This window comes from Cyrtonyx montezumae, unplaced genomic scaffold (assembly GCF_038088225.1).
Source record: "Cyrtonyx montezumae isolate F1298 unplaced genomic scaffold, pur_monq_1.0 scaffold_11, whole genome shotgun sequence".
Lineage (NCBI taxonomy): Eukaryota > Metazoa > Chordata > Aves > Galliformes > Odontophoridae > Cyrtonyx > Cyrtonyx montezumae.
The window spans coordinates 17940519-18012607 of NW_027071837.1; the positions used below are offsets into that span (position 1 = coordinate 17940519).

Here is a 72089-nt window from a genome sequence, read left to right on the forward strand (position 1 = left end):
ACATGAAACACTTTCCAGGGAGACCTTCGCACTTTATTTTTGGTGTGCAATTGAAGCCTAGGCCAGCAGAAGTTCAGAAGACCTGCACTCCTTACATGGAGAAAACTGGAAAAAAAAATTATAAGCAATGAAATGTAGCTATAGCATCTGCTATAACTACACTCCCTTGCATTGTATGAATTTCAGATAAGTAAAATAGGTCTCAGAATTGAACCTCTAGCCCTAAAATCGTGAAACAATTTGCCTTTGCACAAGGATTTTGCTTGTTCAGGATTGTATTTGGTTTTTGATTTTTAAGCTTTGCAGTTCAAATCTGTTCTCTCATCACAACATTCACTCCGTAGCCTTTAAAGTTCAGTTCTTGTGACTTTGAAACATTTTTGAAGATCAGATGGTGAGAAGTATCAGAATTGCAGCACGATTTTGTCAGCAGACCTGGTGCAGGACCCCGGGGGGTGCACTAGAAGAGCTAAGGCATTCTCGTACCTCCTTTCCCTGTGATGTTAGCATCCACTTTTGGACGCAGCTACTGTGCAGTGAGTCCGGTTGTTAAGCTTTTTATTTATCTAATCTTTGGGAAGATAAGGATGGGTGTTCCACTGAGAGGTCTTTTGTTTCTTCCAACAGGAGTGAGAACAGAAAGCCGCAGGCAATGGTTTGTGTATCTTGTAACTCTTCTAAAGCCTTGTCATCATATGCTGTATCAGGTTGTCTTTTTTTACAGAATGACCACTGTATGCGATCTGCCTTCTTAGGATTTGATGAACCACATTGTAAAAAGGAGAAATCGATAATGTTCTCCAGAAACCAAAACCACTGAGGGAAAAATGTTTTCCTGCAGCACCATCTTGTGGTCGTAAATTTTAGTGCGGGAGGCATCTCCCCTCGGGCTGGAGGGCAGCGCTCTGGCAGCATTGGAAACGGTACTCAGCACAGAGTTGTTTCACCAACCACAAAGGCAGTGGGAGCCTTCTAAGAACACTTGTGCCTTCTAGCTGACGTGGGCCCGAATCCAGTTCTTTGGACAAATAGAAAGGACAAAGGAAAGCCAAGCTTGGCTCAGCAATTTGCAGGTTGATACCCAAGAAACAGCTGCTGGAAAAAGACGTGTTACAGGTGGATCTGGGTCAACTCCACATTGAAATTATTCTGTCATACACTGGAGTCCAGGAGTACAAAACAGAGACAATACAGTTATTATCAAAGTGACTGTACAGAAATTTTAATTTCTCTGAATGCTTATGAGTGGAAGCAAGCAAGTGATCAAAACATCCACATATATGTGATGATGTCATGGTTAGCCTATAAATGAGCATTTGTGGAGTCACCTTAAGGTGATGATCCTGACCCCTCCATAACAACAAAATCTATTACATTTTAGGCAGAAATAGCAGTTGTTTCTGCAATACTCGTGCTGAACAGCTGCCAATTCAATTAATTGTTAAACTGGTGTAGAAATTACAATTTTAAATCAAAGTCTTTGCCTTTAACCAAAAGCCTTCTCATCTTTTAAGAACATCTTTACAATGAAACTGCCGCATAGGAAAGGGACAGGACCCAATTCCACACATGGCACTCTTAGGTATTGTCCCAGCAGCGGTAATATAAGCATCGTCAAGTCTTTTCCATTTCATATCCTGCTCTTATAGTGCATATATTTTGGTTATGTTCATTCTATTCTGATGCTGCAGGATACGTTTGCTGCAGATGTATTGGATGCTTTCAGTTAAATACAGTTGTTTTATCAGTGTATGTCCATTTGTCAGAGTGTTATGTGACACTGAAAGCAATTGTGCTGTCGATGACATGTAAACAAAGGAATTTATTACACTTCAAATCAAAATCAGGAAGCACCAATCAAGCTTTCTCTGGAGCATAGCTCCATCTCATGGTTACCATCAGCCACAAGGATGCATGTGTTTGTTTTGTGCACATTTCAGCTACAACAGAGCCCCTAAATCCAAGAAGCAGTAAACTCTATCTTTAAATATTTGTAGACGTACTTCAAAATTCATAAAAATAACATCAAGAAGCAGCAAACAGATCAGATTTGGAAGGCAAACTGAACCCTCTTTGGCCTGAATCATTCTACTGCTCAACATCAAAAATTGTAATTGTAATTGTAAAAGAATTGTAATTCTTTTTCTTACAAAATGATATCCCAGCCATTCCTAACACAGTGGTACTGTCACTGGTTGTAATATCAGGATTTAAAACTTCTGCATATGCTAACGTTTGACGATGGCTGAATGCTCTATCAATTTCATGAGACTGTCCATATGTGTACTTCACTTCTACTACAGTCAGGTTTTAAGTGATGGGTTTTTTTTTGAACTGGCAACACTAAGAACAATCTATGAACTAGGTAATCCCATGAGTACACAGTTTCAAAGTATCAACAATAATCTTTATTTTCCAGGTTAAGAGTAAAGCTTCATTTACCACTGTTCTTGGAAACACTACTACTATGTATTTCACAGACATGAGGAAAAAAAGTCAGTGTTTGCATTACTTTTCAGGAGAGGTTGATTTCTACTGACTTTTTTTTTTTTTTTTTTTTTTTAAGTGCTCATCTTTACTTTATACTCTGCTGTTTAAAAATATGACACGCTGTCAATGGTTTATGGGCTGGTTGTTCAGCCCTGTGTTATTCTCCAGGGGGACTGAAAGAAATTACATTTTGAGGTCCTGCCTTGGGAGACAGGTCCCCTGAAGATTGAAGGAATTTCTGTGGTGCAGTGATATACCATGAACAGAAACATTTGCAGAGGAAATGCTAAAGTTTTCTGAATTTCTTGGGCTAAGTACATCTTTAAAGGAACTGTCCAGCAATACATTTCCTAAATTCTGTGCAGCCAGGTAAAGAATTAATTGTTGGACTCAGCAGGAGTAGCACTGCTGCACTACAGTGGTGTCCACTATCAGAACAAGTAAGCTTGCAATTCAGCACCAATTTAATGAATGGCAACCACGTCTTCTATTTCTTCCTAATCCAGACAGCACTCTAAGGCTGACCTCTGAATTGTGAAGATGCTTTACTAGTACCTAGAGTGACTTCAGCATTCAGGAGCTGAAATGAGCAGTTTTTCCCATTCAGCATTAGCATTGTTCTCATAAAGGAGATGTGGAATAAGTACAAAGAAACAGAAATTAATGACTTCTAATGTAAAATCAATAGCATTATCAAGAGTTGACAACAATTTATTACTTTGAAGATAAAACAAATCATTCTCTAGAGTATACTCATAGTTAGAGCATAATCCTGGTGTCCTTCTCCTGCTTGAGGTCTTCAATATTACATGGATGGTCCTCTACACCAAAAGAGAAGAAAAAACAAAACAAAACAAACAAACAAACAAACCAACAAAACACACACACACACACAAAAAGAAAGCCTACAGGTCAGTATAACTAGCTTAAGGGACATCTTGCAACTTTGATAAATCAATACTTTCACTGAAGTATTTTCTTACTGTCTAATAACCTCACTGATATATTTATTTATTATGTCATTGTCACCTTTTGCATGCTACAGTTTGGTCCAGTAAATAGCATTTAATTCACAGATTATGTGCATTTCAGCATTTAGGAAGAATGATAGGATTTGAAGCTATGTGAAAATGCCAGTATTAAACACCACTTTCCATAGAAAAAGTTTCTCAGTGCTTAGAAATGGCTCCTTGTTTCCTGCAAGCAGCCAAAAATACTTGTTTGGGTTGGAAGGGACTTCACAGCTCCTCCAGCCCCATCACTGCTGTGGGCTGGTTCAACCCTCAAGCTCAGGCTGCCCGGTGCCCATCCAGCCTGGCCTTGGGCACTGTCATGCACGGGCACCTACAGCCTTGTGCAGCAGTGCCAGGACCTAAACAGGACTTGCACTGCTCTCATTTAGCATCCCAAGACAGGAATCAATTTCTGCTGGATTCATTACTTGTTCCACAGCAGAAACTGAAGGTGATTTGTGATGAAAAGTGCTTTTGTGACAAAATCTACTGGACTGGGAAGCCAGTAGGAATTCAGCATTTGTATAGGTCTACTACTCTATATAAAATCAACAGTAAGATAATACTAAGCTGAAAGAACAAAGGGACATTCAGAATTTAGTTTACCTTTCTCTTGTATTTATGATCCTCAGAATCTTTAAATCAATTCTGTAACAAGCTATACATTTCTTCACCATTTGCTCTTTTCTTCTGCACAATTTGTTTGATTTTTTTGTTTGCTCTTTGTAAAGGATTGATACATTTACTGCAACATATTAAAACAACAGAAGGAATTAATAACAGATCACACAAGTTTTACATGCAAAAGCCTAGCTCCAGAGAAGAAAAAGTCAGATACTACTGATTTCAGGGGCCATAAGATTTCAGCAATAGAACACAGAATGACAGAGCATTTATTAAGTTTTCCCAACTCTTAATTTTCTTCAAGAATTTCACAGTTGACCTGCTGATTCGTCAAACTGCAGCCATTACCAGAAAATTCCCAGTAACTTGTCAACTGAAATCAAAGGCCTGCTTCCTACAACTGTACAAAGAATTCAGCAGAAGAAAACTGAGATTTTACTAATATTTAAAATCTACAAAACATTATTCAAATACAGTATTAGTAAGGGCACCTCTGTTTTCTTCCTCTTTAGAGTCTTACTCTGCCCATCATGGCTTGGGGTTATCAGTGAAAAAAAGACGCTGAAAAAAAAGACACAAAAAAAGGAGAGAAAGAAGATAGGATAACACAGTAACAGGGATTACAAAAAAAAATCAGAGAATGTCTCAAGAAAAGAGACACTGTGCTGATAATGCACAAAAGGGACTGCCAAGGAGTGGGTAACACCAACTCATTTAGATACTGTTTCCTGCCTAAAGAAATACCATTGGAAGAAGGCAAAACACACAGGTCATCAGTGAGACATGGTAACATAGCCTCACTGATTTCAGAACTTAGTAGCTCTGTGGAGGGTTCTTCAGACTAACTTAAGCAATGTAACTTGACTGTTACAACTCAAACTTTGAAATAAAATTAGCTGCTTTCATTACAGATATAACAGGAATTCTATGCTCCTACATATACGCTTCCTCAGCCTGGTCATGTAGGGAAACAGCCACAGCATAAATGCCTGCAAAAGCCTTCGATAGAGATACCCAAGTTTGGGGTCTCTCTCTTTCAATAAATAAGTAAAGGCAGGTTCCTATGGGAAACCTCAGAATTTGCTCTACAAGAAGCATAATGGAATAAATAAATTAACCCAAATTTCATCAGTGAAAGCCCTCTTATTTTTTGGTTGATCTAGAGAACAGTGTTTTACTTCTGTGCACATCCATTGCAGCACAATTTTGGTACTGAGCGTGGGAACCTCTCAACAGTGACTATACAGGACTGATAATGAGAAGAAAAGCATTTCCAATCAAATAGAAGATTACAGGATTTTTAAGGGAATGCTTTTTGAGGCCTATCCTCTAGCAACAGTTTCTAAAACTAGCAAAATCTGATCAAAGTGAATAAGTTTAGGATTGCTTTTTTCCTAGAACTCAATATGTGATGTTGGAAATTAAAACCATTTAGCATCTGCTTAATCACTACATTAAAAAAAAAAAACAACAACAAAAAAACAACCAACAATAAACAAGTCATGGCAGAACAGCAATACCCCTAGTTATTGTTTCATTGACTGAAAAAAAATAAAGAACACCCACAAAAAAGATAATTTAAACATTAATGTGAATTATCTCAAAACAAACACATTAGTTCATTTTACAGAAAATGTATGATACATTCATATTAATTCTTTGCCTCCTGTTTTCCAAGTCACTGATGACTCAGTGTAACTATCTGTGTGCTGAAAATCAGCTGTTGGGCATAGGATAAGATGTAATATGGAGACTTTCACAGCAGGTTTTGTGTAGATGTGGCACACTATAGAAAATAGCCATCTGCTAAGCAGTCACATTAGTAAAGTCTATGTGTGTGTACATGCATGTATATAATCCCACACAATCCATTAACATCTTAGTAAAGGAAAAAAATAACACTTCAGAAAAAAACCTACACAGAGAAAGAAAATTATGTTATATTAACTAAACTGTAGTATTAATTGTCTCTGTGAACCAACTCCTTAGAAAAATAAAGCATAATTGTGTTAATATGCTCCATCTTAGTTCAGTGATTTCAATACTGTAGAGCTTACATTTTCCCTATTATCATAAGAATGCATATCGTGCCAAAACTCTTTGCAGTATCAGACACTAAACTGCTTGTAAAGAAGACATGGGCTGAATTGTGTTCTATACATTCAATGGGACAAACACACTAAAAAGAGACACAATCAAAAAAGAACCCCAAAACAAACAAACAAAAAATATTATTATAGATTAGAAGCTCTAAAATAATTTATTTACTTTTGTCTGAAGTATACTCCTTCTCCTTCTCTTTTACTCTGCTAAGACCTACTACTTCATTCTTCCATCATATTCTTCCATCTTACTGCATAATCTATGTTTATCCCCTACAGAAACTCATTTCTACTTCTTGCTCCTTTCAACTTGCCTTTTCTCATTAATTTCTTCCTTATGTTTCAGATAATTAATTCCCACTTGCATTTGTCATTTCCTATGCAGCAGTCAATTACTTCTCAAAAGCAATACCACTCTTGTAGGAATAATCTGAAGGTAATGGTAAAAGAGCAATTTTTTTCTCCCTTTTTCTCATGGCTTAGAGAGAAAGCAAGTGGCAAAAAAAACATCACAGTTGTTTCTGTCTAAACATATGAAGTGAGAAAAAATTTTCCTCAAATCTTCCCTCTTTTTGTTTTTAATTTTTTTTAACTGCTGTTCTTCCATGCACTGAAGCCACTGTGTCCTAAAATCTTATTCTGGATAGAACAGGATGGTCTGTGTGTAGCATCATGCTCTAAAGATTTGTTTGCTCTCTGAGTCTCCTTTGCTATCTTTTTTGGTCCCAACTGGCAGTTGTTGGTTTCCCCTTCCTGCTGAAGAGGAGATGAACCAAGTTGCTCTAACATATATGGATATGATATGAAGGCAGGTCTGACCCGTGGTGGGAAGGAGGGATGGAAAGGAGAGGTGGTGGTGATGATAGGAAAAATGTGGTAGAAGTGAGGGAACAAAAGTCTGCTCTTCCATTCATCAGCAAATCTGCCCAGGACAGGATCCACTTCTCACAGAGCTAAACTCAAGTTCAGTCACTACTGCTCAAGTTCCACTCAGGCCTTTATGTGGAGATTTCTCTGTTAATCTGTAGCCAATCTGTCCATACGTTCTTCATGCCCCTTAACAGGTAAGGGAAGTAGGATTAAGACCAATTCTTTATAACTAAGTATTTAGAAAGACTGCTAGAGTAATAACACACCTTTTTTTTTTTTTTTTTTCCTGAAATCAAATTGACTATGTAGCTCTAGAATAGCAGGATTTATTTTTCATGGTGGCATATGACGTTCTCAGCTCCTTTTCTCTCAGTCTATTCTCTGCACACTGGTTTTAAATATGTCTGCTGTCCATAGCTTCGACATTTAATAGCAATGTATTGTAAATCTATTTGCTAGTGTACTAATGCTTACCTTCTCTGCAAGCAGGCACAGCAAAATAATGGTAGACATCCCAAAATTAAAAATCCTATCGCACCAAGCAAAAATAGTCGAAATGCCAGTTGCAGATCTGTAGAACAAGTAGAAGTAGAAGCAATAGTTACAAATAAATCCAATATACATATTGAGATATAGATGACAAAGATTAGTGTTGAAGACAGACATGCCTGTACTTCAGTTAGCAACACAAAGGGAAAAAAGTAGGTCCTAAAATGCACTCAGATGAGAAAGATCAAGTCAAATTTGACCACTGGAGTTCAAATATTTCCAAATGTTTCAGAAATGTTTCAGTTCGTTTCAGAAATAACTATTTGAGTAACCCCAACATGTGAAAAATTTGAGTCCTTTATCAAACAAGTCTTACATAGATGTGTATATAGTCCTATAGAGCTTCCTAAAAATGGAGATAAAATCACAAAAATGAATGCTATTTATTTATTCCAGTTCAAAACTTTTGCAGAATATTGTATAAGCTTCATTTTATTCCTACTGAGGTCAAAGACAAAACTCTGAGATAACAACCATTGAAGTGTGCAGCCCATGACCATAAAAAAGAAATGCAAATGTCACGAGTGTAATGTCTGTTAAGTGCTTCTATTTTGTCAACAATTGCTAAAAGGCAAACAGCATGTGCTCCCAGGCAATAAATGTTTATATTTCCTTTGGACACATGTTGTATAACCTGGAGCATTCAAGTAGGTAGTTAATGTATGAACAAATAATTAGATAAAATAGTCCATCCTTGAAATTTACTTCCAAACCATAGAAGGAATCAAGCAGTCACAGTTTAATAAATATATCTAATTTTAATAAGTTCCTGAGTGTATGTCCTAAATATGTAGAAAAGATATACAGTTTTCATTGTATAGCTTTTCTTCTCACTAGAGTTACGTGTCTTCTATATGTAATAAGGAAGCACAACTGGGGAATAACACTCTTAAGATACTTGATTATGCTCCTAACAAAGTCTGGTGGCCTCACATTCAATGGTACCTTTTTAACTATCAATAATAGGTGTGACTGTCATAGCACTGGGACATATTGTTGCTCAACTACAAGAAAATTTTCCACTTTGGTTTTGACATCTGCTTGCTTCTGAGCAAGTACATCAAGCAAATAAGTTAATTCTTGTTAGCTCACAAGTATTTCCTTGAATATCATAGGTGTACTAAGTCAGCTCCAGGAAACTGAGTATAATCTCTGAAATCAGCATATGTTGAATTCTATCAAGAATACCAAAACCATTAAATTCTATGTTCTGGTTGCTTTTCTACTAACTTGTACTAACATATTAACTTATTTGGGAAGATTGTATCTGTCAGAGAAGTGTTCCTGCTTAACTGACAGTGAATAAAAATACTGTATAAAAGGAAATAGTATGTTGGAAAAATCAAGGTAACATTTGGCTCTGTTCCTATTCAAATGTATGATAAGTCTTCAAAGATTATTCTAATATTTTGACATTGTTCTTAACAGGTAAGTACATGGTATGTGTCTCCTGTCAGGACAAGAGACAGAAGACAAATTAAAATAGAAAGCACAATCTGAGCACAATTCCGTATATATATATATATATATCTGATAGAAATATATATATGCTAGATATATATATTTCTGCTAGGATTCTAAAGTTACAGGCTGGAATGTTTTGCCCAGAGGGGTTCTGCTGTCTCTAACCTTGGACATATATTCAAAACTTGACTAAATACAGTCCTAGGAAACCTGCTCAATCAGGGAGTAATGGGATTATATCATCTCAATGGGACTGTTACAAACTCACTGACTGGGTCTAAAAAGAGCCTCCAACTTTGTGCATCTTTCATTTTGTTGAAGGAAATTTCTAATGAAAAGCAACAATAGTTTATAAATGTTATGCAAACAGGGAAAAATATGATAAAAATTAAGATATTCCCTTTCAGTGAAGCTGAGTTTACCATACAGTTCTGTGCAAAGATGTGATATAAAACAAGATCACCGAATTCTCTCACAAGAAGAAAAAAAAATATCATCCACACCAAGTCTACATTCAAAGAAAATAACAAAGGTAAAACATTATGTTAAAGGTAGAACGTGAGAAGATAATTATCAAAATTTTGGTTGTAAGGGATTTCTGCTCACTCCTTAGCCCAGCCTTCTGCCTGAAGCAATATTACTATTGCCTATTTTATAAATATTATTTATATTTATAAATAATTACTATATTAGGTAAAGAAACCTGTGTCTTAGGCCATGACTTAAAACTATCAATAAGGATGACCCCATATTTTCTCATGACTTGTTCATGAAGTTCACCACTATCCTAATAAAGTTTTGTTTCCTAATATCCAAGCTGAATTTCTCAATCATCAATGAATTGCGATTCCCCATTGTCATATTGTCTGGTCCTACCAAACAGTTTGGGTACTTCATCTTAGTAACCTCCCCTCAAACCAATTTCTATGGCTATTTAATAGCCATTTAGCATCCTTCTCAACAAACACACACAATTTCTTCAACTTTTCTTTATAGTAGTTTCACAGATTCACTTATTTGTATTAAATTCACCATTGTTCCATTTCCACAAAGAAAGTCTCTTTGTACTAACCGATGTAGCTACTTTTGTTTGTATTTCATCATATGTTCTTTGCTTGTGCTGGGTTTGACAAGCCACCCAAAAAATTATTTATCAATGAATTCTTTTCTGTATTTATATGCAGAAATAAATGGTGACTCAAAAAACTAGAGAAGGAAACAAACGAAAATCATATTGTCTGACTAGGAAAAGTACTTACTGTCTTTAAATGGGACGTAACATTTCAGTTCAGAGCTGCCTTTGGAAGGACAACATCTATTTTCCAAGCACTCTGTTGCATTAATGCTCCCTCCTGCGTGACAAGGGACCAAGGTCTGTTTTTCCTTGTGTTTGCAAGCTTTAAAAAAAGATGTAAAATGTAAGATTTCTGTTCTAGAAGCAATACTTTGATAAAGAGAGGTTATTATTTTCATGCCATAGTATAAAAACACAGTATGCTTTGAAGAATTCTGCTTAAAAGCAGTGTCATTGACTTTCACATAGAATTCTTTCACAAAAATTGATTAGTCTTTATTTTAAAGCCAAGAGAAAAGCTACGATCATGTCATACAAGATCTTAAATAATCGGCTTCCTTTCAGTAAGAAACATTTAAAAAACTGATTAAAAAAGAAATATATATATATTATTTACATTTCTAAAGTGGAAAGACACTAAGTTTTCTGACTGCGCTGTTTCCAATTAAGAAAACAAAAAACAAAAAACAAATCAAACAAATGTAAACATTCAAATATCTTAGGTTTTTTTTGAAGGGTTCAGTATACAGTGTATTGCAACAAACCACCTCTGCATTCAGCATAATTGCATGATCCTACAAGCAGCTGATATGAGCAAAAACCTAAGATATCCAGTTGGTTAATGAACACAACATATAATATTTACAATTTGCTATTTAATAATAGATTTGTGGAAAGTCATAAGATCTTCTGTGGGAAGCACTGTACATATAAATTGTTTATAAACTGTAAATATCTGACATATAGCCCGTGATTTAAATCTTATAAAACTTGATATTACATCTCTCATGTGATACTTTCACAGAAGCTGCAAAACATCATTTGGTTCTGCCACTCCCAAGATTGGCAGCATTGTTGTCAGTTTCACTTTTATTCACTTTTATTACTGGTAGTCAAATCCAGTTACACTAAATGGGAAGTCAGGCAGGCAATTCACAAGACCTCAGTATTTAATTTAGGGCTATCATCAATACCTTCATTGTTGTTACTACGCAGTTCTGTATTAAGTGACGAGTGATATTTACCTCCTATTTGTCAATGAAAAAATTCTGGAATCGGGCTTGACAATTTTGTACACACCATGCACTTTCCATATTTCATGGATTTTATCTTTCTTACTGATATTAGTGAATACATTATATTCTGATTTCTTTTTCAATAGTTTTCTGAAACTAATGCAGGTCTCATCAATTAATTTCAGCAGTTCACAAGGTGAGCTATTCAGTCTAAGCTAAAGGCCCTGAACTACCCCTTAGGTAGTACAAGTGGGTGTAATAGAAGTAACTTCTATTAATCAAAACTCCTCTCCTGTCTAGGATGAGCAGAATGTATTTCTTCTCATGCTTACACAAGGAGACTAGAAAATTTAATTCAAATTGGATGCAAGAAAGTTTGGGAAGGTGAGTTCTTCATCAGATCGTCCCCCCATTTCTAGGTCACGTAATTGATGATGAAAAGCTTTTTAAGACAGAAATAATGCAATTGAAGCAAGTTTGTGATGGTTCAAACAGTGCATTTAACAATAACTTTGATGAGAACTAGTGAATTTTACAATATTAGACAGAGGGTTTTAAATACACTGAGTGCCAACACTTAAGGAGTGAGAGTCTGTACTGGAGGAAAGGTGGAACTGAGGAAAGAAACAGTGCTGTGGTGATGAACTGGCACTTACTCAATGGCTTGAAGAAGTTTAGAACAGCTTCAAATATGTCTTTCATTTTCGTGTTAAGTTTGTTGGTTGCCACTTCTTCATTTTCCAAAGTATTAGGAGTTGGTGTTGTAAAACCTGAAAGCTCATAATGATTAGCTCATTACCATCAAAATATCCATAAATAATTAAATGGAATGACATTTTTATTCTAATTATCTTTCATTATGATTGCGTTTATAGTCATTATGAATTATGACTGCTGATGGCTAATAAGGTTAAGCATAGATGTCTTTCTGTTGCATTCAATTATATTATTTCAAACTGCTTCATGAACCACAATGAATAAAGAATTAAAGCTGTGAAATTTAAATAAAGGAGTCAATTCATGAGGAAATTGAAAAGAGAAAAAGGAGTACTGTTCACATAAAACATGCAGGTTATGTGAAAATTCTATGTTATAGCTGCATTTGTCTTATGTATGCAAGCAGATCTTCCAGTCTTTAGATCAAGATCAGAACTCAAAAGAACTCAAAAATACACAAAACAAATACATAGAAACAAACAAACAAACATGTCACAGATGGCAGATTTATTGGATACAATCAAACCTATACATCTGCCACTGTCTGTACAGGAAAGAGCAAATAACTAATGAATACAGATGTTGGAGTGCTTTCAAAATCTAGTAATGAGCTGTTCTAGGACTTGACACAGAATTATTTGAGTTTGAAGGGACAGTAAAGGCTGTTTAGCCTGAAACCCTGCAATGAACAGAGGGACACCTACAGCTCACTCCATCAGGGTCTCAAATCCAGCCTGACCAGTGTCTCTGGGATGAGGCAACCTGTGCCAGTGTTTCACCACCCTTACAGTAAGATACTTTTTCCTTTTATTCAAACTGAATAGTTTAGTTTGAAACAATTTCCCCTGTCCTATCACCACAGACCCTGCTTTAGAGTCTGTCCCCTTCTTTACTGTAGCTCCCATTTAGACATTGCCAGGCCACTCTCAGCTCTCCCCACAGCTTTCCCTTCTCCATGCTGCACAGCCCCAGCTCTCAGCCTGTTCACAAAGGGAAGTGCTCCATCCCTCAAATCATTTTTGTGGCCCTTCTCTGTATGTGCTCCAACAGCTCTATGTCTCTCCTGTGCTGAGCACTCCACATCTGGACACAGCTTTCCAGGTGAGGTCTCACAGCGCAGAGCTGCTTTGGATGCACCCAGAATCCAGTTGGCTTTCTGGGCTGCAAGGACTCAGTGCTGGCTCACGTCCAGTTGCCATCCACCAGTAACCCCAGGTCTTTTTGGGTAGGGCTGTCCTTACATCCCCCAGCTTGTCCTGGTAACAGGTGTTGCCGTGACCCAGGTGCCAGACCTTGCACTTGGCTTTGTAGAAACTCATGAGGTTCTCCTAGGCCACTGCTCAGGCTCTCTGGATAGCATCCCATTCCTCAGGCATGTTGACAGCACCACACAGCTTGGTGCAATTCACAAACTTGCTGAGGGTGCTCTTGATCTTACAATCAGTGTAATCAACAAAGATCTTAAAGAGAACTGGTGCCAGTACTGACTCCTTAGGGACACCACTTGTCACTGATCTCCATCTAGACACTGAACCACTGACCACCACCCTCTGGCTACGGTCTCACAAATAATTCCTCATCCATCAAACAGTCCACCAGTTTGATCCATATATTTCCAATTTGGAGAGAAGGATGTTGTGGGGAACTGTGTCAAAGGTCTCACTGAAGTTCAGATAGATGACATCAAGGGTTCTTCCCTTGTCCACTGACAGTTATACCATCATAGAAAGCCAAAATCTTGGTGTGGCAGGACCCACCCTTGAAGAAGCCATCCCATGCCTCAGCATAACTTCTAGGAAGATCTGCTCCATGATCTTCCCCAGCACTGAAGTGAGGCTAACAGGGTGGTAGTGCCCCAAATCATCCTTTCTACTCTTCTTAAAAATGGGTGTGACATGGCCCTTTTTCCAGTAAGGAAGGACTTCACATGACTGTCATGACTTCTCAAACATAACTGAGAATGGCTTTGCAACTATGTCAGCCAGCTCTCTCAGAACTGTGGGATACATCTCACCATGATCCATAGACTTATGGATACTCAGGTTCCTCAGGTGGTGGTGGTGTATCTTATAGTGGGAGGAACATTGCTACACCAGTCCCCACCTTTCAAAACATGTTGTGTGAAGAGCAGTTAACAGCGAAGGCTAAGACAAAAAGTTATTGAATACCTCAGCCTTAATCCTCGTGTGTTGCTGCTAGCCTGCCTGTATTGCTCATTATGACTTTTCCAGTTGATGTACCTACAAAAGCTTTTCTTAATCTTCCTTGCACCCCTTGACAAGTTCACCTCTAGTTGGCCTTTCTGACCCCACCCCTGCACCATCCAGCTACACCCCTATACTCTTTCCAGCGTACCTGACCCTGCTTCCACTAAGTGAACATATTCTTCTTCCAATCTAATTTCAGCAGGTCTCAGTTTAGCCATGCTGACCTCCCGCATTTCTTCCCTGAATTCCTACACTTGAGGAAGGAGAGTTCTTATGCCCTAAGGAAAATTTCCTTATCTGCCAGCTCTGCTCTGCTGCCTTGACCTTGATGACAAATCCCCAGCGAGCTCTTATGGCTAGAAATTGGCATTCCTAAAGTGTAACATCCTCATTTTGTCTGTCTCTTGAGGAGCATGAACCCCATCACTGTGCGGTCACTTGTGACAGCGTGTGCCCTCTCCTCACCCCTTCCCTGACCCATCTTCTTCCCTCAGTTCCATTCTTCAGCCTTACTTTGCTCACAAGACCCTGCACAGGAAGAAAATGAACAGCAGTACTGATAATTCTCCAGCTAAAACAGATAAACAACCATCCATCTGCCTCAGAGTCTGAAAGAATTGATAGTAAACCCCAGGTTCAACAGTTGAGGTCCAATTGACCACGTGCCTAAAAAGCAACCTATGAGTCAAGCACCTTACCCCCCATAAACAGTGAGAAGAGACCCTTTGAGCTGCATGGTTGTGGGCTGCACAATTGGATCTCTGCTGGAGCAGGAACACCTCTTGAGGTTACACCTGCGCAGAGATCCTTTACACCTTGACATCAAGGCACCTTAAGGATACAGATCCTTGGTAAGTAACCAATTGTTTTAGGCTCTGTTAGCCTAAGATCACATCTTTGATTGTAAGCTTTGTTAGCTTCACAAAAGATTGTATGTGTACAGGCAGTCTAAGATATAAAGCACTTAGACATAAATTGTTGACCTAGTTTGGGACTGGGAGTGAATTCAGCTGCACTGAGGCTCTTAATTTCTGTGGTTCAATGAGTTTATAAAAGGAGTCAACACAGAACCTTGTGACTCAGTGAGAGGGCCTCATGTATGTGCATTTTTAACCCTGTTCTATGCAGTAAATAATCCAGTGCATCCAACCATCTCAAATCTTGTTAAAATTCATTAAATCACTACACTGTATAGACAGTATAATAAATATAGTCTAGCTTCTCTCCTATAAGTGTAGTTGCTTTCCGTCCACATCATCGTGCAGTTGTCCCCCAGCAGGACAAGAGCCTGTGACTTCAGCACCTCCTGGCTGGTGGCTCTGCTCCATGAGGCATCCTGTAAGTAAACCCCCACCACAAGGCCCCCTCTGTTGCCTCAGTCACTAATATTCACCCATAGGCTTTTAACTTGCTCATGGCCATTCTTCAGGGGCAACTCTTCACACTCCATTTTTCCCTTGATGCAGAGGGCAATGCCTCCTCCCCCCTTCCTTGTAGCCATTGATAGCCACGTTCCAGACATGGGAATTATCCTACCAGGATTCAGTGATGGCAACTATGTCATGGTTTTCCAGTAGCATGGTGGCTCCCTGTTCGCTTCCCAAGCTGAACGTGTTGCTGTAGAGGCATTTCAACAAGGCAGCTGATCCTGTCACCTTCTAGGACAATAACTCTTTAATCATTTGGAAGTATTTTCATCTCGTTTCTCAGCTGCCTTCTCCTGCTACCTCAGTGGTTCCCAGCTAATCATAAGATTTCAAGATTTCTCAATCACCTCACAAATATACTGCTTTGAGGAAGTTATTATCAGTAAGCTTTGTTGTCTTTCTCTCTCTCTCTACCTCATTTTATCAAAGCAGAAGTACTAGTCATTGTGGAACTCCAATGTTTTACCATTTAGAAGAAACTCAGAATTCCTACTTACTTGCCTTCTTTTCCTCTGCAGGGAAAACTTAAGTCATCAGAACTTTACTTAAGAGCTTTCAGTGACAGTTTATCGAAAGGCATTTCACGGTTTTATAGCGCCTCAAAGTGAGATCATGGCCTAACCAAAACCTAAGCTAATCAAATAACTTCCGTTTTTTTGTTTGTTTGTTTGTTTTGAGTTACTCTCAAATGAGGAGTACCATTAGTTCAAGTACATAAATGCAGCATTTGTCTTGGGGCACAATTTGTATTTCCAGTGCCTTGTGAAAAATAAGCATTATAGGCACAATTGAATTCATATCAAAATTGGGATTCATATGAATGTGCAACAAGAAACTGACCAACGAAGTTCACATTAGCACATCTATCATTGTTTCTCCACATGCCTTAATGATCAAGACAAAAGGAATTCAGGTTTCAAACAAAAGATGTTTCAGATTTTCTAATTATTTCATAAGATGTTCATGAATTGAGGTATCTTGCAATCAGTTTGCTAAGTAACAACTGGAAAGATGACCATAATTGTCCTACTTACTACTCATAGGAGAGTTTAAAGAGACAAACCGTATAATGGGCACTGCCAATCAACATAAATCAGATCAAATACTTCAGAATTGCATTTGTATCCGTATTAGTAATCATACAGGAACACCTATTAAAAATGTTTTTGCTAATTTTTTAATAGCATGGCTTACTCATCTAGGTATCACATAAATATTTCACAATGAGTTTTGCAGCAAAATGAATTTTTGCAGCAAATAGCTTTTCACCAAGGAAATGTCTCAGATATTAAGGCATGAAGGAACAATGGCAAGCTTAATGTGTTGGCTGATGTTTTATACACATTTCAGATGACCACACTTAGCTTTGTGTGAATTTATGTTATCAGCTTAACAAAAATCATCATTAACTATTTTGAGTCACCTGCCGCAATAAGTAAATATCAGATCTCAACAGGTTACAGGAACAACAACTGTACCTTGGAAAACATAGTGGGGAAAAAAATTAAAAAATCAATAAACAAATTAAATAAAGCAAGTTAAATGCAATACTTAGGACGAAACAAGAGCACATATTTCTCACAGGCAAAAAGAAAGTTGGTGGAAAAAAAAACATTTGCTGTATTTAAGTGACAGGACTCTGACCAATGCCATGTAGAGTAACTGACTTCCTCATGTTTTTCAATATTTTCCAATCACTGCCAAGACAAGACTGTAACCTTATAGGCAAATTACTTGCTTCTATGGAATTGCTTTTCACGTTGAAAACTCACTTGAATTGACGCTATGAAGCAGTATCAATATGACATAACTCCATGCTAGACGGGTGCCAATTCCTTCTTGAAGCATGACTGTAATAAAACAAACAGCAATAAGGTACGTGGATACGCACAGAATCTTCTTTTATATGTATTTATGGATTACAACAAACATGACAGATTGCTGCACAGAGCAGAATGTCTGTTATCCTCTCCCAACAAAGGAGGCTAAACTCAGTAAAATATCTTTTGGCAATAAGAAGTGATTTTGAAGAAATTAGTCATTTTAGGGAGCTTATAAGGGAGGCAGCTTGTTAAACCGGGATGGGGAAGTGGAAATATCTCTCTTTTAAAGTATCTCAGAGAGAGATAATAACACCTTGAGAGATCACTTGCAGCAAAGTATTCTAATTTGTACTTAGTGAACAGAATGAAGACAGAAGAATTCAAAATTGTTGGAAGCTTACAACAGAATTCTATTTTAGCTTACTGATTTCTCAACACTGGAGACTATGAAATGCTTTGGAGGAAAAGCATTTTTAAAAAGTAGTAAAAAAGATATCATGAATAAAAATACTTCTGAAATCTTTAAGTCATTCATATTAATTTAACAGTAATGACATTGGCTTTTACATCTCCATCCACTCTCTGAAAATTGCTCTGCCAGATGCTGTAACTTCACTGCCTGCTGCTCCTGTTCTAATACTCTAAAAGGCCTTTTCCAGTTCTTATCACATGCATTAAGGCAGCTTAAACTAGAGATTTGGTTATTGTTAGAAAGGGAACAGAACTTGAAGTGCTGTACAGAGAATAAATTGTTTTACACAGGTACAGTCCTTTGAAGCACCTGGTATCTGTGCTCCCATTGCTAAACGAGGAAAGCTTTCTTGCAGTTTATATGTTGCTCTACAGCACAGGTACATTCAAACACATTCACCGTCCCAAGGAGAAACTTTATGGCTAGCACTTATTAATATATACATATATGTAACTCTTAAAAGAAGATAAGAATCACATTTTCAAGACACCCATTATAGTTTCTCCCCAACATACTTTCCTTCTGTTTTCTTCTGTTCAGCAAGATCACGTCTACCCTGCGCACGGCAACCCCAGACAGAACAAACATCACAATGGGCCTCTTGTTACCTATGACGTAGCTCAGAATGAACAATACAGATGTGGAACTGAACCTAATCTCTGACAGGCCAGAAAAGAAAAAGCTGCACATGCAGTTTGAAAAAGTCATTCTCCCAAAGAGCAGACTGTTAGAAGACTTTAAGTCTTCTAATTCACTAAGTTCAGAACACGTCTGTGCCATTACTACAATACAGGAATACCACCTATTAGACACATAAGCAGACCAGTATAATGGATACTTCAGGCCATTAAAATACACTTTTCAAAACAGACAAATGATTTTATTAGATTTAACTTGAGGTTTTAGTATAGACTAAGCCCACACGCAAATAAATAAATAAATGTCATCTAATACCCCATACGACTCCAAACAAATCTTCACTATACTATGCAATTTCTAAAATATTTGAGTCCCTCATTATTTACAGAGAGTACATCCATGGAATGCTAGTTTCATTTAAATTAGTTTTTTTTTAATTGGAAATGTTTCTATTTCTCATATTTTTGCACTGAATAAAAATCTCATCTTACTGAACCTTCAAGTAAGAAAATTAAAGCACACAGCTGTAATTGTTGTTTTTTTTTTAATGATCAGTTTCGTAGGGCACTCAGAAATTACTTTAATGATTTCTTTAAAATAGGCTTCAAACAACAGAAAAAACAGTAGCAACTAGTTAGCACTCCATTTAGTATGATTTATCTCCATCAGGAATTGCTCAAGATCAGTGATCTGTGTACCATGCAAGCGGAAGCAACAGACACGAGGTACACCTGAAAAAGACTGTTAGGAACAGAAAGATGCATTCCTTGTTATGGGCATAAGATCTAAGATCCACAGGCTGCTATGAAAAACTCATACTTTCAGAGAGTTGAAAGCTATTGCAGTGAACATATTCCTTCCTACAGTAAATAAGGATGAAAATGTCAGGTGAAAGCTGACAATTTCAGTGAGACTCATGAAAGCACAATCCCGTAGACCAAAGTGGACTCCTTTCAGAACACTTAACTCTGAAGAAACTAGCATCAATTTTCATAGCACAGATACCTTATACAATCAGATACTGTATTTCTTCTAGCCATTGTGATGTGAATTGAAACACAGCTGAAGACTCCTCGACTAGCATCTTTAAAGATGAAAACCTAAGTTACTGTTATGTTCAACCTGATTATAAACTCCCCACATCCTACTGTAAAAGCTACATTAAGTAACAGAATCAGCACTAAAACACACACGCACTTCTCTACTATTACAGCTGCTACAGCTTCGTTGTTAAAATACTTTATATAGAATAAACCCTGAGACTCACCTTTTATCTTGCAGTTTAATACTGAACACACCACTTACCAGAACCATACACCAGGGCTCCTGAAGCATCTGAGAAATACACTAAGTACACTGGAGGCTATTTAATCTTCTCTTTTAATATTCAATGTGTTATAAAATGTGCTGCAACTCAGGAAAATAAATTACTTTTCACAGTAACTGTTCCTACAAAGAACGCAGTCTACTCGCTCAATTTACTTGCAATACTGTGCTTGTTTTTGGCTTGTTGAAACAGACAAGCAAAAATTATTTTATTTTAGTGACACAAGATGGTAGAAAAAGCCAATCTATAAATAAATCATTTAAAAAGTTTCTGTACTCAAGTTAATTGATGTGCTTCTTGAACTCACAAATGCTCATCCTCAGATGATTTTTGTTTCAAGCAAGCTAGACAGAAAAGATCAAAGATTTTAATTCCTGACAGTATCTTAAGCAAATTCTAGGATTCTTAACTACCCACCAGTATTAACAAAAATGCATTCAATACAGAAAGTAAGCACAGACTTCCGTAAACTTTTGCTAATTTATAAGGCTTTGAGCTTAACCCTATTGAATTTAAACTTTGGCATCATTCACAAATAGCTCTCACTGTTTTTAAAGAACTTTATTTTTAAAATAATTTTAATTCATTAGATCATACTTTATAAGTTACCAATACGACAGACCTGAACTCAAGCATCAGACATTTGTTGCACTTTCAAGTTAATGTTTTTTTTCCCCAACATCACATGGTTTTTCAAAATAAAACTAAACATTTGATTCACAGTTTAATTTGTTTAAATTTAATAACATTTAAAAACACTAGAATTTGAATTGAAAGGGATACATGTTAAGTACACAAATACTGAAAGGTCATAATTCCAAAAATGCACTTGAAAATGGAACATGACTAATTAGTCAAGACTGTAGTTTAACTTCACATTTAACCTAGTTAACACCTTAGTAAACTCCACCACTAAATGTAAGAGATATAGTGCATATAGTGTGACAACTCAACAGGTTTTGTACCATTTCATAATGAGATCGTTTTCTTGAGCATTATGTGCCATATTTTTGAAAACTGTTAATACTTCAGAATTTTTCAAGAATGTGGAAGTAACAAAGGCTACAGTTAAGGTCTAAACAGAAACATTTTCTCTACTTGCCTTGAGATTTTTAAAGCAATCATTTATAAGGATTGCATCAACATCAGTTAGCAGAGGAAGATCAAACTTTATTGAAACTGCTTGCATACAAAATATATTGCACTATAACCAAACAAATGTCAACATAAAATCCAATCTGTTGTAGCTAATATGTACAGAGAATATTGCCCAAGAGCAGTTACATTACAAGGTCAATCTACCTTGGTTAATTATCTACAGTATTTTAAACCAAACAGCTTACAGATGATGTGTGCAAGGTACCAATTTCTGTTTTCAAATACTATACATTCCCAAAATAAATAACTAGAAATCAACATTAATGTTTGGCAATACTTTTTAAGACATTTTTATATTTGTTAAATCATGTGCAGTTTGTTGCCATTTTTAGTATTCTCACCTGTATGCAAGGAAAACCGTGAATGTAGGAAGCAAAGAAACAAAACTCACAAAATACACTAAAGGCAAGGTCAAGTCTGTACAATTCTGTACATAATCAGTGGCTCTCATTCTGGAGTAATCTGAATAAAAAACTGATGAAAATGGAGGTCCTTATACAGCTGTGCCCATTAAGCTTAATGCATGATGAAAAATAAAAGAAAGCACAGCTTCTCCCACTACTTCCCACCCTTCCTAGTGTATGACTGTACTTTGGATCAAATTCTGCATCTCATTCTAATGAGCTAGTAATTCAGACCTTGTACCTCAAAATATGATGGATTTGTTCTACCCACAGCATCTCCAGTTACTACACCAGAACTTTCCAGGAGGATGATTTTTTTCTACCTCTCCTGAGACAGTCCCCAAATTAAAAGAACAATTCAGAACTTTTTGGGAGGATGAAAAACATTAGCGCTTTAAACTGGTCATCTGGCCAAACAGCAGGCACACATTGCTAGTTGTGAACAAGTTACGTTTGTTCCTTTAGTAACAACGAGTTGTTTTTTTTTGTTGTTGTTTCTTTCTCTTTTTTTCCCCTAAGTCTTCCACAATGGAAAGGTTTTTTTAAATTTAATTTTTTTAAAAAAAATCTATACTGCCTACAAAGAAAAAGTTACAACCCCTTTTCAGTAACACTATTTGCCAAATTTTCAGTGCAAAATAAATTTCCTATTCTTATAACTGCATAACCCAATGTTTACATAAAGAAAAAATTATGGAAAGCATGCACTTGTCTATAAAGTACTAACATCTGACAAGGATTGCTACATATATTTTACATTTAGTGTTACCAACTCATCTTCCCTGAATTCTGCATCCAAATATAGTATTTCCTACCTGCCAAGATATAAAAAAGGCACAGATCATACAACTTTTTTGCTAATGAAAATGACAATTGTTACATCACATATATTTCAGGGTCCACTAAAATACTGAAAAAGGTGGACCAGAATGTGAACTGACACAGGACATAAAACGACATAGCATTTCATGAAGAACTTGTAAGTTAGATTGAAAACAGAAGCCAATTTGATTACTGCAAACACTATTTATTCTGAAAATTGAAATTGAGCAGCGATTTTGACCCAGTGCGTTAAAATGGTACAACTGAACAAAAAGTTTACCAATGCACAGCTCAGTATTTTTAAAACAAACAAAAGATTCTTTAATTGTTTGAAGTGCAATATGTACTTGAAAGCAATTTTTGGAAATTCAGATATTTTTTAATGCAAATATTTTAACTTTTTATTCTGAAAACAACTGCATACTGTTGATGTTAAAAAAAAGGCTAACAGAGAACATATGTTCATTTCATGCCCTGCGCCATCTTGCCTACTATTTGTCTTTGGCCTAACAAGTTTCTCTAACATAGAATAGGAATTACTGAAACAGTATAGGAAATATGACTTCAGAATTATGCAGTTTAGGGTACTCCATTCACCAGCGGCTGTTGACCATCTGCGCTGTCCGCTTTCTCCTTCTTCTGATTACGTTCTTTACCCGTGCGCAGCCGGCTGCCTTCACTGGAGGTATTCTGTAATGTTTTAGTGTGAACACTCCTTTCATTATTGCAGTCAATTCTGATCTGGAACAAGTCAGAGTTATATAAAGCATTCTCCTCCTTTTATCTACCCCTTACGTATTTGCTGCCTTTGCAGCCAGGCAGGAGTGCTTTTTATTAAAATCAGAAGAAAAATAGCGCCATATCCTTAAGGCTTCATTAAAGATAAATAGCAGAAACAGGCACCATACAATTGTGTTTCTGTTTGAAAATGCCACGTTCTTTGAAACACAATCACAAAAAATGCCGCCTACAAATGAAAAAGTCCTCACACCGTAGACTTCCTAGCCTTTGAAAGGTGTTCCCTGCACTCACACCTCCTCGAGGGGGGAAAAGAGGAAGCTGAAGAACTTACACTTGGAACTTTGAAATATCATCTTACTTTTAATAATTCAAGTTCCTAGCTGTAAAGAAGCATTTTGAAAAAGGGATCCTAGAAAAGTCATGAAATTGTATCAACAATAAAAAGTAATTCACCCACACACCTTCTGCACCTGAAAAAAGTCACTTAATCCACCAAAAAGACTTGCATGCCTGTTACAAATAGACAGATTTTATAAACATTTAAACAAGCACTACAAGTATTTTACTTGTAGGAGGTTGTCCCTTAGTGCTACTAATAGCTTGTTTCTTGATATACAAGAAATTTTTATGACTTGTCAGGTTTCAAGTGTATTTCAGTACTAGCTTTATATTATAGTGTATTTCATCTAAATCTCAGAGCAACAGGAAAAAAATATCACTTATTTCTTAAATTTCTTAAATTTCTTTTTCTAATATCAGCATTTGCCTTCATCTGCTTCAACCTCCTTTACTTACTTAAAGTAGGTAACAGCTAATTAACTATGAAGTTAATTTCTGATTAACCAAAAAAGAATGATCTCAATCCCTTCAGAAAAATGACTGGTGGTAACATGGTAACACCATGCAGGAGGTGGCAGCTACTCATTTTTTCCTCCCAGTCTAACTCATCCTATGCGGTAAGGTTGCGGATGGTTGAAGGTCTGCAAGTTAGCATGTGAAGTGAGAATAGTTTCCATTTGTGGAAACTTCAAGTATATACATAAAATAAATACCAGTTTAAACAACTCAGCCCAATGAAACATACCTGAAAAACTGTACCAGTACCGTTGTAAAAATCTACAAAATATTTTCAATATATGACTTGAACTGTCTCTTCATTTACTTAACTTCTCTGGAGATTATGGCTGCAATACACATACCTGAATACTTAATGCTTTAAGTATTCATTTTCCTCATTTACACAGCTTGTGTTGAAAAGATAAAAACAAGAGTAGACAATGTCTCAACAGAAAAAAAATGAAGACTTAAAGGCTAATAATTATAAAGAATATAAAGCTGTCTAATAAAACCTCAGGATTCATGAGCAGAGTTCTAATCCAAGGTAAAAGGTCAGGAAATAAGCTCTAAACAATCAGTCAACCTGTCATCAGGTTGAGCTAAAAATCAAACAGTGCCACTTTCAGAAACTGATGGCAAAACAAAGACGGGCAGCTTCCACACTAGGCTTTACAAGTATCTTTACTTGATGTATCAAGTAGCACATATGCTACAAAATGATACAGAACAACGCTGTTCTTGTAAACTCAGTTATGAAACAACAACAAATGAACAAGGCTATTGTGTCAGCTGCTGTTCTGAAGAATCTAATGTAAGTATATAATGCTCATGAAATTTTAAACAGTGCATAGATCTAAGAAGATAAAAATTACCAGAAGAGATCCATCTGCTGTTCTTCCTTTTGTATCTCTTGAATTACGCTGACGGTTATCTGTTCGTGACTGCTCATCATTTCCTGCAAAAAGAATTCACTACATTTTTCAATAAGGATGTAGGATTTTTAAACAAAATTCAAGAGCCTAACAGGTGATTACTTCAAAGTTTCCATCCTAAAGAACATTAAAAAATACCCTCGGATAAGATAGCAACAGTTCTTAAACTATGACTGAAGAATGAACACAAAATCTTCTCAGTAGAAGTAGACAGTAGACAAAACCACAGCAAAGTTAAAGAAAGACCATCTCCTGAGGGCAACTGAAGATGTCCTACAAAATGATCAGCCAAAGGAGAAAAATGTTAAATCTTATTAAAGTTCATTGTGTCTATTTACAGTTTCTGTAATGCCTTTCTAAATACTGTATTATTTTTTTTTAAATCTTATTAATTTAAGCAATATCCATAACTTGAAAAAGCATTTCAAGAAATAAGCAAGTTATAGAATAATTACCTAAATATATTTAATGAAAAAAATCACATTAGTAAGGAAAGAATTTAACTCCAATGAGTTCTACCACATAACTTTCGTCTGGTCCTTTCCATTCAACATGTAAACTACAAACCTATATAACCCTATTGCATGGAAATCAAATACAGAAGATGGCAATATACATGGAATGATCTTTTAGAATATCACACATTCTTATCATCCGTATTCCCAAAATAGATTTTGATACCTTAACCTCTGTAAGTGATGACATAATCCACAAGCTAGAGTCAAGATGCATGTTAGGAGTGCAAACTACATGAAATGTAATCACAACTAACTGATGCAGGGAAGGAATTCATTACACAGTGCATGAACGGACCTCAGAATGTCTTCTCAGCAAGTCTTCAGATGACATCAAACTCTGAGCAGTGGCTTATGTACTTGAAGGTTAGGGCTGCCAATCAGAAGGACCTCAACATGCTGAAGGAATTGGCTGACGGGAAGCTCATTAATGTTAAAGATGATTTTGAAGTCCCACAGCTTCAACAGAGTAACTCCACCTAACAGCATGTTTGTAGGCAGACTACCTACACAGCAGCTCCACAGAAAGGATGCCTGCTGGACAACAACTTTAACAGACATAATCATGCTGTTACAACAGTGACAGCTAACTGAATAATGAGTTGTGTTACTACACATAGTCAGCAGGTCAAAGGAAGGGATTTCCCCTCCGCTCAACATTCAGTACACATACTAAGTAAAGTGTTCAGTTTACGGAGACTGACAAAGTGGAGAGAATTCAGAAGAGGGCTTCTGGGAAGGATAGGAGGTTGAAGTACATTACATGAAACAAGAGGCTGAGAGAACTTTCCTTAAGGATGACAACACTGACCTTCTGGAAAATTAAGTCTAGATTTACCTTTGAATCCTCCACGACCCCTCCCTCCTTGCCCTCTCGCACCACCTCCACGTCTTCGCCCATCTCCTCTGCGAAGGTAGTTGTCTCGTTCCTCTTCTGCTTGGGCTAATGACCAATCGCTAAGTTCATCTCTGTGATCAGATTCTGTTTCAGAAGCATTTGATGCTTCAGAATTAGTTCCTATCAAAATGATAAAAAAAACAACCCAAAGTGTGCCAGTGTAGCTCAGTATGACAACAGAATGAAGAATACGCACCTGCACTTGAAAATTTTCATTTTCAACAACTTTGGAATTCTTGTTTCCCAATCTCTAACACAAATGTACTTCTTCAAAAAGTGAATACAGGTATTTTCAGTAAGTTAAAAGTACACTTCAGTTTCAATTGTGTGCACACATCCATAGTTACTTGGTTTTAACAGTCTTATCCGCCACAGGGTCTGCTTTGCAAATTTAGTAAGTCTATTCATATTTAACAGAAATCAAATTCCTGAATTTAAGTTGTCCTGTATCAGCTCACACTCAACATTCCCTCATTAAAAAAAAAAGGTTAGCGATGTATCAGATTAAAAATATTGTCCATTCCATAGTTTTTGTAGCTAAAAGGTCACCTTTGCTGATAAAATTTCATTCTTTATCCCAATTTTTATTTCCCATTAACACCTGTTAGCCAGGTAAGCTCTTACCTTTAAAAAAAACAAACAAACAAACATAAAAGGGCTTCAGCAGAAAAAAAACACTGTTCTTCTATTACACTGCACATATTCCAGAACTGTTTTACCAAGCTCATACAAGCCTTTCAGTCAGGACAAATATCAGCTGGCCTTTATTCTTGATACTGAGGTTATAAGCAACTCTGAAGAAGTATGAGCCTCAAAATTATTTATTAATAACAAGGTTTAAAAGAACAACCGTATTTTCTTGACTATGCTTTTCTAGTAAAAAAATTGAACATAATATGAGGTAAGCACTTTTTTTGTATATTGCATGTAGTTCTATTTATTTTCTATTTTTATTTCTACTTATACAAAAATACTTCTTAGATGGAAAAAAGAAAACAGAAGCCTTAGTAAGAACTGTTTAAAATACAGATAAAATAACAATCTCTGCCCTAAGTAATTTATACATATATGTGCTCTAAGAGACAAAAGCTACATGAAAGAACATTTTAGATTACATTAGCGGTACATTTTACATCAGAATGTTTTCTACAGCATAAAGCTCTAAACAGTCTTCAAATTTTATTACTTAACATGAATTGAATTTTTGTTTGAACACTTGCATTTCCAAATCCCTGTAACAGCCAATCCTCAAGTATTAACTACTAATAGAACAGGATTCAAGAAACCATTGACCAAAGCAATATATAATTGTCTGCAATTAAAACTGTAAGCACATTTCTAGTTACCTACCCGAAGCATAGCCTGGACCACGTCTGCTATGCCCTCTGTTTCTGTAAGGTCGACTACCTCTTCCAAGTCCTGGACCATCATCAGTCATATATCCTTTTTCTTTGTCTGTACGACTTGGTGGTGGCCTAGAAGTAGCTCCAATCTGTCGAAGCTGCTCATCAATTTGCAATCTTTCCAAACGTAGTTGGTCCACTTCCTGTACAAACATAGGCATAACACATCAGATGTAACCATATGTGATGATACAAATGCATTTATCAGGGGAAAAATAAGTATTTCTGTTGATAATTTAATACTTTAATACTCTGTTTACAAAAAAAAATCCTAACACATAGAACAGTATGCTACCACACAATTCTCACTGTTGCACATTTGTCAAATTTATTTGAAAACCATACATAAGAAAAAGCATCCCTACTGACTATTTTCATGAGAAAAATTTTATACTGAAGTATAGTTAGCTGTAGTTCCTTTATGAAAATGATGTTAAATAAACAGTGAAATTTACATTCCTTTACTTTTGAGTAGAGTTATATCCATTCATAGTGTCCCAACAATAGCATGGTGTAAACTTATTGTGATTTTAACACAAGCTTCTTATACTTTCATATAATAAATACAAAATTAAACAATTATGATGTAATAACATTGTTACATATAAATGCCTACAGTGTTGTTAAATTCTGTCTGACTATAATGAACAACACTAGGGGAATAAGGAAGCAATCAAGCATGGAGTGCAAAGTCCTGTAACTCAGACAAAAAGTCTGAACATGGAATTTCTGAACAGGTGACTACTAGAAGAGACACAAACAGGAGCTACTGACAGCTATACATTTAGAAAGTACTTCTGTCACAGTCTGAGAAGTTGCCTAGATAATACCAACAGCTGGTAGTAACCTTTCTTTTTTTTTTTTAAAGTGAGAAATCTATTTATTAAAGCTAAAAGCATTTCACCTCCACAAGAGAACAGCTGAGCTTGAAAGGCATCTCTGGAGGCCATCTATTCCAATTAGGACACTGGCAAGCCTCCTCAGTACTTACAGAAATGGGATTTATCTCTTCCTTGTATGTAAAACATCTACTTTTTCTTTTAAATAATTTTCCTGCTGTTTCTTATTCCACTTATTGTGCATTCTAAAAAAACCTACTTTTTTACTTGACCCTTCTGATAGTTGATTCTTTCCCCCCCAAAAAAAAAGACAAAAAACAAACCAAGACTGAATAACCATTGTGGCTTTTACAATAAGCCTTTTTAGATTGACTGGATATAATACCAATTTTTCAAAAGCCTTCGGGGCCTGAATAGATTTTGTTCATCATCCTCCTTTTACACCTTAAGTATTGTTAGAAAAATTGCAGTGGTAGAGAAGCAGCTTTATCCTCACCTTTAAATAATTAAGATGATAATCCAGAAGAACAGTTGCATTAGTGATGCTATCCTTGGTTCCCACAAATACAAATGGTACCATTCCCTAAAACACAGTAGCACAGTGACATTAATCCTATGGTTACTGATTACTAATATGGTTTAGTGATACTGATGAAGTATCAAAGAGAACCTAACGCTTTTATAAATAGAAAACAATTTTTACAATATGGATAAGCATAAATTCAAAAATAAGAGAACAGCATATTTAAATTTTCTGCTGACTAGATTACATGGACTAAATTCTCTGAGTGCTAAAAGCTAATCTTGCTTAGAAAAACTTAGACGTCAATGTCCGCATTTATTTTTCCTGACCAAATGAAATATTAAAACACTTCAGATTTCTTCCCTTTTTTCATAACTAGTATCACCTTCGTTGATCACATTTGCTCTCACATAGCTACTTTTATGCTGCAGGTCAGTAAAGACGACTTCAAGCTTTTAAAACAACCCTGAACTTATCTTTCTTAAAGTTTTCGCAATTGATAAAAGGCACAAAGTTAGTAATTATAATTAGCAATTGCTAACTTATATGTCTGTTACCTTTCAAGTATTTTAAGGGGTTCATTAGATATCTACAAAATATAGTGCTGGAATTGAAGTTGTAATGTCTGGAATTATGACCTTTGCATAAAAAATACCTGAAGATCAACATAGCTAATTAAGTAATCTAAGAAATCTCTTAAAAGGGACCCAAGCATAGCTAAACTTCAGCAGATGCAAGGAAATCTTCCACATCAAAACTTGACTCTATTAAAATAGGTCTATGTAGCAATTCAAAAGTTGTAAGTACTGCCCACACAAATATGATGAGCTAGATTTAAACTACTTGAGACTATCAGTTGCAGTCTCACCAAAGTAGTACTGCGGACTGTATTACAGTTCACTCTGAACTGCTAAAGTCAAATTAAGCCTTGTAAAGACTCAATAAGCTGAAACCTATGCCAGTGCAGACAAAGCTTGATTACCCTAACTGAACCAACCTATAATTTAATAATCACTAGGTTATCTCATCATGACCTCTAAACATGCACTGATTTACACCATACAAGCGCTAGCTCAACAACTGCATTTAAAAAGGAGATTTGCTTTCCTCCCCCATACTCCTTCAACTAAGAGTGAAGGGATTAAAGTCTTAAAAAGCAAAACAATAAATACATGCACAGCTTGCTGAAGCTTCCTGAAAGTGACAGTGACAAGCCTTTACTTTTTTTTAAATGGGAAACTGACTCTTGTTAGATTTTATACATTTGCAATGAATATACTGCAAGAAAAAGAAAACTTCGAAGTGCTTATTTATTGAACCTTATTGCCAACTTTGAAGCAAAAGCGGAGTCCTCCACCTAGTTTCAGAAGTGAATTCTAAGCAACTTACAGGCATAAGAAATTTAGAGAGACACATTATATATACTACTAAAACAAAACCTATTTCACTAAAAAAAAAAAAAGGTAAATCTGGAAATCACGTCATAAAATTATGCAAGTTAGGAAACTGCCCCCAAAATTTATGCTCAAGAGTTCACCACTTTGGTCTTAAGAAAAAATAACCCAATACTGTATTCAGACTTAAAAGCAAACTATTGTTCTTCACAAAAAAAACCAAGCCTGCAATATTTGTGTCTACATCTTGGAAGACTAATTTTTTGGTCATATTTTAAAAGAATGTATAAGTTTACAAGGACCAGCTCTTTCCTGCCGTACTTAGACCGCAGGAGAAAGAAACAACAACCACATTATAATCATAACTTCATCCTACCATATGAAGATAGATTCCTTCTTCTATTTTATCACTGGTCAGAATACAACCATCAGATAACACAAAGAAATCACATATAATGAAAACATACCTCTTCTTGCGGAATATTTTTATCATTTTCAGCCTCAATTCTCACTCTTACAACACCAGATTTGTCCACTATCTCCTGAATCAATTTTCCATTTTTTCCTATTACTTTCCCTACAAAAAGAACATAAAACACTCAATTTCCAGTGTTTTTCCCCTAAAACTTAAGTATTATTAAACTCTAATTAATGAAAACCATTTAGTAACAGTGAGAGAACTTCAAAAAAATAGCGTAATACACCCCATTGCATTTAACAGGAGCACAGTATCTTATGATTGCTGAAATACACCTTAACACTTTTCACGCAACATCACTGAAATAAAGGCAGAGACTATTGAGTGCATGACAGCTACTGTTTTGCTGATAAAATTTATCCCTGGAGAGCAAATTAAACCTTTCTCTTAATCACATAGGGCAGTGTTTCTTTTATTCAAAGAAAAACTGAATTTTCACTTCTACATTTCACTTTTTTTTTTTTAAACCATGAAATTTTATACGCTACATCTTTGTAGAAAAGATGACAAAAAATGACTACTGAGGTCTTCCTTGTAGTCTTCCTTGACCACAAAGGTTGTTCTGACAGTCAAAAGCTTCTTTTGCTTAACTTACTCCATTACACAGCTTTGGTATAACATCTTCCTAATAAACAAAACAAAAAAGCCTTGGTGGCAAGCTAAAAAAAAAAAATAAAACCAACAACAAAAAGTAAACCAAAACACAAAAATGAACACTGAATTATATAAAAATTTAAAAACAATAAGTAGAATTCAGCAGCATCCACGAAGTTCATACATAAAACGATGCTGAGTTTTTATTTTAGGTTAAGGAAAATGTAAGCATTTCAGGAACATAGTAAAAGGTTTTTGACTTTATAATCCAAACTTCAATTTTCTGGCAAATCACTAGAAATGAAAAAGCATTTTGTGATCGGTCCAATTATATATTTTAAGGAATCCAGGCCAAGAAGCAAACTAAAAGTAGAAAGCTGAAAAAAACACAAACACAGCGTTCTAAACAGAAAATAGGAACACTAAAATATATTTCAAGTTAAAATAACAATAGCAGCCTATCATTTCATTTGCCCCCTAGTGGTAACAAGAGGGAGCAAGTGAAGAACCTACCCTAAAGCTACTGTTTTGAAAACAACGTCAGAGTTGAGCAATTATAAGCAGCTGTCCCATTGCAGAATTTTACACTGCTTCAACAGAAGCTTGCATAAACTGCTTCATATGAGGTACGCTAAAGTTTTCCAACTTTCTAGCAAGGAAACTCAATAACAGGGCTTCCACAAATGCCCCACACATTGAGGGCTACATGCACTTCTGTGGACTCTCGAGGTATTTGATAATCGAAGTCGATATATCATCTTCAGAGAGTTTTCCTGACCTTCATGTGCCTTAAGCAGGTCTTCAGTTTATCCTACAGAGCTGCTTTGAAACAAACAATATCTCAGAATTAAAAGTACAGAAAAATAATACAAGATAGTACAATAATGACTTATCTGTTGCATAGCTGAAAAAGCATCTCAGCATCTTTGAAAGGACATCATTAAATTCTTTCGCTCAATCTAGAAACTATTCTACTTTGTATTAAGGCATCTGTGAACTGCAAACCAGCAAGTAATTCCTTACAAATGACTGAAAAATTCTATACAGAACTGGGGGGGGAAACAAACAAACAAAAAAACCCACCTCAAACTCCAAGGCTTTTATCACCTAGGAACTGTTCACAAAAAACTTTTTCAATTTATTTTCTTACCCTGCCTGTTGTAAAATTAAAAACCTCAGAAGACATTTTTCTTTAATATCAGGCTCTAGGACTAACATACCTACTAAATTTCTTGGGACTTGTATGACATCTTCAGCAAATTCAAGGTAACTTCTTGCCTTTTTCACTGCATCCTGATCCTAAAACACATAGGGTTTAAGAAGAGAAATGAGATCACATAATCAACAGAACTGTAGGGGTTGGAAGGGATCTCCAGAGATCGAGTTCAGCCCCCTTGATAAAGCAGCTCCCCAGCCCAGTTGCAGAGGTAGGCGTCCAGGTGGGTCTTGAATGTCTCCAGAGAAGGAGACCCCACCACTTCTCTGGGCAGCCTAAGCCAGTGCACTGTGACCCTTACTGTGAAGAAGTTCCCATGCACATTTGTGCAGAACTTCCCATGCCTCAGTTTGTGGTCATTTCCCTTTGTCCTATCACCACACACTGCTGAGATGGATTATCCCACAGTGTTTTTGTTTTTCTATTATTTAAACAGTTAAAGAAGGGATCTTACCTCTCCGTAAATATGGAATGTGCAGGTATCTTCATCGAGATCAATGGCAGTCACTCCAGGGACTTTTCTGGCTTGCTGAATATTAGCACCATGAGTGCCAATAGCCAAACCCATTAAGTCTTCACGTACAACGAACTGCTCATGAAATCGTGATGCAAGTTGTCTAGAACTCTGAAAAGAATCCAGATATTTATAGTGATTAAGGGAAATCCTACAACCTGTGTAGAAAACTGCACCATTTCAAGTTAGTGGGAAACAACAGTTGCTCAATTAAAATCTGTAGTCAGAGATAAGTAAATAACACTCAATAGATAAATATCTACTGTGCATAAAAGAAAAAAAAGAAACTGATGTCTACAGAAAACAACAAAATTAAGGTGAAACTCCAACACATTGCTTGGATTCAGAGGACACATTAAAATACTCACCCAGGAATTGCAATTCTACCTGTTAATCTGAGAGCTTCAGATTCACAGTAGCCACAGTCCCATTTCAGCATAGGGACAGCAGTTACTAAGCTACTAAATGAACTCTCTCAATCATGTGTTTGAGGCTCAGGTAACCTCAAATTAAACACGTGGCAATTGTTCCACAACTCCTATCACTTTTTCCTGAAACTGCTATGGCACAACTAAGCAATACAAGATGGCTTACAGAATCTTAATGAAGGTTTCCTCTATGAAAGACGACACCAAGGATAAAAGTAATTAAAAACAGCTTTGGAAAGAACGCTGCTTTCTAGACAGATAAAATTTACAAAAAAAAAAAATCAAAAAAGGAACAGGTTAAAGATAGCACTAGTGACCACAGTAAACAACTTTTTGAAGCATCCCTGACCTTCCAAGAAAACCACATCAAGTTTCAACTTATAGAAGCATATATAAAACAGTTTCAATGTTTTTGTAATTGTATTACTGTAGCATCCACCACAAAGCAAGCATGAAGAATGGGTACCTGAGCGAAACTTTTGAGAACTATCTTTTAGCAGACTGTGAAGATGGATGGCATGCAAAATACTCTGACATGCAGGAAAAAGAGATTTTGGCAACGTCATAAAATCCTGTCTTGCTAAGAACAACCTCTGTCAATACCAAGTGCCTCAGATTACTAGCATGACCAGAGCTTATGAGTGCAAAAAACAAACAAACAACTTGGTAAATGCTCAACTGCACAAAGTTTACAATCTGTCAAATGAATGGGAAAGCTGTTAAGTGGACATTTCCGGAAAAAAATACAAACCCTATAAAGTCATTTGCTTATAAACACTATGACAATGACTGATAAATTTTTCCTACACCTTCTTCATTCTTCCAAAAAACAGATCTTATAGGATGATTGTGTTATATGAAACCAGGATATCACTGAGTTTGGTTAACAAGCATATGGAGACAAATCAGAAAATGATTATCATGACAGTGAAGTGCCACACATTCAGATAAATTTGAAAAAAAACAACAAAAAAAACAAAACCCAAAAACAAAACCATCAAGGAAACACCCACAGGAAGCTCTCTCTCCTCTGTCCTGCTACTGTTACTTGACCAAGTTAAAACCATTGATTAACAAATATATTGTGGTAAATCACTTTAAGGGAGAATTGGCTACAATAAATAATGCAAAGTATCCAAATGTCATGAAATATCCAGGGATCCCTACCAAGCATTTCTTTAACTGCATCATAAGCAATTTGGAAAGTAAGTATTATGTTGAATGTTTGCACATCTACATTCCAACAGAAAACCCAAAAGCTGTTTCACTAGTTAACGTGTTACAGACCACCAAATGAGAACAGAGAATAGGAGGACAAAGTCAATCAGTTGTTAACACAAATAGCTACAACATGAAGAAAAGATAAAGCTACATGACCACAGAGTGTCTTTGGCTAACTCCATATAGTGTGTACTAAAATATCATTAGCTTCTCCAGAAACTACATATTACAAGATGTACTTGAATCAAAACACTGCAAAATCTAACTATTTTCTTTGAATAGATTAATGAGAAACAAATACACAAAGAGTATATGAATACTTAGATGCACGTCTGAATTGCATTCAGAGATAATAAAATACAAACCAGAATATTAAAGTAGATTTCTAAGTTTGGCATTTTTAAAATCTCAAAATAATTAAGCCATGCCTAATTAGTAAAGGAAGTAAACAAAAACTAATTTGTTCGGTTATTGTACTTTATGCTCTAAAACTCATGTTTAAGAACAAAGGCCATGCAAGAAGCTAACATGCAAAAATGAAAGAAGGTAAAAAACAACAGAGGGAAAGGGAAAAGAAAGAGAAGCTAGTTAGTCATCATAGCAGTTTTACCTTTCCTACCTAGAGCTATAGAAGAACCAGTATCGAACATTCCAAAGTCTATGGCGCAGAAAGGAGTTTGTTTGATCAAAACAATAAACCATTAGTAAAGTCAAGAGCATTCACTAAATAATTGCACTGCACATGGATATGTGCAAAATATTTGTGTGTCAATTAGCTTTTCAACAAATTATGAATACAATTGTTTATTATCTGAAGTTTTTGAGTATGAATGAAACTGTCTTTACAGATCTTAGTGTAAACGTGAAAAGTATAAGCCATTATAATCATATATATTTATCTCACAATAACTTTCACTTATGTTCGGCTCAGGCAGAACTACAGCTTTCTAACCACAATCAAACAAAACCCTTCAGCCTTCCACAGCAGAAAAAAGATTCAGGCTTAGAACAAGAGCAAGAATCCCAGATTAGTTAGAGATGGGAATTAATGACGGGAATTAATGACAGCAGCTTCTGCTGCATGCATTCGTGGGGACACAAAGAGAATGAGCTCTGAAAAGGCTGTTGTTCTTCCCACCTCTGAAATAATACTCTACATTTCGTGAGTTAAATTGCCCACGATTGTCAGTTCTGGAAGACAACAAAAATGGATTACTGAAAAACTACAGTGGGAGTGCTCAAAAAGGAAAATCAATAATAAACTGATCCCTTCTTGGTCTTCAGAAAATTAAGGCCTAAACTATCTTAGATTACAGCTCTCAAATACAGAAATCAAGAGACTAACAGGAGTAACAGAAACAGGCACTTCCTATAAGCAGCTGTGAGTGCACCTACTGGATACAAGAGGTTTGAACTCCATAACACTTAAAGCTAAAAGTGGATCTAATCCTTTCTGGGGAGCAGGGTGGGAACAATAAAATCTGGCTCAAAAATTACACGGTTGGTATACATCCACGTAAAAACTGTTGTTCAAAGTTTTATCACTCATCTGGCTCCTGCTGATGAATCAAAAAAAGAAGTTTTTGGAAATGCTACTATTTTTTTCTGAATTGTAGACAGAGAAAAAGTACAACGGTAGGTTACTTATAAAGATTCTCTAATTTCCTAGCTTGCTCCTTCTTCTCTTCCCCCCCACCCCAACATGGACAAGTATGAGTCAAACTTCTTGCCAGTCAACACCCACTCTCCAGTTACAGAAATATCTGAAGTTTTATCTGCTCTAAGATAATTTCTTAACGTTTTATCTAGAGACAAACCAGTCCCTTTGTACATACTGCCAAGAGCCTCGCCCTTTCCTACAGATACACCTCTCATTTTCATAGAATCATAGAATCTTCTGAGTTGGAAGGGACCTTTAAAGGCCATCTAGTCCAACTCTTCTGCATTTAACAAGGCTATCTACAGCTACATCAGGTGCTCAGAGTCTGATGAGGATTCCACCACTTCCCTGGACAACCTCTTCCATCACCTCACCACTCCTATTATAAAAAGCCTTTTCCTTATATCCAATCTAAATCTTCCCCTCTTTTAGTTTGAAACCATTTCCTCTTGCTCCATTACAACATACCCTCAAGAGTCTGCCCTTCCCTTCTCGTGACCCCTCTTTAGATATCAACAGGCTGCTCTCAGGTCTCCCCGGAGTCTTCTCTTCTCCAGGCTGAACAGCCCTAGATCCTTCAGCATGTCCTTGTAGGGAGCTGTTCCATCCCTGGGATCATTTTTGTGGATTCCTTCTGGACACACTCCCAACAGCTCCGTGTCTCTCCGGTACTCAGGACAACCCAACTAGACACAGTACACCTCACAGCACAGAGCACAGGGGCAGATGCCCACCCACACCGGCTGGCTGTGCGGCTTTGGATGCACCAGGATCTGGTTGGCTTTCTGGGCTGTGAGGGAACAGCGATGGCTCACGTCCAGCTGCCATCCACCACTACTCTCAGGTCCTTTTCAGCAGGGTGTGCTTTATCCTTGTATCCGCTAGCTTGTACCTGGGTCATGGCAGCCCCCACTAACAGCACAAGACCTTCCTCTTGGCTTTGTTCACAACTTTTGGACTGTCCACTCAAGGGCTGTGCGTAGAGCAGTCACTAGTGAAGACTGAGGCCAAAAAGTTGTTGAATAGCTCAGCACTCACCCTGTTCATTGTTACTAGCCTGTCTGTGCTGCTCACCAGGGAGAGTACACCCCTTTGGGCTTTCTTTTTCCAGGTGATGTACCTATAGAAGTTTTCTTATTCAACTTTACACCCCAAAGTCCAGATCCAGTTGGCCTTCCTGACCCCACCCCTACACAGGGCTGCAGCATCCCTATACTCCTCCCAGGCTGCCTGTCTTTGATTCCACTGCCACTATGTTTCTTCTGCAAGATCCTGTTCTAGTCTAGCTCAGTATCAAGCCACACTTAGTCCATCTGCTTTTAAAAACAGTAAATCAAAGCTATCAAACATGGCACTATTATTGACTGATTATTTAATGGTTCATACCATGAAGTATGTGCATTTACACATATACACATTTATTTAATAGTTTGAAAATATATATATTCTTATTTAGTAACACAAAATCATGTGTGATAGAAAAGACTGGGCATGAAATTGTGGAAATTGTACAAAAATGAGTATTTGCAAGAACAGGCCTTGTAACTATAAACTTATTACCTACTGTATCAGTAAATAATTACTTTTACCTCCCATTTAAGTCCTATCAGCTATCAAGTGTTTGGGAATTATTTTTAAACCCAAAATTACTTCAGAGGAAAAAAAAATCCGTACCTCCAGTTGTTTGCTAGCTTCTTCATTTCTTAAGATCAGGGATAACTTGGTACGTAGACTTCGAAAGTGCATATCAATCAGCATATTTGCCCGCTTTGTTGTTACATCGTTGATTGACTAAATTATTAATAAAGAAAATAATGTATTATATATGAAATTTTCAAACACTACTACATTTGGCATGGTTAGTTGTTCATACTTACTAAAATAATAAGCTGATGGTTTTCAGAATCATATATTACAGAAAAAGCTCCAACTGCCTTTTTGAAGTCCTTATGTGCAGACTCTTTGGCACACCTAAAAATAAAATACTACAAAGTTAAAATAATAAACTGCTGCATTTATAGCTCACAGCGTAAATGATTCCTTTCTTAATTTCAAAGAATCTTAAACCCGTCTATCTATATCCAAGTCCTCCCTTTTGGGCACAAATCTACTGTACTTGTTTTGCTTTTATTTCTTTTCGTAAGTAGAAGTTTTTAAGCTTCATGTTAAAAAAGCTAAAATCATTATATTCAGCAACTCTAAAATTTCAAACACACTATGCAACAGTATGACATGCAACTTCACTGTAACTACTGCAGCATTGTAACATCTTCATGCTCATCTTGCACAGTATTTTGCTTCTCCAGACTTCTACCATTTACTTACTACTTAGTGAACTTGTTTACTATAACATTAACTTCTACAACTACAAGACTAATCTGAATTTATAACTTATTTCATATTGGAGCAATAACAAACTTCTCAAGAAATAGCTAGTTCTGCAGCTAAAAGAGGGGAATCATTAATCCAGATTTCAGAATACTTACAAAAAAAAGATGTCAGTGTTCTAGGAGAAAGCCAGCTGTTTCTGCACTGTACTATGGGAAGTTTTAGTCACTGTATAACTACTTGCAGAGCTATCATCAGAAAATCTTATGTCCTGCAGTATGTTTTTTTATTGTCATTAAATACCAACATAGACATACTGCCAAATTCTCTAACAATAAAATAATGAACATTTACCATCTATCAACAAAGATGACAGGGAATGGATTCATTAATTTAACCATAACAGGCGTAAGAATACAAATCGTAATGAATAAAATTCTTGTATCTGCCCTGCACACAAGCCCTAAATCCAGCAGAACTAAATTACATTTCAAAGATCATCTTTTATCCATGTTCACATTTCTACCTCCTGTATTTTTAAATAAATATTTTAAAAGTTACTTATAAGGTATAAAAAGCATTCTTACTCCTCCTTTCCGCAAGCTCAAGAAGTTACCCATGTTTTGAAACAATTTATAAAGAAATGCTTGCACTTACATTTGCCTTAAATCCTCTGGTACTTCCAGTTTGATTTTATGGAAAGTATCTTTTGTTGCAGGTTTGTTAGGGTTCACAGATCTCAGACGCTCAATTGTGACAATTTCGTTGTATGTAGCATCACAGGCTGCATATTCTATTACGTAAAACTGATATAAAAATAATAAAATCATCCAAGACACATTTTAATGACAAAAGTAAGTACTTTACTATCAAGTTAGAGGCACTCTTGTTAAATCAAAAATTAAATTCAAACTTTTTGGATTGAAATTAATGGTAACTGCAACCACCTTAGTTAAGAAATTATTTCAAATTGGAGAGAAATATAAAGGCACTGCACATTGATATAATTGAGAGCAACACAACAAAAACTGTAAATAAGTAAGTATATATTATATGCACATTCCTACCTCACCCTTTATCATTCTCACTTTAGCCAACCACCAGCAGCAGGGTTCTTTTTCATTTGCCCTGGAATAAACCTGAACAAAATACACACATTATATAGTTGTAGCCCAAAAGCTGATACAGATTAGTATTACCACCAGCTCTGCAACAGATGTGAAGACCAGCAAAACGCACCAGTACTTAAAGTCTCCAATCTAAGAACTAAATAGCATGCATGTAACAGCTGAAATATCTACTGCAAATGTAAGCAGGATATAAAACTACTTATATAAGATTCTAGAGATCTACCAGCAATAGTTGTTTCAATCTTGTATACAGTCCATAAAAATGAAAATTCAGCCTTTTGTATTCTGCTATACAAGGCTTTTTACTGTATGCAGATGTAAAGGGTGGAGGGAAGACATGACGATGCAACTCTACTACCTCAATACATATATGATATTTGTTATAACTACATCATTTTTCTTTTTTACATTTTCTTATTTTTCAAATCAAAAGGTTTTTGGTTTTTTTTGCATACTATTTAAGCAAAGATCTCACTTTTTAATAAGAATTAGAAAATATTACTGCTTTTGAAAATGTTGAAGATTCAGTCATACTAAATCCAGGCTCCTTCTACCTATACATATTTATTTACAGGTATGTCTTTATGGTTACTGTATTTTGCATGAATGGATACGATGGCCTGCTATTTTATGATGTTAAAGATGCATGCTGGTCACATGACAGTTTACCCTTCCTGTCAATATTCTGTTAGATTTTGTCACCGTGTGACAGGCAGCAGCAGAAGTGGTCTCACGGAATGGTGCCTGACATGGAAGTTCGAATGAAGCAGAGGAATAGAACTGAACTTCTCTGTGAAGAAAAAATGTCAATTTTTTCTTCACAGAGAAAATACCATTGGCATTTATCAGGTGACATTTGCTCATGCAGATTTTTACAAGCTTGGCCTTTGTTCTTTGCTGGCTAAAATGAACAGCTAACAGTGGTTAACAGTGTTGAAAAACTGTGTTTTGCAGCTGAGAATATGCTCTGTCCAATAGTGCTATTGTGCTCTTTATATCTGTTGTAGTATCCATGGAAATAAAAGAAGCCATTACCTTTGGAGCAACTTACGTACATAAAGCTGAATGAGAAAATTTACATTCTGTATAAGTTTTGCTAACAAACACCTATAAAGTTAAAATGAAGTCTAAATGTAGATAAAGAACTACAGTCCAGGCTATTTCCAAATAATTTGATTTCTGACAAATAAAGGATCCATAATCAAAGAAAATCTGATCACATCAGTAAACTGGTGTGCACATAATGCTGTCATACTGTCAAAAATATCTTCTGATAACATGTTTGACATCATTTTCTACGTAGTATTTGGAATCAAAAGACTGACAACATATAATATGGAGACAAATCTTGCACTGAGTTGTCCAACATTTTCACCAGAAATTCTCTCACTTCTCTTAACAAGTTTTGTTAACAGAGCATACATACCTCTACTTCATCACTTTCATTTATGTCTTTATTATAGCCTGCAGGTGGTGGAAACCTCACATCATGGAATGGTATTTGTCTCTCCGGTTGCCAGCTACAAATAAAAATACAACAAATGACCTAAACACTTTCACTTTATTTTTAAGAAAGAAAGAAGTCAGAACTGCACTGGAAATCAACTTATTTCACATTTTTCATTTTTGCAGAGTTTTTGTGCACATATATTGAAACTCTGCTTCTAACCGTACTGCTTTGAAATCTTCCAGGTTTTTTTTTTTAATTATTATTTATAGCTGCAGGTTCTACCCCCAACAAAATGCAGTTTAAAAAAAAAATACATTAACTTCTGAACTCTTTCTTCAAAAATCAGTCTTTTTACCTATAGCTTATAAAGAAGTAACCCACATTATGTCTAAATTCAACTTGTATTTTAATATTCTTTAAGAATTAATAAAATTAATGTATCAAGCAGATTTTTTTCAAAAATAACAGTAAAACAATTTCTAAAAATACTCATGATTCCATAACAAAGACATACCAGGAAAAAAAATTACATACATATATATATATACACACACACACACATCACCTTGGTGTTCCCTCCTGAAGGAAACAAAATCTGAGCTTAACAATATAACATGTTTAAATTTTTTTTACCATATTTTAGCAGCACAACATGGGAAACTGGCATTTATTACTATGTATAAAATAAATTTTGTAATAATGTAATGGGGAAAATCTAAAATAGAATATTCATGTGAGACAGAAGCAGTCATAGTACTGCTGCTTACTCAAACATCGGTTGCTATTATGCATGTCCAATTACGTATTTTCAAGAACATTCACCATCTTCTAGTTTCATTCTTTAAAATATTTAAACAATTGAAAGCACAGACAAAATGTACATAGTAGTTAACCTCTTAATCCTTAAGCATGCCATCAGAAGTATACAGTATCTTATGGATGTCACTTTCCATCATCCTGTTATATTTAGTTTTATCAAATTCAAAATAGGAACTCTCTTAACTCTGTATTTGTACTTGTAACAGCAATATACATACTTGTTTTCAAATGCAACTGTTATGGAATCTTCATGTACATCCTTTACAAATGCCTGTGAAGAAAAGAAAGGTACTTTACAGTATGTCAACAGACTGTTTTAAAAAGCACATCTCAAATATCAACAGAATTTGGTATGTAAATATGTTTTTGAGTCAATCTTTTCCATTTTGCAATACTCTTATATAAAACACATCCTGTAAGCTGATAACCCCCTGAACGCAGGACTGACAATGTGCAGGCAGACAGAATGCCCAATCCATACAGAAAGCCCTTCTTTTTTGAAATAACGGAAGAGGTCAGTAACAAACAACATCATTAATTATGAGATATGAAATATAACTCAAGTTTAATATATTAGAACTATCAATTTGTACTTTCCAACGAGAAAATTACAGTGCAGAAATTAAACAGTACTACTCTTTAAAAGAAATCTCACCTAACTTACCTCAGGGTACGACCAAAAATCACAAATTCATTCTAGTACTATTTTCATTCACACAGTCAGCTTCCTTATTATACAAACTTAAATGAAATGCCCCACAGCCTTCCTTGTTTTCTTCTGGGCAATGAATAGTAGTTGTGCCAAGTCTCCCACACAACTACGGAGCAGAGTACAGAATTAAGTCTAAGCCTCGAGGGTGCTTTTTTCCCCCCACATACACTACTGAACTCAATGACCTTTGATAAATTCTCAGCTTTATGCTGAAACTTCCCCCATCCATCAAACACCAAGATGATACTCTATTAAAATACTTCAAGAATAACTAAGAAAAATATTTTTCATAACCTCAAACACAGGGTGCACAGCAATGAGGGTTGAAAAGAGTCTTTAGCTTGTTTCTTCTTAAAAATATCTTCAAAAACTGCTGAAATAGAAAGGCACTAGCAACAGGCTGAGTATTTCACTAGCATTTGTTCATGTTTCTCATGCCCTAGCAAAGCAGAGGTGGATGAAAGTCCAAGAGCGAGAGAGATTACAGAACCTAATTCTATCAATGGATGTGCACCCCAGTAGAACAACAAATTCTCAGTAAACTGAAAATAACTTATTGGTAACTTTCTTGTGCTACAGTTCATTAATTACAACTTATGTTTCATTCCCCCCACTTTTCAAAGTTCCAAGAGAAAAATAATTCACATCTTAAGAGTGTTAGGAGTTTCTCTTAGGTATGGCACCTAAGAGGTTAAAAAAATGTCACCAGCACCTCGTTCATGAAGTATTCTCAAGCATCTGCTAAATCACAGCAGTATCTTACAGGATCAAAGAAGAGCAGTACCTGATGACCAATATGGAGCTCCAACAGCTGACTATAATGAAAGTAAGCAGCACATATGCACAATGGTCATTACTTAGAGGCATTCAGTACAATAAAGTAGAATGCTAGTTAATAATCTGAAAACAAGGCCATCTTGAATAGAAGTCAAAGCAAAGTCAAAGACAATTGAAAAAGATTGCATTTTATCTTGCTCATCTCTCACGATACTGTACAAATAAAGTTCCTGAAAAGTTTATTACTAGCCCCAAAAGATGTTCTTCCAAAAAGCATTAAGATTTAAATCAGGTTCTAATAGTATTTAGGTATTTAGTTATTCTGAAACTCCAAGATATTATTTCCAAGGGAGTGGCAAATATATCATTAAAAACATACAAATCATAAAACAAAGTAGATCTAGAACCATACTTCTGCATCATGTTGACAGTAGAACAAAAATACTATTTACGTAAAAAGGCAAAAGAACTCCCAGTTGAACATTTACGTACTGTTTCATATTGCTGCCTCTTCTGTAAGAAAATTCCAGAACAAAATTCATTTCACAGATACTATGGTAGTCCTGCCACAATTCACAACTCTATTCATATCACCTTCAAAGGTTCTTTCCACATCTTGTCCAAAGTGTTTTCCCTGCACAGCTCTGAATCACCTATTCTTACAGACAGAACAGAAACTGCTACCTTAAACACCTGAAATAACACAGCAATCACTACCAAGTATTTGTTATGACTCCTTCACACCACAGAAAAGATGGGACTGAGTATAATCAATAACTTTTGAGTATACAAAAGTAGAAGTTATTTTACAAAGGAAAACCAATAGAAACACTACCAAGAACAAGAATAGCCTTGAGAAAAAAAAAAAAAGTTGAGTAACAATACAACATTCTGAGAAATAACTTGTAGATACTTGGTTATCACATTCACAAAACAGCAACATTTGTTTCTGCTAAAAAAAGATGAAAGATGCTTTTGGAGAAGTCACCCTCTCATTAGACATGAAAACACCAGAAGATTCTCTAAATATCACTCTGTTGAAAAGCATGGGTTACAACAGAGAAATACATGAGTGTGATATAAAAAAAAACAAACAAGGCTAATCTCATATTCAGACCTGGCAGCTCCTAACATCCAAACTGCCTCGAGTAGAAGCTCCTGACTACAGCAACATAATAAGCAACTAGTGGTACCCATTCTGCAATTTAACATCAATAAACAAACCACTGACACAAATGTAAGTTACCAAGCTGAAAACTAACTTAGCACCTTTAAACATTCTACCACTTTCAAAATCTGGAAAATGTATAGCAAATAGCTAATTAAAAGAATGTAACTATGGGCAATCTTTGTTTTCAATTTAACATCATATCCAAGTTTAAAGATTGAAGAGCTAGTACAGTAGATGTAGAGCTTTTGTCAGTTACTGTCTATCACACAGTAAAAGAAGGGTGAGCTTCATTAGGCTGAAGATGATCTCAATACCGTGCAAAGTTTTACAAGTTAATTATTATAGCATTTTATCACTTCTTGACTACTATCAAACTCCTCTTAAACAGGTCCTCAACATAGCTTTGGTCTCAACCCTGAAATCTATGTATTCGTGCATCAGGAAATTTTTGACCATGAACAAGTAGCATCAGACAGCATCACTGACTTCAGCATCATAACAAGTCAGCTTCAGAGTATTCAGCCACAGAAGCAAACAATGTTTTTTATTCCAGCCTGACCAAAAACACTGATGTTACTATTTTGCCCTTTAATTTCCAGCCTTGCTGATTTTACAAATGTTAATACAAATTAATACAAATATTATCCTACCAAAATACCTCATTTCAAATATACAACATATACAACACTTCGGCCTACTTCTATAGAGTTTTATGCTTACAAAACAAATAAGCGGACACAAGTTAGCCTAAAAATACAGTTCCTTAATTCTACCTAATCACAGAAAGCTGGTTTCCCTTCTTCTGCAGTTCTAATCTAGTGACAATGCAAAAACAAAAACAAACAAAAAACACCTGATACCTGTACCAGATCTGTATTAAGTAAAATTTAAGCACTAAGTACGTACACTTAGGTACCTGTTCCTAAGTACAAACTATAATGCTTTGCAACATCTATGTTTTGTGAGTAGCTGTTAAAAGAAAAAAAAGCAAACTGACAACTTAATCATTAAAGCACTTGGAAACCTAAAACTAACGTTTAACACAACTATATTTTGTATTATGCATACCACAGAAAACTATGTGCAATGCTAAAAAGAAGCAACAGATCACTGCTATCACAAATCAAATTCACAGTACACAGGACAAGCTAGTCCCAGATGCCACTGAAGGCAGAGGATAGGTACTGATTTCACACAAAGTACTAATGAAAGCACAATAAGCAGGCCTCAGCCCTTCTGGAAATAACAAGTCTAAATTGGGCATGGAAGTTCAAATCTATAGGTGCATATATGTGGATTTGAAACACTTCCAAGAAGGGACAGAACAAAAATGGCTACAACAAATATGAACACGCACACAAGAAGCACTAAGAACACAATGAAACTAGATGGAACTAAAATAAGGAAATATGGCACTGTGACAACAGCAGCTATGATATCACTAACTGCAGCGATATCAGATTAGCATACATAAGAAGAAATTCAAACCACTGCAAGTTTTGCTTTTATTTCTATAAATAGAATCAAGTTTTACACTGATAGTCTGCTTGTTCTTCTCTGATATTAAAAATCAAGCTCTGGTGTATTTCCTACACCAGATTTGACTTTCAGTCATATTAACCATTAACATTTTTCTCCACAGCTTAGATTTAAACAAAAAAAAGATGACAATCAAACAGTGACATATCGTGGTCTTTCTCACACATACAAACATTCACATTCTAAGAAGAGCTGAACAATAAAGATATGGTCTAAGTTTCACAAATTACTAAATAGAAAATAACAATTACTGGAGACACCAGTATGTTTATTATTTATGTGCTAAATGGTAGATAGATACTTCAAAGGAACAGAGCCTCTAGCTGCCACTCAGTTTTTTTGCTGCTGTTGTCCTCCCTACCCCTTAAATCAGATAGAAACAGTCTATCATTTTAATAATGAAGGATAAACCTAAGAAGTGAAAATAGGCAAAATTATGCTCTCAAAGATTAAAACTGTGTCATTTATACGAACTAATATCTATCTGCCTAGTGGTACTGTAACATTTTATACCTGTTGCAAGGAGTCATAAGGTATGGCTACTCAAATCTGAAAAAAGGCGTACCATACAAAAAAAGCAGACCAGGAAAACAAGGAAAGTCACAGAAATGAAAATTGAATCAGAAAAACTAGTATTGACTATCATCTTCAGAAGGTCTGTGAGTGTGCAAAAAGAATAAAGATGCTTGCTAAGGGTATGCTGCCTCCAACAGGATGCTTTCTATGTCCAGCAGAGATTACAGGAGATAATTACTCCCAAATTGAGAAGAAAAAAAAATCCCATGCTAGAAAGGCATTCACCACATCCCCTTTTTGAAGGAAATAATATCTTAAACTATCTCTGTAAAGACTAGACAACAGACTATTAATCCTCTGAGAATAAGAATGTGAAAACCTTCATTTACTGTACCTACACGACCCAACAAGTTGTGCAATGATGCATGCTAACAGTGCACACTTTCACAGTTTAGCTACTCAACCCACAAGCTGCTAAAGGGCAGGTCCCTCTCCTTACGATACACAGCCCTGGCTGTTAGAATAGCCTTAAAAGTAAGTAAGGGTATTTAATCTTTTATTCCCAGGGATTCTGGGCCAAGCAACATAATAAGTCATGACTGAGCATTTTTAGGCACTAAATTACCAATCATTCCTAAATCATGCTTATCAACTGCACTGCATTTTTCATGGAATAATTCGTATGGGGAAGGGGAAGAAGTTCATGAAATTGTGAAGCATTCTTAACATAATTAAATCATTACTTGGTGAAAGAATTTGCATCCAGATAACAAAATGATGCATTCCAGAACTCTTGTGGAACAGTGCACGTGACCAATATGAAACTTGAATTAAAACCTTCCACATTCTGACTGCATACTACACCTGCTGAGGTACCAGAATCATCCTCCTATGTTATGCGTGGAACACAATCCCATAAAACATCTCAACACGCATTCTGGATCAAGTCCCACAGGCAACACAAGCAGAGAAAAAGCCTACTTTATGACTCTCAGTAGAGACAAGGTGACAATTAGGCACCATTTTTGTACTCTCAAGATCAAGATGCTGCTGGGAACACTCAAAACCAGAACACGTTTACAGACCTGAATTCATGTGGTCTTTAGAGAGACTATGAAAGCCTCAAGTGGCACTGAGTTACCTATCTGTACCACTTTGTGACTCCAGCAGCCTCATGTTCCTTCCCTCTGTATCCTCATTAGCAGTATATTCGTCTGCCAAAACATATACATATAATAATGAGGATCAACAGAATGATTTCAAGCCAAAGAAACTACTGGTAAGAATCAGTAAACCATGTGACCGAAATAATAAGTTTTGCTTTAGATATGTTTTGTGTTATTGTTGTAAAACACTTCAAAAGAGACTGCTTAAAAAAACTTTCTAAACAAAGAAAAAATTAAATCTTGCAATTATGTCCACATCACCGCACTTCTTGTAATGTTGGATCAATCACTTCATTTTATAATCAAAGTCCAAATCTGCAATACAAGCATAAAACTCAAAAGAAAACATTCAGATAAACTATTTAATAGAAGCATGACACTCAAACATTACGATACATGGAAGATTTCTAACTAAAACTCAGCCAACTCCAGCTGGAAAAAAATTGCTGATCTGCATTAAGTATTACTTCATGAGATTATTTTTTTAGATAAAAAAATAAAAGTAATCTGTTGCTCCATTTAAATTAAGCGTAATGCTTCATCTAGAAAGACAATACAGGTGAAGTGTAACAAACTACATGTCCCATTTAAGTTTTCTTAGATAACTCAACCAATCCCTTCCAACCAATCCTTAGAGATTAAGGAGAGGAGGAAAAAAAGTCAGAAATTCAAATAAAGGAATTTTAAAGATAGAAGGCAAACACAATACACAATTTGGAGACAAAGCCTGTGTCATGACTTAGGTACACTGAACTACACATAATAAATTTCTGTGCATATAAGCCCATCTGTAATTATTACCTTCACTACAATCAGAAGTGAGCATATGTTATGGAAAAAAGGGAAAAAGAACATGATGTCAGAACTATGTGTTACAGCTGCTTTATATTCTCTCTGGTTTCTTTAATATTGGTTAGTAAAGAATGAACAATGTATCATCTACTTTGCACTATTGTGTAAACATTGTCATATAACTTGATGAAAGACTTATTAGAGCTGCTCTCTTAACTAACATATTTATGTCTGTGTCTTCTCCTATGCAACTACTGTACCTTTAAAAACCTTAAAGCTGATTTTTCAAAGCACTAAATAGCTTAATTCCAGGAAGTGATATGCAGATCCCGTACTCTGACTTAAGCACTGCAAACCCTCAGTATATATCTTTGTACCAAACTTTCAGACTTCATCCATACTTTCATTTTTTCTTTTTCTTAAAGATCTCCAGAGTGAGGATTAATAAATGTATTTCAGAAATAAGTTTTTAAGTTGCCTTCATGGAAAAAAACTCAGCTCAAAGGTGTTGGACCAGTATCATTTGGATACCAGTCTGCCCTACCACACTAACATCAGAGTGTGAAATTCTACCTGTTCTTTCCTTACTAACATAAATATTTGATGCTGCACAATAACAACGCGCAAATTTTAAAGTACCACGACATTCAAATGACAGTAAAGCTTGCAGAAAACGACTGAGGAGTGCTTCTGTTATGTCTGAAACTGGTATATGCACCAATGATAGTAGGCCCAAACTCTCTGTGCTCAAGCTTAGGTTTTCGGTGAATAGGGTAGAACCACAACTCACACCCTAATAATACACCGATTAATGCATCCTAACACAAGCAAACCAACACCAGTACTACCCAGCATTAACAGAAATATTAAGTACTTAGGATGCATATCAAAGAATCAGTGAAGGCTTTATTGAGCACACAGGCTTGGAAACAAACATGGAACGCTGCTCAGTAGTTTCAGTAAAAGGCAAAATTGATGAGTGGATATATTTAGGAGCTCAGCGAACATTTTTGGTCAACACTCTCTTTAACACTAATGTGCAGCGTCCCCGGCCGTAGCATTAAGAAAAATAAATGACAACAGCTCCCATCGCAGATGCGCTTGGAACTAGCACCCCTCTCCTCCCCCGCCTTGAATGCCGTGCATCAGCAGTGCAGCTCTCATGGGAACCTGGACAGCGAGACTTTCCTTAAGTAGCGACAAAAGCTGAGGATTTAACAATGCCCCATCCCCGACCCCGATCCTCACGACGGCGCCGAGACAAGGCCTGAACCCTCCTTCCCCGCCCCAACAGCGCCGGGGCCTCCCCTTCCCACAATGGGCGAAGGCCCGAGGCCTCCTCCGCCGCCATGGCCTTCCCTCCGTGCCCGGCCCGCACAGCCCCCGGCCGGCATCTCCCAGCGGCGCAGCTCCCGCCCCCCGGGCACGGCGACGGCCCCGCCGCGGCCTCCACCCCCCCCTCCTGCCCCGGGGCCCCGCTCTACCTCCGCGCGGGGAGGAGGAGCCGCCGCCGCCGTCGCCTCCTCCTCCTCCTCCCGTTCCAGGCCCCGCTCCCTCCCCTGAGGCCCGGCCCGGCCCGGCCCGGCCCGGCCCAACCCGAGCGCCCTGTACCTTGTAGAAGGCCCCGTTGGAGCCGCGCACCTCCACCACCAGCTCCTCCATGTTGTGCGCGGCGGCGCGGTGCGGGAGGCCCAGGCCCGGCGCCTCCTCCCTCCCTTTTCTCTCTCCCTCACTCTCCCACAGCTAGAGGAGAAGGAAGAGGAGGCAGAGGTATGTATGCGGTGTGCGTGTGCAGGGCGGGGGAGGGGAAGGGGAATCTCAGTTCACCGCGAGCCCGCGGGGGTGGGACCGCGCGCGCGGGGCGGGGCGGGGTGCGGCGGGGGGTGGGGGTGGGACTGCAGCCGCTGTGCTGTGCTCCGCTCCGCGCCGCCGCCGCCTCCGGGAAATGAAAGCGAAACGGTCACCGCCGGGCGGCGCGCGAGGGGCGGTGAGAGGGCGCCCGCTTCGGCTGTAAGCACTGAACCGCGTCACGTGAAGGGCCGCGGCAGGGCGGAGAACCGGCCCGAGCCAGCACGCGCCGCACGCCGACCGCTTAACGGCCGGGTCGCGCGCCGCCCCGCCCCCCTCCCGAGAACGCGCACTCGCGCGCATCCGCAACGGTGGCGTCAAACGGTAACCCAGCCCAACCGACGCGAGCCTGCCGCCATGCCACTGAGTGACTGCCCCGCTGGCCAATCACGTTGCGTTCTGCCTGTGGCGTTCTGGTGAATCAGAAGAGGGTAGAACGGGATGGGCGTTTCCTTGACTCGGCCTCGCGAGCGGGGGCCGCGCTGAGGGCCCGGGGAGCGCGGGGCGGGGCCTGGGGTACTTCGGCTGTGCTGTGAGAGACGCTGGCGCGCCGGTAATTAGGCCGAAGATGGGAGAATATTGCGCTTGCTGCGGTGGTTCTTGATGATCTTTGCACTGACTGATGGTGTGACGGCTGTGGCCTGAGCACTTCATGAGAGGCATAACAGGGATCAGCAACTTAGGAGGCCTGGGGAGCCTGTGTGTTGGTCCTCTGTGTCCTCATGAGCGAGTGGAGCATCGCTCAGCCAGCGTTGTGTATGGAAAAAGAATAAACGTTACCTTGCTACATCTGCTGTTATTTTAGCTGTATCTGAAAACTTAAGCGTACGGTCGCTTTTAGTGTGTGAATTCAAACTCTTGTTAAGTGCTGTAGGTGTTCTGGAGAAGCATGCGTGCAGTTCACGTGGTGGTCACTGTCAAGAAGTGTGGCTGTGGCAAAGCATTTGCAGCTGGGACTGTAATGGGAACAGAAGCTCATACAGCCTGTCATCAGAGCTGAGCAAGCACCAGCATGATCTTCCAGTGTGTTTTTCTACTAACTCCAGGGAGTAAGAAAAGACAAAATGGATATACAGTTAACTTCAGAAATCATAATTGTAATATACGGCCACAGCTGTGATTTCTGTGTGCGGTGCTCTCATTATGTGAGCCATGGAATGATGTTCTGTACCCTGTCATGAATTTTCAAAACTCTCGTCATCTGTGTCTACAGTGTAATCTCTTGTTTTTTACATTAAAAGAGAAGAAAAAATGTTTTTACATACATATTAGCAATACAAAGAGAGCTAAAGAGAATCTCTATCCATTACTGAATGCATCAGGGAATGTAACCACAGAAGATCAGGCAAGGCTGGGGCAAGGCAAGTCCAGTCAAAGGCTGAGGTTCTCAATGCCTGCTTTATGTCTACCTTTAAAAGTCAGACCACTTATTCTAGGAATACTCTACCCCCTGACCTCAAAGTCTCGGATGGGGAGCAGAATAAATTCCCCATGATTCATGTGGAAACAGAGACCTGCTACCCCACCTGGACTGCCACTAGTCCATGGTGCCAGATGGCATCCACCCGAGGGTGCTGAGCAAGCCAGTGGCAGTAACAGCCAAGCTGCTTTCCACCATATGTGTTCCTGGTTACCCACAGAGGACCCAGAGGACTAGAGGCTTGCCAGTGTGACTCCCATCTACAAGAAGGGTCCTAAGGAGGAGCTGGGGAACTACAGGCCTGTCAGACTGACCTTGGTGCCTGGTAATGTTTTGGAGCACATCATCTGAAGGGAGATCACAAGGCATGTATGGGACCACCAGAGATCAGGCCTAGCCAGAATAGGTTCACAGAACAGAAGTTCTGCTTTACCAACCTGATCTTAGTGATTCTGTGACCCAACTGTGGGCAAGGGAAAGGCTGCTGACATAGTCAACCTGGAGTTCAGCAAAGCCTTTGAAACTGTCTCCCACAGTACTCCTGTGGAGAAGATGGCAGCCCATGGATTGGGCAGATGATATACCCTGCTGGATAAAGAACTGTCTGGATAGCTGGACCCTGAGGGTGGTTTAATGGAGTTGAATCCAGATCATGAATGGTGTTCCCCAGGGGTCAGTACTGGGGCCTGTCCTGTTTAACATCTTAATTGATGACCTGGATTACAGCACTGAGTGCACCCTCAGAAAGTTTGTAGGTGACACCAAGTTGGCAGGAAGTGTCAATCTGACTTGGGGTAGGGTGGCCCTACAGAACAATCAGAATAGGCTGGATTGCTGGACTGAGACCCGTGGAATGAAGTTCAAGAAGACAAGTGCTGAATTGTGCTCTTTTGTCACAACAAACCAAGGCAAAGCTACAGGCTTGGGCAAAGTGTCAGGAAGACTGGATGGAAGAAGTGGACCTGGGGCTATGGGGTTGATGCTCAGCTGAACATGAGGCAGCAGTGTGCCCAGGTGGCCAAGAAGGCCAATGGCATCCTGGCTTGTATCAGAAATCATGCGGCCAACAGAAGAGAAGTGATTAGTATTCTGTACTCAGCACTGGTGAGGCTGCACCCTGAGTACTGTGTTCACTTTTATGTCCCTCAGTACAAGAAAGACATCGAGGCCCTGGAGCATGTCCAGAGAAGGGCAGCGTAGCTGGTGAGGGGTCTGGAGCACAAGTCTTATGGGGAGAGGCTGAGGGAACTGGGATTGTTGATTCTGGAGAAAAAGAGGCTCAAAGGAAACATTACATCTCTCTACAGCTACCACACAGGGAGGTTGTGATGTGGTGGGGCTGGGCCTCTTCTCCTGTGTAACTACCAGTAGGATTAGAGGGAATGGCCTCAAGTTGCTCCCAGGGTGATTCACGTTGGACTTGAGGAAATACTTCTCTGAAAGAGTGATCATGTGCTGAAATGGGGTGCCTAGGGAGCTGGTGGTGTCCTTGTCCCTCAAGGGATTCAAAACGTTAGATGCCGTACTGAGACATGGCTTAGTGGGATATATTGGTGATACGTGGATGGTTGGACTGGTTGGTCTTAGAAGTCTTTTCCAACTTTGGTGATTCTATGATTCATATTTCAGCAAATTCTTGAGTACAATGAAGGGTCACTTCAATCTAATGACTTAGTGTACAACCTGTGTTGTTCATTTAGCAGGCTGTCCTCCTACTGAATTGCCTGATGTTGGAAGAGTGTCCAAGAGAACCAGAGAAGATGAAAGAGGAGCAAAGATGCATTGTTTGTATATGAAATAAAATACGAGGTAAAATATCATAGTGTCCCTACCTTTATAAAATAAGGTAACATAAACCTATTGTCACTTTTGTCATGTTAGGAATAGTTTTTTATTTAAACTCTATTCAGAGTTAATTCCATTGGAGAGATCATGCGCTGTTCTAAAACACAGAATCACAGAATTGTAGGGGTTGGAAGGGACCTCTATAGATGATTAAGTTCAACCCCCCTGCCAAAGCAGCTCCCCAGCCCAGGTTGCACAGGTAGGTGTCCAGGTGGGTCTTGAACATCTCCAGAGGAGACTCCACAACCTCTCTGTGCAGCTGTGCCAGTGCTCCATCACTGCACTGTAAAGAAGTTCCCACGCACATTTGTGCAGAACTTCCTATGCCTCAGTTTGTGGCCATTTCCCCTCATCCTATCATCATGCACTGCTGAGAAGAGTCCAGCCTCATCCCTTTGCCTCCCACTCCTTAGATATTTACAAATGTGGATCAGATCCATTCTGAGTCTTCTTTTTTCAAGGCTGAACAGCCCCAGGTCTTTCAGCTTTTTCTCATAAGAGAAGTGTTCCACACCTTTTATCATCCTTATAGCCCTCTGCTGGACTCTTTCCAGGAGATCCCTGTCTTTTTTGCATGGGGAAGCCCAGAACTGGACACGATACTCCAGGTGAGGCCTCACCAGGGCAGAACCAAAGTTAGCTGAACTTTCTGGCATTCATTATTTATTCTAATTATTTCCTTTCTAACAAAATAGGGTGCTGCTATGCAGGTAGATTATCTTTAAGCAGACAGAATCTCAGGATGTCTAATTTAGCTGCATTCTGGTGATGATTTCACAACCTCCTCTAAGCTAAAAACTGCTGTAGTGTATAATCTTGCCCAGATCTTAAATTTTTCTCTGCATTACTTAAATTCAACATTTTCTATTTTGTCTTGAATCGCAAATGTTCTTATACTTGTCTACTTATACCAATTTATATATTTTGATAACCTACTGTAATTTTTCTGCTCATTGACTCCTAACATTTCTAAATATTTTTCAATTCTCTTACTGTTTCTGCTATTGTACTTCAAACTATCTTCAGACTGAATCATCCCTCCCTTCTGAAATGTGATGTTTTCTAATAAACTAGGTTTTATAGAGCCTTAATGTAAACCAGATCCTTTTAACTGTGTCTTTCTGAAACACAGTGGCACTGTAAAAATAGATCTCAGTAGAGATCTAAATACTAAAAGACTTGGAATGAAAATAAAATGTTTCGTTCAAATTGTAGACTTGATTTCTTACATGTAACTCCGGTGTTCAATACCATTAGACAGACTGTAGGATTGTGATTTGAGCAAAATACTTTCTCCTCTCCATCCCCACAGAATTATTTCATAGTCCCCAAAAATCTTAATTCTTCTGCTCTGAGTCTTGTGTTTGGTCCTTCAGTTCCTCATAGTTTTTTCAAATCTATGCTGCTTTGTGATTGCAGACTGATCTGCTAATCTGGAAGGTATTTCAGACACTCTGCATTTGGAATATGTTTTCTTCATCAAAATAATAATAAAGAACTTCGGCTTTCATTCATAATGAATTTATTCAGATGCTTTGTTAAATATTTGTAGAGAATGTAAGAAAAATGCTTCCTTGTACCTTGTCCTCCTTAGGAGTGTTGAAGTGCAAGAAGCAAAGGTGAATATCATGTCTCAGAGCCAATCAGAGTCCTCTACCTTTTATCTTCAATACTAGTTTAACTAATATTGTTTCCCTAGGACTTTTCTCTTAGGTGTACCAGTTCATTGTCTGTTTATCTTCCCAGAAATGGTACCTTTGGTTCTGAAGAAGTTGAGTATTTAAAATGTAGGCATCAACATCTGCCTTTCAGAATGACAGCAACAAGCAGAGGCTTTCCATCATTAAGAGATGGGTCTAGATTTCTGAAAAACCATTCATGTAGGCACTAGGGTAAGAACGATGGGAAGAACTGACTTAAGGCTTGGTCAGGCACAACGAAGAAACATTATTTGTAAAAGATGTTTATCTCATAACTGTCTCTTAATGCAGTTTTATCCAATTCTTATTTACATAACTGTTTTGCACTTCAGTGTTTCCAAGATTCACAGAGATTTTAATTTAAACTTTCAAATTCTTATCTACTGATTGTACACAAGTGCCATTTCAGACAGGAGCCTGTTCTTAATGACTTCTTGTCCCCTGCACAGTGGTTTTCAGCATGTCACTGTAGAGTAAATAACTCCTAATGACAATACTCCACCAGGGAATAGTATAGAAGATGGTATATTTTAGGTAGTTCTATATAAACAGTTATACAGGTAATACAAAAGAGAAGATGGCTCACCTTTAAGATGACAAGGCTCGTAGAGGACTCCACATGGGAGGGATCTCCAAGAAGAGATCCTTCCCTGGTGGTGGTCAGCCCTTAAATGGGGTTTGAGAGAGGAGGAACCAGGCTCCACCCCTTCCACCCACACAGGTATATCACCTTCACCTGTGCCCCCATGGCTGACTTGGTGCTCACCTCAGGTGACCAATCAGTGGTTCAGGCCGTGATTCAGCAGTTCCCATACACTCCACCCCTTCACGACATGAACCACTGATCAAGCAACCATAAGGTGAGTTCCCCTTGATACAGAGACCCAATACATCGCGACGCTTACATAATTGCCCGTCGCAACGCATGCTGATGTAATCTGATATGAGTGATGATCGGCGCATCCGTCGAACTCTTCTTTGGGCCAGTGCTCGGTGGTATCTACTGGAAGCATGTAATCATACAGTGCAGGTCCATCTTACGTGTCATCAGTCCCGGTTAGACCATCACCAGATGCTTCACATGGTCCTATAACAACTCTGGAACACTGCAGTATTGTTTTGATTCCTTCTGGTGATTCATAGACTTATGGGGAGTAATACAAGTGTTTTAGAGGTACCAAGAGGGGAAGATCCGCTTTCCAGGGCAAGATACAGGCCGTATTCCTGTCTTGGGTTAACACTTCAGCTTGTACAGGGGCACGCCCTGGTCGCCTGTACCAAACCCTTTGACCCGATGTCTGTGGCTGTACGACTATATCAGGCACCAAAGGGGGTGTCCTGATCTGCCACAGAGACATGATAGGGGTCCCCTTAGCAATGAAGACTGGAGTGTTAACCATTATTTCAGTAGGCCATGTACCTATAACCGGAGGAGCTACCGAACCCCCCACCTCCAATAATCTCCCCCAAGGTGCAAGTAGGCCGCACCATCGTGGTCCTACCTGCACCTTCCAGGGCCATTTTATTCTATTGGTACCTGGTTCTAGGTCCTCAGGGGCAGGGAGCAGAAGGTTGTTCTCATTGCCAATCTGAGGTTTCACTTCATTATCGGTGCCCGTAATTTGGATCCTAAGTGGGGAGGCCCATATTGTTTGTAACATTTTCAAGGCACTGGGTCTGCCATCTCTAGGTCTTTCATTCAGGTCCCGCAGGGTCTCATGGAGTCTCTTTGTCCACCCCTGCAGGGACTGAGAGTCTGTCTTCAGGGCAGCCTTGAGAATACCATTGTAACGTTCGATAAGGCCTGCCCCCGTTGGATTATATGGCAGGTGGAATCGCCACTCAATATTATTTTCTTCTGCCCAGCGTTGTATCACTGCACCCGTGAAATGACTTCCTTGGTCACTCTCGATGACTTGCGGTGTCCCGTAGGCAGCCATCAACCTTGTGAGTGCCTTTATAGTGTATGCCTGGTTGGCTTTTGGTACTGGATAGGCCTGCATTAGCCCACTCGCGGTGTCGACACAGGTTAGGGCATATCTCGCCCCCTCAGACCGAGGGAGAGGCCCAATATAATCAACCTGCCACCTCTGTAGAGGATTGTGTCCTCTAGCAAGATGGGCTGTAGTTTCAGGCAACGACCTCGGTCTTATCTTAGAGCAGGCGTCACAGTCTCGGCATGCTTGAGCGATGTCCGATAGTTGTACGGGCAGTCCCCACGCTTTAGCGGCTGCCCACATGGTCTTCTGCCCAGCATGCCGCAGCTTTTGATGTAGCCAGTAAGCGATATTCTCAGATGGAGAGTTCTCAACCCATCTAACTCGGGCCAGTGTGTCGGCTTCATCATTTCCTGGTGACTGTAGGGGTTGATGACCAGAAACATGGTAGACACACACAGTTCTGTGTTTGACTGTATTCCATATGTCTAACCACATATCTTTGCCCCAGATCGGTCGGGAGTGGATAGTCCAATCCTGGGTGGCCCACTGTGCGATCCAAAGAGTGAGCCCCCGATACACAGCCCAACTATCTGTGCAAATATTCAGGATACCATCACCAGGTTCTTTGGTTATAACCATCCACACCGCCCGCAGCTCTGCCCACTGGCTGCTTTGACCATCCCCCTCTTCGAACCAGATTGTGTCTGTGGCAGGATGGTACGCTACTGCTCTCCACTTACTTGGGTTGCCCTTGCTGGACCCATCCGTGTACCAGGCATCTTCAGGAATAGGATATTTTCCTTCCTGGATGGGACTCTTCTGTGGTGGAGCAACCGAAGTTTGTTTTGGTGCATCACTATGATACGTTACTGGGCCAAGAATCTTCTGAAGCTCTTCTTTCAACGGTGAGGAAGATAGACTACTCCTCTGACTGAGATAGGCAACCCATCGTGCCACCGTCTGCGCCTGGGCCACCCCCGTCTTAGGAAGGTGGGTCAGATCTCTTACCCACCCCTGGATTGGCAATGTAGTCTTGACTATAACTTCGGCCGTTTGGGTTATTGGCTCTACCGCTTGTAATGCAGAATAGGCAGCCAATAACTGTTTTTCAATCATACTATATCTTTCCTCTGCTCCATGCCACACCTGAGACCAAAATCCAATGGGGGTCCGAACAGAACTCTGACGTTGCCACAGGCCCCAGCCAAAGCCATCTTGAGTTACGTGAACATCTAGCTCAGCTGGAAGGGTAGGATCAAATATACCCAGTGCCTGGGCTTGTTTAACTGCCTGTTTCGCCTGTTGAAAAGCATCCTGTTCTGTTCTCCCCCAGTCCCATAATTGGCCCTTTTTGGTAAGTCTATATAAAGGTCTCAGCAGCTGCGCCAAATGAGGTATAAAGGAACGCCAATATCCCAATATACCCAGGAATTCCTGCAGCTGCTTTGGTGTTGTAGGGACTGGAAATGCCTGAACCTTATCTATGACGGCATCAGGTAATACTTTGGTCTTTCCTGACCAGACTACCCCTAGAAATTTTACGGACAGTCCTGGACCTTGCACTTTTTGAGGATTGATAGCCCATCCTCTTTCACTTAGGTAGGCAGTTAATGAATCTGCTGCCTCCCCTACTGCTTCCAGTGAGTCGGATGTTAACAGGAGGTCATCAATATAGTGGTATAGGTTCACACTGTTTGGTTTCCTCCAATCAGCCAGGTCACGTGCCACCAAATTATGACAGTATGTTGGTGAGTGCACGTACCCCTGTGGCAAGACCTGAAAGGTCCACTGCCTGCCTCCCCACGTAAATGCAAATTGATCTTGTGATTCTTTAGCAATAGGTATACTAAAAAACGCATTCGCTAAATCCAGGACACAATGGTAGGTTTTAATTTCCCTACTAAGAGTGTCCATTAAGGAGGCAATATTGGGTACGGCCGCATGGATGGGCGGCGTGACCTTATTCAGTTCCCTATAATCCACCGTCATTCTCCATGTTCCATCCGACTTCCGTACTGGCCATATGGGGGAATTATATGGGCTGTGTGCAGGCCTTATAATACCTACTTTCTCTAATTCCTGCACTGTTTTTGATATTTCTTCTTGTCCACCCGGGAGTCTGTACTGTCTTACATTAGTAATCCGGCGTGGTTTTGGCAAACAAATGGGCTCATGTTTCGCATGGCCCCTCAATATTGTCCGTATTGCCCGGATACTAATGTACCTCTGCCGTAGTCTGAACTCTCCCACAGTTGTCTGGAGAGCCAGACCCCATAGAATGTCTATGCCCAAGATATATTCTGGAATTGGGGCAATCGACACCTTATACTCCCGGGGCGGGAGACGCCCAACCCCCAATTTCAACCACGTCTGGGTGACTGGAATAGTCTGTCCCCCAAACCCACCAATCATCACTCTATTACCCTTAAATTTCGTTGGGTCTCCATATATAATCGATGTTTCTGCGCCAGTATCCACTAGAGCCATCACCTTCTGCACATTTGTCCTGGACCAGAATATTGTTAGTTCTACATAGGGCCTCCGGTCACAGCTAGAGGCCCTATGGGGACCAGAATTTTCCGTTAATCCATGAATTTTGCCAGATCTAAATCTTTTGCCACAGGTGGCTCAGGCACTGTAGCCTGTGACACCTGCGGATATTTTTTCCTTCTGTTCGGTATTATAAAGTCAGCCAAATTCCAGGTTGTTGTTGGTGTTTTTTCTATAATTCGTACTCCCGATTTTCTGGGAGCACTCTGAAATTTCTGATCATTTCTAAGCTGTTTCCACAGCTGTAACAAAACATGGTTGGGTTGCCCATCAATTTTGGTAAATGCAACCCCAGCCCGTATGAGATCATTAAACATAGTCCTCCGGGATACCCGTACGGGGCCTGATCGGGGCATCCGTGGAGCAGGCTTTTTAGTTCTAATAGGGAAGGCCTCAGCATCTTCCACTATACGAACATTACGCCTGGTTCTTACGCGCTCCGTCTCCCCTAAGTCTGCTACTAACTGGGCTGCCTGCTGTACGATGGCTTCTGATGCCACCAATGGATTTAATATGGAAACCAACATCCCATATAGGTGGGAGGGGGCCTGCTGTAGTATTAGATCTCTCATGCCCGCTGTAAATTTTTCCGTATCGGGGCTTTCAAAAGTGTCCGCATACAGAGCCTCCCTCATACCCAGTTCCCTGATATAGGTCTGGAGGTCCTCCATAGAGGACCACAAACCAGTATTAAGAGGGATATCGGTTTTGTTGGGCCATGTCAAGCGGCATGCAGCCATCAACCAATCTATAATAGAATGGTTTTCCTCATTATAATGGACAGCTGCATATAATCTTTGTCTTAATGCCGGGTTTATCGTTATAGATGCTAATTTTGACATTTCTGTTCCATTTACTAAAACACTTTCAGCTCCTGCATCCCATAACCTTAGGAGCCATGATGGTATGCTTTCTCTTGGTTTCTGATGGAACCGTTGTACTAGGTCCATCAACTCATTGGCTGTATATGGACGAGCGGTCACATGGAGGCAGGTTTCTGCAGGGGGCCATTGGTCAGGAGGCACCCCTGCTGGTCTATCCTGTACCTTCTTTGTTTTTTGAGTTATAATAGGCCGAATCTCGAATGGGTCCATCATAGATGGAGTTTCGAGATCTGCCTTAGAGATCTTTTCCCCTGTCATATTAGAGTCTTCTTCCTCTGATTTTGGGGTGTCTTCTACCAATATATTCCTTATTTGTCTTGTGGGGACATTTAGGCCAGGCTTTTTGGTTGTTAACGTACCCAGCTGTTGTTCCAGTTTCTCAATACGGTCTCGTAATAACTGATTTTCAGTCTCCATATTTACATTTGCAACATCTAACTTGAGTATGGCCATTACTAATGGCCAGGCTACTGCAGAGGCAGCTAACCGCCGCTCCTTGGTAACAAGTATGTCTTTATCTAATCCTACGAAGTAGTCAGTCAAATAAGATGGAGAAGGAGCGGCAGTCCCTGGAACCCGCATGGGTCCCCATTTCTCAATAACGGATGCCAATCCATAGTAGGGTGACCCCATGAATCCTGGAATTAGACCAGGGATTGTCTGTTCTAGGGGGGTAACGTTCTCCCCCTTGGCCCATTTAAACATACTCCAAATAAACGACATTATGGATTTAGTTAGAGCTGCCTGGCTCGCCAAATGTAGAGTAAATAACTCCTAATGACAATACTCCACCAGGGAATAGTATAGAAGATGGTATATTTTAGGTAGTTCTATATAAACAGTTATACAGGTAATACAAAAGAGAAGATGGCTCACCTTTAAGATGACAAGGCTCGTAGAGGACTCCACATGGGAGGGATCTCCAAGAAGAGATCCTTCCCTGGTGGTGGTCAGCCCTTAAATGGGGTTTGAGAGAGGAGGAACCAGGCTCCACCCCTTCCACCCACACAGGTATATCACCTTCACCTGTGCCCCCATGGCTGACTTGGTGCTCACCTCAGGTGACCAATCAGTGGTTCAGGCCGTGATTCAGCAGTTCCCATACAGTCACATAAGTGGTACTCAGCCTTCTGTATTTCCTTTTAAGCCCAGTAGACACAATGTAGGTGTCTTGCTTCTGAAGCCTCACTTGATAGTGAGAAAATTAAAAAAAAAAAGAATTTCCATTTTTCTGAGATAAATATTTTGAATCACTTTAATATATTGATATTGGATTTTGAGTTAAGTCGGTTAAACCTAACATTTCAGACTTGTCTTTTCATTTTATAGTTGTAGCCAAATGTTTTGGTGAACAAGAGACTATTGCACTATTTTAAAGATCAATTTAATGGCTTCTATCACTTATGATGTCACTTATGATGTAATTTCATGTATGTGTGCTACTTACACTGTCTCCACTTGCAGACACAGTAATTTTATCTTGTATGTTTAATTAAATGCTATATCCATTGTAAATCTCTTGCATCTATCAATAATTTTGTTAGAATCTCTAATGTTTATTGTTAGCCACACAATTTTCTTATTTTTGCATGTTTAACAAGTTCAACACCTTACTCCCATCTGAAGTTCTGAATTTATAACCTCATAACCTCTCCCAGAAACAGATGGAATTAATGCTCCTCAGGTGACCTGTCTGATAACTGGTTCAACTGAGCTACACTTCATATACAATTTAGATATGTAAAACACATACACGGTTCCACAGTTCTTGTTTGGTTACTCTTTATTTCCCTTTTTTTTTTTTTTTTTGTTTCCTCTCCTTCATAGAAGTGTATGGAAACAAAGAAAGGGAGCTTTTCTTCCAACCAGTAATTAAAATTAATCAACCACACTTAGTCACATTTTTCTAGTCAATGAGTATAATTTTTCAGTTATCTCTCTAAATCAACAATTTTAGACTATTACTAAGAGTGGGAAATAAATCCCTCTACTGAAGCTTCATAGATTCATAGAATCTATGGTGTCCCCCAGGGGTTGGTACTGGGGCCCATCTTGTTTAATATCTTTGATGACCTAGACAAGGGGCTTGAGTGCACCCTCAGTAAGTTTGCAGATGACACCAAGTTGGAGGATGTGTGAAACTGCCTGAGGGTAGGGAGGCCCTACAGAGGGATCTGGATAGGCTGAACAGCTGGGCTGAGCTCAGTGGGATGAGGTTTAATGAGGCCAAGTGCGGGGTCACAATAACCCCATGCAATGGTATGGGCTTGAGGCAGAATGGCTTGAAGACTGTATAGAGGAAAAGGACCTGGGGGTGTTGGTTGATGCTCAGCTGAGCATGAGCTGCCAGTGTGCCCAGGTGGCCAAGAAGACCAACAGTATCCTGGCCTGTATTAGAAATAGTGCAGCCAGCAGGAGCAGGGAGGTGATCATCCCCCTGTACTCAGCTCTGGTGCAGCTGCACCTCGAGTACTGTGTTCAGTTTTGGGCCCCTCACTACAAGAAGGACATTGAGGCCCTGGAGCGTGTTCAGAGAAGGGCAACAAAAGTGGTGAGGGGTCTGGAGCACAAGTCTTATGAGGAGCGGCTGAGGAAGCTGGGATTGTTTAGTCTGGAGAAGAGGAGGCTCAGAGGAGACCTTATTGCACTCTACCACTTCCTGAAGGGGGTTGTGGTGAGGGAGGGTTCAGCCTCTTCTCACACATAACTAATGACAGAATGAGAGGCAATGTCCATAAATTGCACCAGGGAAGATACAGATTAGATATGAGCACCTGAATTATGGGGGATTTATTCTGCTCCCCATCTGAGACTTTGAGGTCGAGGTAGAGTACTCCTAGGTCTGACTTCTAAAGACAGATGTAAAGAAGGCATTGAGAACCTCAGACTTTTCCTTATGCTCAGTGCTTACATTCCCTGATGCATTCACTAATGGATAGAGATTCTCCTTGGTCCTCATCTTACTACTAATATATTTTTAAAAGAGTATCTTGTTCCTTTTTATTATAGTGGCCAACTTGTGATCAAAGTGGGTATTTATTTTCCTTTTTAATTTTCTCTGTGCATATCCAGGCAACTTCTTTGTACTCTTCCTGAGTTGCCTGTCCCATCTATAGGATATAGATTCTCTTTTTCTGCTGGAGCCTCAAAAATATTTCCCTGTTCAACCATGCTGGTCTTCTTCTCTGCTGGCTCATCTTTTGGCACAGAGTGACAGCCTGTTCCTGTGCCTTTAAGACTTTCTTCTTGAGAAGTGACTAGCCTTCCTGGATATTTTTACTTTTCAGGACTGAATCCCTAGGGACTCTCACTAGTAGGGTACTGAATAGACTGAAGTCCATGCTCCAGAAGTCCAAGGCAGCAGTTTTGCTCCTCCTGATATTAACTTGCTTTTCTGCAACTTCACAAGTTCCAGAAAATAATGTTTGAAGACACGTAACTCAACGATTTTAACACCAAGAATTAAAATGCAGTAATTAAGTCTTACCACAAGAGGCCCCCCAACAACTATTTGTCTTGAAGTGTGACCATGTGGTGATGAAAATGCAGAATATTGATGTGTCCCATTTGTTTAATTAAGTTTTAATTTTGACAACTGCCCTGTAGACTACCATCTGCACTGTTCTTCTGTTAATTTTATCCACTCAGAAAAAGGCTATGAAACACATAATTCATGCACTGAATCCTGAAGTTCCCTTATAACTCTTGGAACTAGTTTATATGTATTCTGCTCTAATAGTCCTGTCCCTTTCAGCTCAGAGTTCTTATTTGTTTTCACAGGCTTTCAAAGAAAATCATATGTGCTGAAAGTTCAGAGTGAGGTTGTATTCTCTTAGATTATAATGAAAAGTCAACTAAGTGTTCTCATTCTACAGGGTAGACTGCGGTGCTGTATTTGATGGATGGACCACTCACTGGATAAGGAATTGGCTGGATGTTTGCACTCAGAGAGTTGCAGTCAACGGCTCATTGTCCAAGTGGAGATCGGTGACAAGTGGTGTTCCTCGGGGATTGATGCTGCTACCAGTGTTATTTAACATCTTTGTAGGCAGCATGGACCGTGGAATTGAGTGCACCTCAGTGAGTTTGCAGATGACACCAAACTGAGTGATGCAGTTGACAAGCTTGAGGGAAGGGATGCCATCCAGAGAGACCTGGACAGACTTGAGAGGTCAGCCCATGCCAACATTATGAAGTTCAGTAAAGCCAAGTGCAAGGTCCTGCACCTGGGTTGAGACAATCCCAAGCGCAGATACAGGATGAACATAGAATGGCTTGAAAGCAGCCCTGAGTAGAAAGCGTTAGGGGTTTCAGTTGATGAAAAATTCAGCATGAACTGGCACCGTGCACTTGCAGCCCAGATGACCAACCATATCCTGGGTTGCATCAAGAGAAGTATGACCAACACATCAAAAGAGGCGATTCTTCCCTTCTACTCTGCCCTCATAAGACCCCACCTGAGGCACTGTGTCTAGTTCTGGGTCTCCCAAGACAAGACCTAGCTACAGAGCTATCAGTCTCACCTTCGTGCCAGGGAAGGTTGTGGAGTGGTTGATTTCAGGAGCCATCATGGATCAATTAAAGGTCAGCCAGGGAATCAGGCCCAGTTAGCATGGGTTCATGAATGATAGATCCTGTTTGAGAACCCTGATTTCATTTTATGACAAGGTGACCCACTTAGTGGATGAAGGTAAGGCTGTCGATGTGCTCTGCCTAGACTTTGGTAAAGCCTTTGACACAGTCCCCCACATTTTCATGGAGAAGCTGGCTGCCCGTGGTTTGGATGGGCATATGCTCTGCTGGGTGAAACACTGGCTGGATGGCCCGGCCCAGAGAGTTCTGATCAATGGATTTAAATCCATTTGGCAGCCAGTCGTGATTGCTGTTCCCCAGGGCTTGGTACTGGAGCCACTCCTATTCAATATCTTTATCAGTGATCTTGATGAGGGGATTGAGTGCACCATCAGTAAGTTTGCAATTGACACCAAGTTGGGAGGGAGTGTTAATCTGCTGGAGGGTAGAAGGTACTACAGAGGGACCTGGACAGGCTGGATCGATGGGCCAGGGTAAACTGCATGAGTTTCATTAGGGCCAAGTGTTGGGTCCTGCATTTTGGTCACAACAACCCCAGCCTTGGAGAGGAGTGGCTGGAAAAGCTGCCTGATGGAAAGGGACCCTGGTGTACTAATGGAGAGTCAGCTGTATATGAGCCAGCACTGTGCCCAGGTGGCCAACAAGGCCACTGGCACCCTGGCCTGTATCAGGAATGGTGTGGTGAGCAGCACTAGGGAAGCAATCCTCCCCCTGTACTCAGCACTGGTGAGGCCCCACCTTGAGTACTGTGTTCAGTTCTGGGCACCTCATTACAGAAGGTACAGTGAGGTGCTGAAGCAGGTTCAAAGGAAGGCAACAAGGCTTCTGAAGGGCCTGGAGAATGTGCCCTATGTGGAGAAGCTGAAGGAGCTGGGGCTGTTTAGTCTGGGGAAAAGGAGGCTGAGGGGAGACCATATTACCCTCTTCAAATACCTGAAAGGTGATTGCAGTGAGTATGGAGTTGATTTCCTCTCACTGGTGACAGGACAAGGAGAAATGGCCTCAGGTTGCACCAGGGGAGGTCTAGGTTGGATGTAAGGAAACAACTTCCTTACAGAAAGGGTTGTTAAGCACTGGAATAGACTCCCCAAGGAGGTGTTTGAGTGACCATCCCTGAATGTGTTTAAAAACTGTTTGGATGTGGTGCTCAGGGACATGCTTTAGCAGTGGGTTGTTAGAGATAGGGTAGGATGGTTAGGTTGCTGTTGGTCTTGAAGGTCTCTTCCAACCTTGGCAATTCTATGATTCTGTGGTTTTAAGAATGACATTGAGCTGTTGGTGCGGGTCCAAAGGAGAGCCATGAAGATGGTCAGAGGGCTGTAGCACCACACCTACGAGGACAGGCTGAGGGATCTGGGGCACTTCATCCTACAGAAGAGAAGGCTTCAGGGGACCTTATAGTGGCTTTCCAGTACTTTAAGGGGGCCTACTGGAAAGCTGGGAGAGACTTTTTATAAGGGCAGGTAGTGACAGGATGAGGTGAAATGGTTTTAAACTGGAAGAGGGTAGATTTAGAGTAGATATTAAGAAGAAATTCTTTACTGTGAGGGTGGTGAGACACTGGAACTGGTTGTCTGGAGAGGTTGTGGATGCCCCCTCCCTGGATGCATTCAAGGCCAGGCTGGATGGGGCTGTGAGCAGCCTGCTCCAGAAGGAAGTGTCCCTGCCTATAGCAGGCAGATTGGAACTAGATGATCTTAAAGGTCCCTTCAAACTCAAATAATTCTATGATTCTATGACAACTTTGTACTTATTTACAGATATTTTCTTTTCTCTCTAAAACTGTCAAATATTCAAATGTATAGAACAGAACTGCTCTTTAGAAATAGAAGTTTCTTTTATTTAAGTAATGATAAATTATTCCCCCTTCAACTCTATAACAATAACAAAAAAAAAATCATGAGACTTAAGTAGATGACCTTTCTGTCTTTTAGTTTGACTAACGTTTAACCAAAATGTATTGTTCTCCCTGCTTTATACATCTTCTGCTTTTATAAGTTCATAAGTTCATAAGTTCATAAGGTTGGAAAGGACCTATAAGATCATCTAGTCCAACCATCCTCCTATCACTATCTCTACCCAACTACTAAATTAAGTCCTTTAGCACCTCATCTAAACGCTTCTTGAACAGTGCTAGGGATGGTGCCTCAACCACCTCCCTAGGCAGGCCATTCCAGTGCCTGACCACTCTTTCAGAAAAGAAATGCTTCCTCAGGTCTAATCTAAATCTTCCCTGGCGCAACTTGTGGCCATTCCCTCTCGTCCTGTCATTACTTATCAGGGAGAAGAGGCCTACCCCCTCCTCACCACAACCCCCCTTCAGGAAGTGGTAGAGTGCAATAAGGTCTCCTCTGAGCCTCCTCTTCTCCAGACTAAACAATCCCAGCTCCCTCAGCCGCTCCTCATAAGACTTGTGCTCCAGGCCCCTCACCAGTTTTGTTGCCCTTCTCTGAACACGCTCCAGGGCCTCAATGTCCTTCTTGTAGTGAGGGGCCCAAAACTGAACACAGTACTCGAGGTGCGGCCGTACCAGAGCTGAGTACAGGGGGATGATCACCTCCCTGCTCCTGCTGGCTACACTATTTCTAATACAGGCCAGGATGCTGTTGGCCTTCTTAGCCACCTGGGCACACTGCCGGCTCATGTTGAGCCGAGCATCAACCAACACCCCCAGGTCCTTTTCCTCTCTACATTCTTCAAGCCATTCTGCCCCAAGCCTATAGCATTGCATGGGGTTATTGTGGCCAAAGTGCAGGACCCGGCACTTGGTCTTATTGAACCTCATCCCATTTTGCTCAGCCCAGCTGTTCAGCCTATCCAAATCCCTCTGAAGGGCCTCCCTACCCTCAGGCAGTTTGACACATCCTCCCAGCTTTGTGTCATCTGCAAACTTACTGAGCGTACACTCAATTCCCTCGTCTAGGTCATCAATAAAGATATTAAACAAGATGGGCCCCAAAACTGACCCTTGGGGGACACCACTCGTTACAGGACGCCAGCTGGACTTAACTCCATTAACCACTACCCTCTGGGCACGGCCCTCCAGCCAGTTCTCCACCCAGAGAAGAGTGAACCTGTCCACACCACGGGCTGCCAGTTTCCTTAGTTTTCCTTTTTCTTCCTTTAATATGAAATGACCATTTTATGATTCTATGATTCTATAATACCACTGTAAAAACATCTACTTCTGTATTAAGTTAGTTTAGCTATTCACACCTTTATAAAAGATTAGGCAGAACTCATATTTAATGCCAGACATGATTATTGACTTGCATTTTAAAGACGTGTCAGTGCATCATTTTTCCCTTTGTACGCATAACAGTTTTCAGAAGAGATGGGGAAAAAGAAGTCTAAATTTATTTTAAGTGCTCTCTAAATGTCTGGGAATGATGACACAGCTCAATCTGGGAGTTGGTGGAAGGATTGTTTAAGTATGGAAAGGATTTCGATGATTAATAGGAATGGATATTCTTGTAGAGATGTTGTGCCTCTGCACCAATTACTGTTTTTCTATTAGTTGCCTGAAAGTGCAGCCTACTTAGCACTGCCTAGACTGCATGCAAAGTGCCACCTTGGGTCGGTGACATGCAGAAAGTCATCACTAGGAATCACAAGCTTTTTTCTCTATCACAGAGCAAACAACCCCGCAGTTAGTGAGGTCTTGTGATAGGATTCATTTTGCTGAAGTGTTCTGCTGAAGGAGTTGCAGTAGGTTTCAGTGAGGTCAGGATTCCGTCTGCCACCTGCCACTGGAGTCTGTAGGGTCGCAGGTGCTCAGCTACAAATGGAGTTGCATTGCATGACCTCCAGATACGCCTTCTTGTCTCAGCTAGTCTATGATTCTGTAATGTTGAAGTAATTCTGTAATTCAAGCATTTTCATCTTACTTGATACAACAACACCACTTGTAGCCATTTGCCATTAAATATTAAAATGACACATCTGTGGTTAAAATAAGTCTGAGACAATTTAGTGCCCTGTGAAAGTTCATGTGCCAGCAGATCTCTGAGTTGGAAACCGTACTGCAGAGAATCTACAATGTGGACACAGATTCTGTGATGCAGATCTTACAGGAATGCCTGATATGTCAAAACGTGAGCATAGAGGGATAACAGCAGAGGAGAGAGTTAATCAGTTACTGAGAAAGCACATATCAGAATAGAAGGAAAATGTCTGAAATTGCTGCCTAACATTTCCCAGTAAGGCAAGTATATCAGTCAGAATCAGAAGAGACTAATTGTTCTTATGTGACATTATGATAGGCACCTGAAACCCTAACGGGATTTGTCTTAATGAAGTAGTCTTGCAGCTTCATGCAAAGCAACTTCCAAATGGTATAAACACAAATTACTGTACCGATTCACAGGAAAGGAAATGCTTTTTTAGTAAACTATACGGGCTATCAATGGCTTTAGTTGTGTTGCTGATGAAAGAGAAGGGGGTTGGGAGGAAGTTAGACCATACCTCTAGGCCCTTTGACTGTGGAAAAAAAAAAACGCCTAGTGGGTTTCTAGAGGAAGAAAAGCAAGACTGCAGTTGCTTGAGGAGAGGACATGAATGAAGCACTATTGCTCATCAGGTAGTTTCTCAACTTTTTGTTACTGAATGGACAAAAAATAAATAAATCAGTCTCTGGGTTAAAGTGCAGGGGAAGCACTTTATTATCAAAATGATAATATGGCTATTGTTGAGAAGACAAGCTAAGAAATGTTGAGTACTGCTGCTCTGGATGATACATTGAAGATCTAAGGCTAAGGAGGAGATGTTATTGAAGCAGGAAAATGTATAATCCTGGATATGAAGAGAATTGTTACTGGTGAGCAAGTGGCTTTATGAGCCAACAGTGTATTGATTGTGAAACTGAACTGCAAAAGCCAAGAGGCATGCTGAGAAGAGTGAAAGCAGAGAGTGAGATTAAAACAAGTCATTCAGAGATACTATTTAATTAGAAGAAAGTGAGTGAGAGGCTGTATGTGCCCCTGTGAATAACAAACTGTGCATCAGAACAGAGAGCAAGAAATCTGGAAAGACGTAAACTTTTATATCCAAAAGAAAATAATTTAGGCATTAGAAAGAATAACAAGAACCTGCAACTGATGTATTTTTCAAGTCTGTTTTCAGCTGAAACAAGGCTCACAGTGCCTCACAGGGACTAGCATCTTTCTTGATCTGTCCACCAATAAAAGGTATTTATTCTCTCCCTCAGAGATGGAGGCACAGGTTGTACAAGCCATTCAAGACTCAATTAATTATCTAATTTGTCTTCCACAAATATGAAGGAAAATTTCACGGTGGTCTTCAAAGGAAACTAGAAAAAATCTTGAGAAAACACATAGGAAACTGCTTAAACCACAATCCAGTGTTTGGGTTTTTTTGTTTGGTTGTTTGGTTTTCCAGTTTCTTTTTAGAATCTAAATCTATTTAGATAGAAGGAAATTAATATGGTATTCTTAACTAGCTCTTGTTAGCGACATATATGTTAATAAAAATAAGCTCCCTGAAAATTTTACTTTACTTGATCTATGTCAAATGAATCAGCATTAAGATTTTATAGAAGCTTAATAAATATAATAGTGTCTGTCAAAACATGAAACTTTTCTCCTTATATTAGTGAGAATCTTAGTGAGAAAATAATAGATACTCATATTAAATTCTCTAGTTACTGCACAAGATTATCAAATGATTTTCTGGGAAATCTGTATTGTTACAGTGGTTTGCTGTCTCTTAGAATAACTTTCTTGACCAGCTAGTCTTGTGCAAAGATAAAAAGGAAAGTGTTGTCAACTTGGATAACAGGAATAAATCTTTTTGGTCAATATCATAACAGAACAGCTTATGTTAGTTCCCCCTTTTTTTTTTCCCTTGTCACATCATAGTTTCAGATAAACCATGGTGCGAAAACATTGCTTTTTTTATCATGGTGTGAAAGGCTGTCATTAACAAGTGTTTATTCTATTTACTTTTCTTTTTCCCTAGAATATGGCATGAGCTTCCTAATCTTTCATTCACATGAAACAAAACAATTACAAGAAGCAACCCTGAAGGCATTTTTAATAGTCTGTGGGTGGTTGACACTTGGAGGTTTTTTGAAGTCAGATTAATTGGCCATTTTCTACCAGGAGTCTTTATAAAACAGAAGTTGAACATGGGAAGGTTTTGTCCCTGTTAGAACTAAGAGAGATAAAACAGAATTTTTCTTTTCAGTAGAGTTTGGCTCCTGAACCAGAGGCTGTAGTAATAACAATAAGTGGGACATTCTTTCATCATTATCTGTAGGAAATATAATAAAATAGCAGCA

General features: G+C 39.0%; 2 protein-coding genes across 4 annotated transcripts; both read right to left on the reverse strand.

The window, feature by feature from the left end:
* Window positions 1-3268: 3268 nt before the first annotated feature.
* On the reverse strand, window positions 3269-17621 carry FMR1NB (FMR1 neighbor). Its single transcript, XM_065729796.1, has 6 exons — window positions 17546-17621; window positions 12079-12192; window positions 10372-10509; window positions 7574-7670; window positions 4110-4248; window positions 3269-3311 (listed from the first exon to the last, which is right to left on the reverse strand). Exons 1-5 carry the CDS (start codon window positions 17619-17621, stop codon window positions 4146-4148), a joined length of 528 nt encoding a protein of 175 aa, XP_065585868.1. The 3' UTR covers window positions 3269-3311; window positions 4110-4145.
* A 3562-nt stretch (window positions 17622-21183) lies between these two features.
* On the reverse strand, window positions 21184-50881 carry FMR1 (fragile X messenger ribonucleoprotein 1). Of its 3 annotated transcripts, none has more exons than XM_065729743.1 (15): window positions 50623-50880; window positions 42557-42609; window positions 41496-41589; window positions 40007-40078; window positions 39597-39745; window positions 38489-38582; window positions 38286-38402; window positions 33243-33413; window positions 32793-32871; window positions 30968-31077; window positions 29080-29166; window positions 27692-27887; window positions 26282-26461; window positions 24869-24951; window positions 21184-23159 (listed from the first exon to the last, which is right to left on the reverse strand). In XM_065729743.1, exons 1-15 carry the CDS (start codon window positions 50671-50673, stop codon window positions 22998-23000), a joined length of 1698 nt encoding a protein of 565 aa, XP_065585815.1. In that variant the 5' UTR covers window positions 50674-50880; the 3' UTR covers window positions 21184-22997. The 3 variants fall into 3 exon arrangements, with proteins under 3 accessions (XP_065585815.1, XP_065585816.1, XP_065585817.1); XM_065729744.1 differs by having other exon boundaries at window positions 21184-23108; window positions 50623-50876; XM_065729745.1 differs by lacking the exon at window positions 21184-23159 and having other exon boundaries at window positions 24880-24967; window positions 50623-50881.
* Between the last annotated feature and the right edge of the window lie 21208 nt (window positions 50882-72089).

Bases quoted from the DNA above. Each gene is read 5' to 3' on its own strand.
- FMR1 (XM_065729743.1), bottom strand. From the start codon at position 50,673: ATGGAGGAGCTGGTGGTGGAGGTGCGCGGCTCCAACGGGGCCTTCTAC. The intron at 39,746-40,006 runs GTAGGAATGTGC...TTTTTATATCAG, and splicing joins TGAGAATGATAAAGGGTGAG to TTTTACGTAATAGAATATGC. The intron at 32,872-33,242 runs GTAAGATCCCTT...TATGTGTTTTAG, and splicing joins CATTCCATATTTACGGAGAG to GATCAGGATGCAGTGAAAAA.
- FMR1NB (XM_065729796.1), bottom strand. From the start codon at position 17,621: ATGCTTCAAGAAGGAATTGGCACCCGTCTAGCATGGAGTTATGTCATA. The intron at 7,671-10,371 runs GTAAGTACTTTT...CTTGTTCTACAG, and splicing joins TTACGTCCCATTTAAAGACA to ATCTGCAACTGGCATTTCGA. The intron at 4,249-7,573 runs GTAAGCATTAGT...AATATGTTGCAG, and splicing joins TGTGCCTGCTTGCAGAGAAG to TAAATGTATCAATCCTTTAC.